Raw genomic sequence first — 72,089 nt, forward strand, 5'->3', positions numbered from 1 at the left:
AAGTCTGTCTTTATTTATATAAAGAATGCTATGTAATTGTGTTCATATAGGTCTTGGGTTTGTCTTGGCAGGCAGACTCCCAAGTATTTTATATGTTTGCAGTTATTTTATTTTACTTTTTGGAGTGGGAATTTATTCATTTATTATTGATTATTTTAAAGGTATTTTATTTCCCCCCAATTACATGTAAAATATTTTTTAACCTTTTTTAAAAAATGAGTTCCACATTCTATCCTTCCCTCCTATGTCTTGAGAAAGTAAGCAATTTGATATAGGTTACACATGTGCAATAATGTAAAACATTTCCATATTAGTCATTTTGTTAAAGAAAAATCAAATAAAAAAGGAACAAAGAAATTAAGAAAGAAAGTAAAAAATAACATGCTTCAGTCTATATTCAAACAACATTAGTTCTTTCTCTAGAGGCAGATAGCATTTTTCATCATGAGTCCTTTGGGATTCTCTTGGATCATTGTATTGCTGAGAAAAGCTAGAATTCATAGTTGATCACCATACAGTATTGCTTTTATTAGTTCTTTCTCTGGATGCAGATAGCATCTTCCTTCATATGTCCTTTGTAGTTAATTTGGGTATTTGTAATGGCCAAAATGATTTATTTGCTCAAAGTTGTTCTTAAAACAATACTATTGTTACTGTATAAAATGATTATTCAACCTGAAATAAATGATCAATGGCTTCAGCACTGATTGATAATGGGCTGTTGAGAAGACCATGGAAGTGTTCAGCCCATCTCTCCAGGATCATGTCCTTTGCACTGATCAATGTAGCTCCATCAGCGATGAGTAGCTGAGATTCACCATAGGTCTTTGGCCCATAAATAGCCTTTAGGCTATCATAAAAGCACTTTTGGCAGTTACTATCAGTATAAAACTTAATTTCATCTGCCTTCTTGTGGAGTCAAGGATCCTCCTTCTCTCCAAGTTTTGCTTGCACTTTACTTTTGATTGAGTTTGATTCTGCCTACTTAGAGGCAGACAAACTATACTGATGGTAAACCCTGTGGAGTTGTTGGTTTTTGGTTTTTGGTTTTTTTTCATTTAGCAACTTCTGAATTTCCTCATCATTTTTGTCAAACCAATCAATGTGTGTGAGTATTCTGGCCTAGATGAGTAAATGTAGTGCTGTACACCAAATCTCTGAAAGCTGCCCATTCCTTTTGTGCTCCACTATTGCCAACTGTGTGTTGGCTCAGCTTTCCCTCCAAGTTAGCAGCAAACTATTCACATGCAGAGAAGCATTCTAATGTGTTGACATTATATCTTCTGGTAGTTGTCTGGCCTTGGGGTCCTTACTTTTGTTGAATGTGAATGTTCAGCTGGGAGAGGATAAGTCTATAATCAGTCCAGCATTCTGCACTACACAGCATTTGTCACCCTCACATCCTGTCTGTCTCTTCTTCTTACAATCCCATGGTCTATTAAGTGCTAATGTTGGCTGCAAGGTGCATCCATGAAGTTTTATTGCATGCAGGTAAATGGAAGACAGTGTTGGTGATGAGAAGGTCAAGAGATACACAAGTTTTCAGTAGTAAGTGACCATTACTCTTGCTGCTTCCAACTCCATTCCTCCCAAGGACTCCCAGGCACGTCCGAAAATCTGTACCTACTCTTGCATTAAAGTCACCCTGAATGATAAGCTTGTCTTCCTTTGGCACATTGATGATGAGGGTCTCCATGTCTTCATAAAATCTTTCTTCGACCTCATCAGGGTTCATCATGTGGGAGAATAGGCACTGATGATAGTGGCATGGTGCTTTCTTGCCAGTGGCAATCCCATTGACGTAAGCCTGTTGTTTACTCCTTTTGGTAGGCATACAGGTTTGTTGACTGGATTAATTTTGACTGCAAAACCTACATCAGCTATATGGCACTCCCCTTCACTGTGGCCACCCCAGAAAAACATGTATCCAGCCCTGACTTTGGTAAGCTGGCTATCATTTGCCAGCCTTGTTTCACTCAGGGCTGATATTTGGATGTAATATCTGCTGAGTTCTCTCACAACAAGAGCTGTTTGTCTTTCAGGTCTGCTGGATTTTGTGTTGTCCACAAACACCTGCACATTCTGTGTACCGATGTTAAGTGAAATCATCTTTGCAAAAGTTTTTGCGTATTTCTGTTTGTGTATTTCAACAGCAGGGTGAGATCCCCATCTGATGCAGTAATCAGGCCAGGTTTGGGTAAACAGACATTTTTAGGGCACCTTTTTTAGCCCCTTCTTCATGCCAGGAGGTGAGCAGCGTGGTCCTTAAAAGACTGCTCAGACACCCAGGGGGCTGCTAAATCCCACTGCTGCTTGCAGTGAGAAGATGACCCTATGGCCTAGGCTGCCTGTGTGTAGGGGTGTGACTACAGCACCTGCTGCTTCATCATTTGCCTATTGCCACAGGACTTTGAGATAGATAAAAATAGTAAAGTGGTATGGGTGATGTCTTTTGATTTACATTAAATTGGATTTAAGTGAGGCAAAGTTGTGTGAAGTCATTGGCCTCTATCATCCAGAGTCAACAAAGTCTAGTTGGTAAGACAAAAGTCAAGATGATTGGTGATAGCTCAGGCCTTGGATAGCCTTAACATCTTCGATGTCTAACCATGCTCTAAGTGCTCCACAGTTCCTGCTTCGGTTCCCTCTATGGCTGTTGGCACACATTGTTCTCATCCACCCATTCCACTGGGTGGAATTCTACTTTACATGCTTGGGGTAGATGCCCCCCAAACTCACTGATGAGTTTGAGACCCCCTTGGTTACCCTCAAACTGGTTTGGCCTCTCTGCTAAAATGTTTTGCTGAGGTGTGGCTGCTGTACATGCTATAGCTTCTTGGAGCCACAGGTGAGAGTTGGATGAATCAGGTGGGCACCAAAAGTGGATGAGCAGCCCTGAAAAGGGCTCAGCAGCCCTCACACCAGAGGTGCTCGTCCTCCCTGAACACACCCTACATCCCATTTGTCATATATACACTAAATAGAATGGCATCCAAATACTTAGAGGAAAAGTGAATTGAATTATAGAGGAAAAATTAACAATAAAACTATAAAAGTGGGTAACCTTAATATACCCCTTTCAGACATAGACAAATTTAACAAAAAGACAAACAAGAAAGAAGTTAAGGGTCTGAACTGAACTTTAGAAAATTCAGATATAATATATCTCTGGCAATTGCTGAATGGTAACAGAAAGAAGTTTTTATTCATTTCTCAGCCATGCATGGCACCTCTATAAAAATTGACTATATAGCAGTGTATAAAATTTCACCAAAAAATACAGAAGAGCAGAAACTCTAAACACATAGGTTACTGATGATAATACATTAAAATTATATTCAATAAAAACATTTGATGAAAGAATTAAAATTAATATGATTTGAATTAAAAATTAACAACAATCTCAAGGATCTAGTGGTCACAGGACAAATTATAGAAAACATATAAAAATTCATCAAATAAAAAAGCAACAATGAGAAAACATAAAAATTTATGGGATTTAGTTGACCTAGTCCTTAGAAGAAAATCTCTCTAAAATAATTCATTAACAAAAGAGACAAAGAACAATGCAATGAATTAGGCATGCAAAAAAACCACCAGAAAAACAATAAATTAAAAGTCCCAAACAAACAACAGAACAGAAATTCTGAAGAGCAAAGAAAAGATTAGCAAAATTGAAAGCAAAAAGATCTCCATTGTGTTGATAAAGCTAACAGTTGGATTTATCATCATTATGTATTATATATTATATTATATTATATATATATATATATATATATATATATATATATATATATATTATTGCGCAGGGGGGTAACTAATAAAATAAAGAGTCAGCTTATCTGGTTTTTAAAAAGAGAATTCACAAAAATTGAAGGGAAAATTAGGAAACTATCAAACGAGTTTGCTAAACTTTGTGCTAACAAAACTGATTATTAGGAAATTGATAAGTATTTACAAAAAAATGAAATATCCAGAGTAATAAAAAAGGAATCAATATTTCTTTTTATATTTTATCTCTTTTAAAGAAAATATTTGATTAATATTAATTTTTATTTTTAATTAAAAAAAGAAGTAGATATTTAAATAAATTATTAAATAATGCAATATTGGGGAGGGGGATCAATTGAGGAAGCCATAGGCAAATTTCAAAAGAAAAAAACTCCAGAACAGATGGATTTACAACAAAGGATTTACAACCTTTCACAGAACAATTAATTCCAGCATGATATAAGCTGTCGGAAAAATTGGAGAGGATACCCTTTCAGTCTCTTTCCATAATGCAAAAATGGCCTAGATAGCTAAACCAGGGAAAGACAAAGTAGAGAAAGAAAATAATAGATCAATATCCCTTCTGAACACTGTTGTATTTTTTTTTCCTTTTTGGTGAAGCAATCAGGGTTAAGTGGCTTGCCTGGGGTTGTACAGCCAGTAAGTATCAAGTATCTGAGGCCAGATTTGAACTCAGGTCCTTCTGACTCCAAGGCCAGAGCTCTTTCCACTGTACCACCTAGCTGCCCCTGATGTAAATTTTTAAATAAAAATTAACAAATGGGCAACATCAACATATTAAAAAGATAATACGTTATAGCAGGACTTCTTTTATACCAGGAATGCAAGATCGGTTCAACATCATAAAAACTATAAATATAATAAACTGTATAAATAATAAAAACCTCATGACTATACCCATAGATGTTGAAAAGGCTTTTAATAAAATATAATACTTGTTTCTATTAAAAACACTAGAATAAATTGATTGTTCCTTTGCTACATGACTGACTGGACAGCCTAAGGTCAGTCTTATTATATTTTCTTCCTACGAGGTTCTCCAGTGCCCTGAAGGAGGTTAGACACTGTCTTTTCTTTGCCATCAACTCAAATCCTCACCAATTGTTGATCTCTCCCACTATTTTAAAAATTAAACGTTATTTTTTCACTCATTGAAAATCTTTCTCCCTCTAATTTTCCCCAAACTCAATGAGAAAGAAAAACAAAAGCTTTGCTACAAATAAGTACAGACAAGTAAAATAAACTCTCAAGTTGGCAGTATCCAAAATAAACATGTCTTAAACAGAGCTTTCCTTAATAAGATAAGTAGTATCTATGTAAATCCAAGAGTTAGCATTATCTGTAATGGGGATAAGCTAGAGGTCTTTACAAAACAAGGGTGTACATTATCACCATTACCATTCACAATGTAGTGCTAAAATGCTAGCTATATTAATGAGGCAAGAAAAAGAAACAGAAAGAATAAGAAGAATGAAGCAATCTCAATACTGAACCCATGTGCACCAAATACTATAGCATTTAAAGTTTTAAAAGGAAGGTTAAATTAATTACAGGTGGAGATAGATAATGGTACAACACTAGTGGGGGGCTTTCATCTTCCCCTCTCAGATCTAGATAAATCTAAGCAAAAAATAAATAAGAAAGAAAGTGAATAGAATTTTAGGTAAGCTTGATATGATAGATACCTGGGGAGAATTTAATAGAAATAGAAAGTAAAACACCTTTTCCTCAGTGGTTCATGGTACCTTTATAAAGATCGACTATATATTAGAACATAAAATGTTTATAGTTAAAAGCAGAAATATTTAAAGTATAATTTTAGATCACAATGCAATAAAATTATATTTAATAAGGGACCACAGAAGCATACATTAAAAACTAATTGGAGATTAAATAGCCTAATCTTAAAGAATAAATGGGTTAAAGAACAAGTCATAGAAACAATTAATAATTTCATTAAATAGAATGATAATAATGAGACAACACATCAAAACCTATGGGATACAAAAAAGCAGTGATCAGAGGAAAAGTTATATCTCTAAATGATTACATCAATAAACTAGAGAAAGAGCAGACCAATAGATTGGGTATGCAAATTTTAAAAAAAAGTAGGAAAAGAACAAACTAAAAATTCGCCCCCCCAAAAAACCCCTTAAATTGGAAGTCTTAAAAATTAAAGATGAGATTGATAAAATTGAGTGTTAATGAAATTAGGAGTTGGTTTTATGAAAAATTAATAAAATAGATAAACCATTGTTATTTTGATTTTAAAAAGAGAAAATAAAACAAATCACTAGCATTAAAAATGAAAAGGATGAATATACCACTAATGAAGATGAAATTAAAGCAACTATAGGGAGTTATTTTTCCCAATTATATGCCAATAAATTTAACAATTTAATTGAAATGGAAGAATATTTACAAAAATATAAATTGACTTGATTAGCAAAAAAGGGAATAGAATATCTAAATAGACCTATTTTAGAAAAAGAAATTGAATAGGACATAAATGAGCTTCCCAAGAAAATAGCACTAGGACAAGATGGATTTATAAGTTATTTCTATCAAACATTTAAAGATCAACTAATTCGAATATTAAATAAATTATTTAGAATAATTGGCCAAGAAAGGATCCTACTAAACTCCTTTTATGAAACAAATATGATACTAAACCAGGAAGAATAAAAACAGAAAAAGAAAATTATAGACCAATTTCATTAATGAATATGGATGCAAAAATTCTAAATAAAATACTAGTTAAAGATTACAACAATATATTACAAAGATTATACATTATGACCAAGTGAGATTTACACTAGGAATGCAGGGATGGTTTAGTATACAGAAAACTATTAACATAATTGATTATATCAATAATAAAAATAAAAACCACTATGATTGTATCAATAGATGCAGAAAAAGCTTTGGATAAAGTACAACACACATTGCTATTAAAAACACTTGAAAGTATTGGTATAAATAGGTTTTTCCTTAAATTGATAAAAAAAAATTTATCCAAAATCATCATCAAGCATTATTTGTAATGGAAATAAGCCAGAAGCCTTCCCAGTAAGATTAAGTGTGAAACAAGGATGCCCACTGTCACCGATATTATTCCATATTGTATTGGAAATCCTAGCGATAGCAATAAAAGAAGAAAAAGAAATAGAAGGAATCAAGAATAGGGAATGAGGAAATAGAACTATCTCTTTCTGCAGACGATATGATGATATACTTGAAAAATCCCAAAGACTCAACTAAAAAGTGAGTTGAAGCAATTAATAATTTTGGCAAAGTAGCAGGATATAAAGCAAGCACACATAAATCAGCATCATTCCTATATATCACCAACAAAATCCTACAAGAAGATATAGTAAGAGATACCCCATTCAAGATAACTCTAGGTAATATAAAATTCCTGGGAGCACACCTTGCATTTAAGAATCCCAGGAACTATACAAACAAAATTTTAAAAAAATCTTTTTATATAAATAAAATCAGACTTAAATAACTGTAGAGATATTAATTGTTCATGGGTGGGCAGGGGCAATATGATAAAAATGACAATTTTGCCTAAACTAATTTATATGTTCAATGCCATCCTAATTAAATTACTAAAAAAATTATTTTACTGAATCAGAAAAAAATAATAATAAAATTCATTTGGAAGAATGAAAACTCAAGAATATCAAAGGAAATAATGAAAAATGTAAAGGAAGGTGGGTTAGCAGTATTAGATCTTAAACTATATTATGAGGTAGTAATTATCAAAACTATCTGGTTCTGGCTAAGAAATAGAAAGGTAGATCAATGGAACAGAGTAGACATACAATTCACAGCAGTAACTGAATATAGTAACCTTGTATTTGACAAGTGCAAAGACTTAAGATTTTGGGATAAGAAGTCATTATTTGGGGGCAGCTAGGTGGTGTAGTGGATAGAGCACCAGCCCTGGAATCAGTAGGACCTGAGTTCAAATCTAGCCTCAGACACGACACTAGCTGTGTGACCCTAAGCAAGTCACTTAATCCCAATTGCCTCACTCCCCCCAAAAAAGTCATTATTTGGTAAAATAATAATAATAATAATAATAATAATAATAATAATAATAATAATAATAATAAATTGTTGGGAAAACTGGAAAGCAACATGGCAGAAAGTGGACACAGACCAATATCTTATACCACTTATCAAGATAAGGTGAAAATGGGTACATGACCTAGATATAAAGAGATATTAGAAAAAAACTTGAAGTACATGGAACATATCACTTAGTAGACTTATGGATAGGCAAACAACCTATGAATAAACAAGAAATAGAGAGCAGAATTAAGTGTAAAATGGATAATTTTGAGTATATTAAATTAAAAAGTTTTTGTACAAATAAAACAAATGTAGCCAAGGTAAGAAATAAAGTAGAAAATTGGGGGAGGGGGATTTTATAGACAGTGTCTCAGATAAGTCTCACATCTCAAATATATAAAGAACTTTGTCAAATCTATAAGAATACGAGTCATTCCCCAATTGATAAATGGTTAAAGGATATGGCAGTTAAAGGAACACACAGTTTTCCAATGAAGAAATCCAAACAATTTATAGACATATGAAAAAATACTCTAAATCATTATTGATTAGAGAAATGTGAGTTAAAACAACCTTAGATATTATTTTTCACCTCTCCGATTAGCTAAAATGATAGAAGGGGAAAACAACAAATGTTGGAGGGCATGTGGAAAATTGGAACACAATTCATTGCTGGTAGAATTATGAACTGATCCAACCATTTTGGAGAGCAATCTGGAATTATGCCCAAAGATTATGAAATTGCTTATAATCTTTGATACAGAAATACCACCACTAGGTCTATTTCCAAAGATCATTAAAGAAAAAGGAAAAGAACCTATATGTTCTCAAATATTTATAGCAGCTCTGGAAAAGAACTGGAAATTGTAGGGATGCCCATCAATTGGGGAATGGCTGAACAAATTGAAAACATGGATAGACTTGCATGAAATAATGAAGAGTGAAATTATCAGAATCAAGAGAATGTTGTGTACAGTAACAGCAAAAGTGTTTTAAGAATAACTTTGAGTGAATAAATAACTTTGACTATTATAAATACCCAAATTAGCTACAAAGGACATAGGAAGGAAGATGTTTTCTGCATTCAGAGAAAGAACTGAGAAAAACAAGTATGTAGAGAATGTATAGAATGATTTTACTTGTATATGAGAGAAATCAGAATGGAAAATAAAATAAAGTTTCATTTTAAAAAGGTGAGCAATAGAGGAGAAATCTAAATTAAAACATCCTTGAAGTTTCACTTCATATTAATTGGCAAAGACAACAAAAGATGGAAACAGTCCATGTTGGAGAAGATATGGGAAGGTAGGCACACTAATGCATTATTGGTGGAGCTGTGAATCAATCCAACTATTTTGGAAGACAATTGGAAATATGTAAATAAAGTGACTAAAATATCCATTCCCTTTGAACCAGAGATTCTGTTAGTAGGTTTATGCCTCAAAGAGGCCATTGATAAGAAAAAAAGTCCATGTATACACCAAAATATTTACAGCAGCATCTTTTGTGATTAGCAAATAACCAGAAACAAGGTAGATGCTCTTTGATTGGATAAACAAAGTGTGGCACATGAATGTAATGTAAGGAATGATGACCATGATGAATATGGAGCACAGACAAATTTCTATGGACTGATGCAGAGTGGAGTAAGCAGGACCAAGTCATGACTAGTAGACAATGACTATAGTGATGTGGACACCCCATCCTGTCTTTAGACGGATGGGAGGTCCACGGGTGAAGTATATTATGTATGTTTTCAGACTTTTTGGAAGTAATGATCATTTATTATTATTTTTCTCTTTTTCTTTTCTTTAAAAATATCATTGCTTAGAGAAGATGGCTCTCTGGGTAAGGGAAGGGAAAAGGATACTGGAGGAAACTTTGTTGATATAAAAAAAATCAATAAATACTTTATTTTTAAAATAAGTGAGAGGAAGAGAAGTGTAGACATTTGTTTTTCAAGGATTTTAGGGGAGAACTATAGGACAAGAGCTATCAGGGCTCGTCAGATCAAGGGAAAGTTTTTGAGGATAGGGTAGACATGAGCATTTTTGTACATAAGAGGGAAGCAGTCAGTAGCCAGAGAGAGGTTGAAGAACTTTCTAGACAAGAGAGAATAGTAAAACCCATAGCCTCAGGTGTCCTTCTCCACCTGGATGGAGTGATGTGGGGTGTGGTAGAAGGTTTCTGGTCATTGGGCAGGCAACTAGTTACTGTCTAAACTGGCCCTCTCTCTTGTACGACCTCCCCACTGTTTCACCACTCTTCTCTGGAGGTAGAACTTTCTCTCATCAATATATCTGGACCCTGGGCGTTCCCTCAGGGAAATGGTTTTCCTTTCCAACCTGCTTCAGAAGAACAATGATAGCTCCAGCTCACTGGCAAACCTACTGCCCCTCCACCCCACCCCCACCCCAGGATTGCTGACTCTGGATTCAGACCCTGGATTCTTGGATTTGGGAAAGCTGTAGAATAATTTCTCTTTTGTTCAGCTTAACTAAGCCCCTAGGTGGAGAGACCCTTATCTCTCAGCATGAGAACCTCCATCTCCCTACTCCAGACATTTTCTCTGGCTGTCCCCCATGCCTAGGCTAAATATTAGGCAATAGTGATTCTCTGCACACTCATTCCATTTGAAGGCCAGATGTGTTTCATTTCACTCCTCCCCCAGGGTTCTTGGGAATTGGGAAGGGGTCTCTCATCTCTTCCATTGGCAAAAGCTTTAAAGGCGATCTATCTTCAATCCCTCAACCTTGACCAGCCCATCTTCTCTTCCTATCATACATTTCCTTGATGACATTCCATCAGGTAGTCAACAAATACTGGTTAGTCACTTACTCTGTGTCAGGCATTGTGCTAAGCTCTGAGGATACAAAGAAGGGCGAAACTAATTCTTACCCTCAAGGAGATCTATTTATATCTATGTCTATCTATCTACAAGAGACAGAGAGAGAAAAAGAGAGAAAGAAAGGAGAGAGAAGGGAGAGGAGAGAGAGAGAGAAGGAAGACAACCAAGAAAGAGAGAGAACAGAGAGAGAGAGAGAGAGAGAGAGAGAGAGAGAGAGAGAGAGAGAGAAGAGAGAGAGAAAGAGACAGAGACAGAGAGACAGAGAGAGAGAGAGAGTGAGAAAAAGAGAGAGAGAGAGAGAGAGAGAGAGAGAGAGAGAGAGAGAGAGAAAGAGAGAGAGAGTGAGAAAGAGAGAGAGTGAGTGAGAGTGAGAGAGAGTGGAGGGGGGTGGAAGGAAGGTAATGCCAGGGGGAAGGACATGGCAGTGGGAGGGAAGGGGGGGGGCTGGGGAAGGCTCCCTGCAGAACTCAGGGTTTGAATTGAGTCTTAAAGGAAGCCAGAGAAGCTCAGAGAAAGAAAAGAGAGAATAGGCATCTTCTGCATGAGGAATAGCCAATGCAAAGCGAGAGGGGAGGACATGGGCAAGCTGGCCAGCATCACTGGATGGGAGGGAAACAAGGGACTAGGAAGAGGTCAGTTTATAAAGAATGCTAAAAGCCAAACAGAGGATTTCATATTCACTCCTGGAGGTAGTGGGGGCCACTGGAGCTTGTTGAGCAGGGAGGTGACATAGTCAGATCTGGGTTTCAGGACAATCACTTTGGCAGCTGAATGGAGCATGGACTGGAGTGGGGAGAGACGTGAGGCAGGCAGACCCCTGCCCCTGCCCCAGCAGCTCTTGTGACAGTCTAGGCAGGAGAAACTGGACATATGTAAGAGATATTATGGAAGCAGAAATGACAAGATTTGCAAAAGACTGGAGATGCGGTTTGGGTGTAAGTGAGGAGCCTCACCATAGGCATCCCTCAGTACGGTGGAGGATTCCATCTTCCTAATCCTCCAGGATCACAACCTTGGAGTCCTCCTGGGCTGTCTTCATCTCCTCCCATCTAATCTGTTGGCAAGTCCCGACATCTCTTCAATATGCCCCCTCCTCTCCTCTGACACTGCTCCCACCCAGGGTAGGCCCCTATCACCTTACACAATAGCTGTTGCGGAGTCTGCCTGCCCCAGTCTCCCCACTCCAGACCATCCTCCATTCAGCTACCAAAGTGATTTATACCAGAAATGTAGGGGTGGTTTCACATAAGAAAAACTACTAATATAATTGATTATATCAATAATAAGAGTAACAAAAATTTTATGATTATATCAATAGATGCAGAAAAAGGTTTTGACAAAGTTCAACATGCAGTACTATTAAAAACACGTGAAAGTATTGTCATAAATGGATTTATCCTTAAATTCATAAAAAGCATTTCTCTCGCCAGCAAGCATTATTTGTAACGAGGATAAACCAGAAGTCTTCTCAGTAAGATTACATATGAAACAAGGATCCCCGTTGTTATTCAAGGATCCCCAATATTACTGAATATTGTATTGGAAATCCTAGCAATAGCAAGCAGTAAGAGAAGAAAAAGAAATTGAAGTAATCAGAATAGGGAATAACATGATAAAACAATGTCTTTCTGAAGATGATATGATGACACATTTGGAAAATCCCAAAGACTCAACTAAAAAGTAAATCAGAACCATTAATAATCTTAGCAAAGTTGCAGTATATAAAGTAAATCCACATAAATCACCATCATTCCTATATATCACCAACAAAACCGTACAAGAAGAGATAGTTAAAAAAAAATACCCCCATTTAAAATAACTCTAAACAGTATAAAATACATGGGAGTACACCTTCCAAAACAAACCCGGGAACTATAAAAGCAAAATTATAAAAAAAAACCTTTTTATATAAATAAAATCACATATAAATGATTGGAGAAATATTAATTGTTCATGAGTTTGCAGGGCAGATATACTAAAAATGACAATTTTACCTAAACTAATTTATGTAATCAATGCCATCCAAAATAAATTACTAAAAATATTTTACTGAGAAAAAAAGAATTGAAAAATGCATTTGGAAGAACAAAAAGTCAAGTTGACTATGATGGCATAATTTCCAAAAATAAAGTTAAGGAGTAAGAAATGCTTTGGGTGAAGGGAGAAGAGAGAGGCAGAATGGAGTAAGTTATCACATAAAAGAGGTGCAAAAGGAAGAGCTTTTGTAATGGAGGGTGAAATAATCAAATTAGCTCTGTATCACTCCATAATTGATTCTATTTACAACTGGTTTTGTCCCGTAACTGCCTATGTCATGGTTCTTGGAGATATAGGACTGGCTGTTTTTCAAGTTTAAAGAATGCCAAAATGGTGCACTCTCAAATTACCCCCGACTTTTAGGGGTCTTCCTCAAAGGCTAAGAGCCCACTTAGGAAAATTCCTTCAAGAGTTCATTTACCAATCCTATTTGGCAAGATCTTTGAGGGATGAATTCTCTACCAAGGTCTCTGAACTTAGTTCAGAAATTCAGCTGGTCTGTAATGAGTTAAGTTTAGAAATACAGTTCTCCTGGTAATCACTGTTTTATTCTTTCCTAAAGAAAATCTGCTATCCTTGAGGGATGCCTGTGGACACCAGGGGACTGTGGTCTAGGATCTTTACACCACCATCCTTCAAAGATGCATGGTTTGTTATCCAAAGAGGTTGGATCCACTATCTTTAACCTTGGAGGTGGACTCAAACAGCAAACACTTCTTAGTCACAAAAGGGAAAGAGGCGATTGTTGCTAGCCTCTCATTCCCGACTTCTAATAAATCATATCGTCCCCCACGGCTGAACTATGTGACCAATCATGACTCCTCACACCTGTAAAGTCACAAACCCTGTAAGAAGTTATATTCTTAGGGCAGCTAGGTGGTGAAATGGATAGAGCATCAGCCCTGGATTCAGGAGGACTTGAGTTCAAATCTGGCCTCAGATACATAACACTTACTAGCTGTGTGACCCTGGGCAAGTCACTTAACCCCATTGCTTAGCCAAAAAAAAAAATAGAAGTTATATTCTTTCTTCACCTACCCTGTTGTGCCTTTTGTTCTAATCTTGCAAAAAGGAGCCATGCCTCCATCTCAGGTCTTTGGCAGAATGGAAGCATCCATTGACAGGCTTTATTAACAGATAGCGCCCCTGCTAATAAATTATGATCTTGCTCAGAGAGAATGTGCCTCAGTCTATCTTTGTTAAATTTCACTCACAATCGTTTGGTGGTAGTCATGGGAACAGGGAGAAAAGAGCTTTCCCCAGGCCCCTTGGCAGAACTTACACTCTACTTTAGGGCCCTGGTGGAAATTTCCACAAAGGGAGAGTTTTCTGTTAGGCAGTCTGTGCTTGTGGACTGACTCTCATGACAGTCAGATCTTCTCGGGGCAAGACAGTCAGTGCTTTATCGGGAATAAGTTTGCATGTTTTTTGTTTTGTTTGTTGGATGTCTTATTTGTATCAAAGAGTTGCAACTTGTTTATTTGGTAATAATTGGCAAGACCTAAAATGGGGCATATTTCCTGGATCATCCTTGGTGGAGAATTCACCCCTCAAACATCTCTCCAAATAGGATTGGTAGATGACCCCTTGAAGGAATTTTCCTAACTGGGCTCTTAGCCTTTGAGCAAGACCCCCAGAAGCCAGGGGTAATTTGAGTGTTCTCCAGACTTGGAAAGCTGGGCCAGTCCTATATCTCCAACCACAAAAGTAAACACTAGGTCCTTTCACTGGCTCTCTCTGATTTTTATTTTATTTTATTTTATTTTTTGAGATTTAAGGGATTAATATTTGTAGCTGGGAAATCTCAGTGTTTTTACTCTCCGTGTTTTTCTACTTTGGTAGAATTGAGGGGCCTGGTGAAATAGCATTACTTGGGGTCCTGGGTAAATATAGAAAAATATGGGGCAAATTGACTTTCTTTGATCAGAAAGAGGAGTGTTATACAGCGGTCTCTGGAGACATCTAGTGACCAAAATGAAAATAGCAATGCAGCTGTGGAGGTTTGTTCATTTTTAAAAATCTGTCAGTGGGAGAGACAGCCTTCAAATTTAACTCCAAATTACCCTGTATCAGTTTATAAACTGAGCACCCAGACTCAGGACAGAACCCATCAACAGGCTTTCCTCTGCTGGGTAAGGGGAGTGCTGTGGATCCAGTTATAGAAAGCAAAGGTCCATGGGGGGATTGCATCCTCCCAAGAGCTTCACTTGTACCCCAGGCACTTACATTTTCAAGTAAGCCATGGGATTCTCTTCAGTTGCTAACTGACTGTCAGCTCTGGATACAGGAGCTGGCACCCAGAATAGGGAGAAGAGACTCCTGCCAGGGGGTCCCTACCCCTTTGCTTAGATTATAAACTGAGCACCAGACCTGGGCCCAGGCTGCTTAGCTGAGTCTCATGGGCTTCGGTGGGCTTCCTGAAACAACTGAAAACCTTTGGGGTTCTTGGGTCATCTATCTCTCTCAATCACCTACAGGAAGGTTGAACCAGCAAAAATTTCTTAATTTCTCCAAACAGTGGAGGTACTTTGTAAAATTCAGAGGACGGTAACTAAAGCCTCACTCACACTGATGCCAGCCACTATCTCACAACTGTGTGTTTGTTTTGTCTTTTTGTGAGTCTCAGAACCTCATTTTTTTTATAGTGGGAGGTAGAAGTAGCAAGAACAGTGCACCTAAGGAGACTCACTTGGAGAAACTCTTTGAAGCCAGGGGTAAGAGAGAGCTCCCAGCTAAGCTGGGGTGATCAAAAAGCATGCAATCAAGTTCTAAGATATTTGGTTAAAAACAATTCAGCTGGTGAATCATTTTGGCCTCAGAATGGGATTTTTGACTATTATAAGGTAAAAGATTTAAGGTTAATTATAGCAGATAACCTCCCCCCCCAAAAAAAAATCTGGATTACTGGTAGCCGTGGAGCAAATTGACTGATCTTGCACCTAAAATTAAGTCATCCAATGGCATCTGCTCAACACTTACTGAGGTGAACATGAAATTAAAGAGCTTTTGCACAAACAAAACTAAGGTAGCCAAAATTAGATGGAAAATAGGAAACTGAGGGGGTGGGGGATATTTGCAACAAGATTTTCTGATAACCTCATTTCTCAAATATATAGGGAACAGAGCCAAATCTATAAAAATATGAAGGTACTTTTGATTAATAACAAATTTAGGGCTGTAAGGGAGCACAGAAGAGGCTGAGTCCAACCTCCTCATTTTAGACATGAGTAAATGGAGGCACAGAGATGTTTCTCACCCAGAGTTACACAATGACAGAGCCTCAGAGTCTGAAATTAAACCCAAGGCTTCCTAGCTCTAAACCCTGTTCCCTATCCATTACACCATATTGCTTTCATCTATACTCTTCTGAATAACAATTCCTAACCCTAACTATCCATACATTTTAGCCCACTGACTTTGCTGTTGAGAGATAAGATCCTAGGAAAAACAATAGCTGACATTTACATAGTGCCTTAATGCTTGCAAAGCACTTGATAAATATTGTCTCATTTGGTCTTCTCTTTGGCCCTTGGAGGTAATTGCTATTACAATTTCCATTGTACAGATGAGAAAACCGAGGCAAGAATAGGTTAAGTGACTTGTCCGGGTCACTCAGCTAGTAAGTACCAGAGATTGAATTTGAATTCAGGTCTTGTGAATTCAGGGACAGCCCTCTATCCATTGTGCCACTTAGCAGGCTAAAGAAATCGTTACAAAAAGAAATGTCCAAAAGATACCAAAATATTTCTACTAGGACTTTTTGTGCCAGTTAACATGAGACAAAATGAGTGCCCAATCACTGGGGAGTGGCTAAAGAAGTTATGGCATACGAATGCCATGGAATATCATAGGGGAGTCATGAGAAACCTTAGGATTTCAGAGAAAAATTCAATTCATTTTCAGGGCTGAAATTTGTGATGTCTAATGAGATCTGTACTGCAGAAAGAGGTATGTGGGGATTAATATTATTGATCCTACAATAAAAGAGATTGAGGCCAAGCTTTGAGCCAAAGGCACTTTATTAAAGAGTCTCAGATCTCATATGTGCAATATTATTGGAGTTGTGTCTGAAAGTCTTCCCACATTTATAAGGTTTCTCTCAAGTGTGGATTCTCTGATGACGAGTAGAAGCGGAGCACTGTGTGAAAGCCTTTTCACTTTGATTACATTGATAATGTTTCTCTCCAGTGAGGATTCTCTGATGTTCAGCAAAACTAGAGCTTGCTCTGAATGTCTTTCTACATTGATTACATTCATAAGACTTCTCTTGTATGGATTTTCTTATGTTTAATAAGATAATTGTGCACACTAAAGGCCTTGCCACATTCCCGACACTCATAAGGTTTCTCACCAGTGTGGATTCTCTTATGTGCAGAAAAACCGGAACTTCCTCTGAATGTCTTTCCACATTGATTACATTCATAAGGTTTCTCTCCAGTGTGGATTCTCTGATGTTCAGAAAAATTTGACTTGTCTCTGAAAGCCCTTCCACACTGATTACATTCATAAGGTTTTTCTCCACTGTGGATTCTCTGATGTTTAGCAAAATTCGATTTGTATTCGAAAGTCTTTCCACACTGATTACACTCATAAGGTTTCTCTCTACTGTGGATTCTCTTATGTTCAGCAAACCTGGAGCTGTATCTGAAAGTCTTTCCACACTGGTTACATTCATAAGGTTTCTCTCCAGTGTGGCTTCTCTTATGTGCACAAAAACTGGAGCTACATCTGAAAGCCTTTCCGCACTGATTGCATTCATAAGGTTTCTCTCCAGTGTGGATTCTCTTATGTGCAGCAAAATTTGACTTGTCTCTGAAGGCCTTTCCACACTGATTACATTCATAGGGTTTCTCTCCACTGTGGATTCTCTGATGTTTAGCAAAATTTGACTTGTCTTTGAAAGTCTTTCCGCACTGATTACATTCATAAGGTTTCTTTCCACTGTGGATTCTCTTATGTGCAGCAAACCAGGAACTGCGACTGAAAGTCTTTCCACATTGATTACATTCATAAGGTTTCTTTCCAGTGTGGCTTTTCTGATGTTTAACAAGATACCACTGCTCTGTAAAAGCCTTTCCACACTGATTACATTCATAAGGTTTCTCTTTGCTGTGGATTCTCTGATGTAGACGAAGCTTGGAGTTTCTATGGAAAGCCTTTCCACACTGATTACATTCATAAGGTTTCTCTCCACTGTGGATTCTCTGATGTTTAGCAAAACTGGAGTTGTCTCTGAAAGTCTTTCCACACTTATTACATTTGTAAGGTTTCTCACCAGTGTGGATTCTCTGATGTGCAGCAAAACTGGAGTTGTGTCTAAAAGTCTTTCCACATTCATTACATTCATAAGGTTTCTCTCCAGTATGGATTCTCTGATGAAGAGCAAGTTGGAAATGGTGTGTGAAAGCCTTCCCACATTGATTACATTCATAAGGTTTCCCTCCACTGTGGATTCTCTGATGTGCAGCAAAATTGGAGCGGCATCTGAAAGCCTTTCCACATTGATTACATTCATAAGGTCTCTCTCCAGTGTGGATTGTCTTATGTGCAGAAAAACCAGAACTTCCTCTGAAAGTCTTTCCACATTGATTACATTCATAAGGTTTTTCTCCACTGTGGATTCTCTTATGTGGACCAAGACTGGAGTGGTATCTGAAAGTCTTTCCACATTGATTACATTCATAAGGTTTCTCTCCACTGTGGATTCTCTGGTGTTTAGCAAGATTTGATTTGTATCTGAAAGTCTTTCCACACTGATTACATTCAGAAGGTTTCTCTCCACTGTGGATTCTCTTATGTGGAGAAATATGGGAGCTGCACCTAAAAGCCTGTCTACATTGATTCCATTCAGAAGGTTTCCCTCCAGTGTGGATTTTCTGATGTTTAATAAAAGAAGAGTGGGCACTAAAAGCTTTACCACATTGAAGACACTCGTAAGGTTTCTCTCCAGTGTGGACTTCTGATGTGCAATAAGGGAATAGTTGTCCCTAAAAGTTTTACCACATTCATGACACTCAGGAGGTTTCTCTTCAGTGTGGTTCTCTTAGAGTTAGCAACACTAGAACTCTTTCTGAAAGCTTTTCCATGTTGAGTGCGTTCACATTGTTTCTCGACAATATGGGTTCTCTGATGTTCACAAGATAATCGCTGCATTCACTATAATGAGAACAGTCATTCCATGAGGTCATTTTCAGATTTGTATTCATCCTCTTCACATCAAAGCCGGTCTCTGCATCTGGTGGAAACACACACATACACACACATAAATATATACTCTTCCTTCCATTGGCAGAAAGAAAACTGAATAACATTCAATTACCCAATCAAAAAGAAGAGTCTTCAAATTTAAGTGGGCAGGATCAACCATTTGAAAATGCTATTAGCTCATCCCCATAAGATGATTTAATTAACAAAGAGCTCCACAAACAATTGCATTGGATCCTCACAACAAGCCAGAGACAAAGACAGGGCTAGCATTCTCCTTATACTTCACAACTCAGGCTATGAGCTCTGAGTGACTGAGTGACCTGACCCAAGTCCCAGCAGCTAAGAGTCGATCTCAAACCTGGTGACTGAGTGTGCTCTGTCCACTGCACTAGACAAATGCTCTGTTTCATTTTCAATCCTTTCTTCAAATGCATCTTATTAATGACAATTTTATTCTATTCCATACAGACCAGTTTTGATGCTTCATTGCACAGTCATTCTTTCTAAATTTCATGCCAACTTGAGAAAAAGATTTACTCTTTTCAATTGTCCTGTAAAAATTTTCAGAGTTATATCCACCTTTTTGTAAAATGAATTCATATCTATGGGTTTTATGCCATTTGCTGCAATATACAAAATATTCATATTATTTCACTATTTATCATATTTTAATCATAATGTAATTTATCTGGTGATCCCATTTCAAATTATTTTTTGTTGCTGTAAATGAGATTCCATTATGAGTGCCAACCTTAGTTTTTTTTTAACCTGTGGCATATTAGATTCTGTTCTGGACCATCACTTTTTAAAGATTGCCATTATGTCTTTTTTAAAATTTTATTTTTTGCCTCTTCCCTAAATGAAAAACAGAAAACCTAAAATACTTGAAATAAATAGTTTTTAAAAAAATTTGGATTTCCCATGTCCAAAAATGTTATTTCTCATACTGAATCTAGAGTCCACCATCATCTTCTAGGAAGTATACAATATGTTTCACTATTAGTCTTCTAGCAACACTTCCCATTTAGGGGATCAAGAATCTCTTGGGAGTTGGTGATGATAGTCCAAGGGGTTTGAGCTCAAAATTCTTTAATGATACATTAAGCTTTTAATAATTGCCTAGTTTTGTTATAAATACATTTTTTTCCTCTGAGAAAATAAACACTGCATCACTGAAGCATAATAGACCTAAATAAAAGAGATAAGCAGGAAAACTACATTTTGAAAAAAAAAATACAATACACAAAGTAATATCAATAATAAACATGTATACACCAAGAGGCATAGTATCTAAATTATTCAAGGAAAAGATAAATGAGTTATAGGAGGAAATAGAAGCTAAAACTATACTAATGGAAGACCTCAACTTTCCACTCTCAGAACTAGATAACTGCAACCATAAAATAAAGAAGAGATGAGTAGAGATGAATAGAATTTTTAAAAAGTTACATAGGATAGATCTCCGGGGAAAACTGAATGGGAGTAGAAAGGAATATACCTTTTTCTCAGCTATACATGACACCTTCACAAAAACTGACAATAAATTAGGGCATCAAAACCTTACAACCAAATGCATAAAAGCAGAAAGACTAAATGCATCCTTTTCAGACCATAATGCAATTAAAATGTATTCAATAAGACTGTGAAAACATAGATTAGAAATTAAATAATCCTAAACAATGAGTGGGTCAAAGAATAAATCATAGAAACAAATAATAATTTCATTAAAGAGGATGACAACCATGGGACACCACACCAGAGTTCAGGGGCTGCAGCCAAAGTAATACTTCAGGTAATTTCCTCTCCCTCTGGGAGAACCAGCTCTTCAGGGAATTCTCGGCTCACACATTGCTGAAGCCCAGCTTGCAGAATCTTAAGCATAACCTTGCTGGTGTGTGAAATGAACAGAATTGAAATGGCACGATCCCTACCATTCAGCAGACCTTGTCTGCCTTTGATCCCAGTCCTGGACGACTGGTTGCTTTGGGGGTTTTTTTGTTTGTTTGTTTTTGACTGGGCAACGGGGTTAAGTGACTTGCCCAGGGTCACACAGCTAATAAGTGTTTTGTGTCTGAGGCTGGATTTGAACTCAGGTCCTCCTGGATCCAGGGCTGGTGCTCTATCTATGGTGCCACCTAGCTGCCCTTCTGGAAGACTGGTTGTAACACTACCTGAAGAGTCTCTCATTATTTTAATCTCTCCCATTTGAAGAATCCTCCAGAATAGAAATGTATTTTCCACCATGAAGCAGCTGGGTAGCCCAGTGGGCAGGGCAACGTGCCAGGGATCAGATCAACTTGAGTTCAAATTCAGCCTCAGACATTCATTACCTCTGTGACACTGTAAAAATCACAGCACTTCTTTGCCTCAGTTGGTCTGTAAAATGAGGGTAATAATAGCACCTACTGTCCATGGTTGTTCTGAGGATCAAATGAGATAATTTTTGTAAAGCTCTTGGCACACAGTAGGCACCATGTAATTGTTGGGTATTATCATTGTCATTATAATTTTGATTCTTTCCACCTTGACAATTCTCCTTTATGAACCACCATTCTCCTTTCTCTTTGTATTCAGCCATGTGCCTGTTCAACTTAAAGTATTTCCAAACCAAAACACTCTTCTTTGCCTTGATTAGCTAAGAGTAAGTTCCATGATCTGTTGCTTATTCTCAAACTATCTCTATATCTGTATCTTGGATTTTGAACTGCTTGACAGCAGGAAGAGTCTTTTGCCTCTCTTTGTATCCCCAGGGCTTAGCACCATGCCTAAAACACAGTAGTCAATTAATCTCTGTTTACTGACTAACAGACTGGACCCAAGGGTGATATTAGGCCCTAACTACCTCAGTCCTAGGATTTTGGTCTCTCTCTTAGTTGTCAAATGTAGGTGTTTACTTTAGTCCTATTTCTTTTCTTTTTCTTTTTCAAGATTTGTTAATTTATTTATTTTTAGTTTTCAACATTCACTTCCACAAGATTTTGAGTTCAAAATTTTCTCCCTACCTTGTCCCTCCCCCAACTCCAAGACAGTGTGCATTCTGAACACCCCTTCCCCTAATCTGCCCTCCCTTCTATCTCTCCCCCTTTCTCTTATCCCCTTCCTCTTCTATTTTCCTGTAGGGCAGAATAGATTTCTATACCCCATTGCCTGTATATCTTATTTCTCAGTGGCCTGTGAAAAAAAAATTTTAACATGTTTTTAAAACTTTAGGCTTCAAATTCTCTCCCTTCCTCCTCACCCACCCTCATTGAGAAGGCAGGCAACTCAATACAGGTTATACTTGTGTAGTCATGCCAAACACTTCCATAGTAGTCATGCTGTGGAAAACGAACTAAATTTCCCTTCATCCTATCCTGCCCCCCGTTTGTTCTATTCCTTCTTTTGACCCCGTCCCTCCTCAGAAGTGTTTGCTTCTGATTAACCCCTCACCCAAGCTGCTCTCCTCTCTATCATCTCCCCACTCTCTTATCCCCTTCCCCCATTTTCCTGCAGGGTAAGATAGCTTTCCATACCCAATTGAGTGTGTATGCTATTCTCTCCTTAAGTCAAATCCTATGAGAATAAGATTCACTGATTCCCTCTCACCTTCCCCCACTTCCCTTCCACCGTAAAAGTCTTTTCTTGTCTGTTTTATGTGAGATAATTTACCCCATTCTACTCTCCCTTTCTCCTTCTCCCAGTATAATCCTCTCTCACCCCTTAATTTTATTCTTCAGATACCTCCCATTCATCTTCAATTCACCCTGTGCCCTCTATCAACCTATCTTGAGTTACAAATATCATCTTTCCATGCAGAAATATAAACAGTTCAACTTTAATAAGTCCTTTATGATTTCTCTTTCCTATTTACCTCTTCATGCTTCTCTTGAGTCTTGTATTTGAAATTCAAATTTTCTATTCAGCTCTGGTCTTTTCATCAAGAATGCTTGAAAGTTCTCTATTTCACTGAATGTCAATTTTTTCCCCTGAAGGATTATACTCAGTTTTGCTGAGTAGGCGATTCTTGGCTGTAATCCTATCTCCTTTGCCATCCAGAATATCATATTCCAAGCCCTGCAGCCCCTTAAAGTAGAGGCTGCTAAATCCTGTGTTATCCTGATTGTGTTTCTACAAGAGTTGAATTGTTTCTTTCTGGCTACTTGCAATATTTTCTCCTTGACCTGGGAACTCTGGAATATTCCTAGGAGTTTTCCTTTGGACATCTCTTTCAGGAGGTGATGGGTGGATTCTTTCAATTTCTATTTCACCCTCTGGTTCTAGAATATCAGGGCAATTTTCTTTGATAATTTCTTGAAAGATAATGTCTAGGCTCTTTTTTTGATCATAGCTTTCAGATAGTCCAATAATTTAAAAATTATCTCTCCTGGATCTATTTTCCAGTTCAGTTGTTTTTCTTTTGTTTTTCTTTTTTTGGTTTAGGCCACAGGGTTAAATGACTTCCCAGGGTCACACAGCTAGTGAGTGTTATGTGTCTGAGGTCAGATTTGAACTCAGGTCCTCCTGAATCCAGGGCCAGTGCTTTATGCTCAGTTTTTTTTCCAAAGAGATATTTCACATTGTTTTCTATTTTTTCATTCTTTTGGTTTCATTTCACAGTGTCTTGATTTCTCATAAAGTCACTAGCTTCCAACCGCTCCGTTCAAATTTTTAAGGAAGTATTTTCTTCAGTGAGCTTTCCATTTGGTCAATATTGCTTTTTAAGGCATGCTTCTCCTCACTGGCTTTTTGGACTTCTTTGCCATGTGGGTTAGGCTTTTTTTTAAGGTGTTATTTTCTTCAATTTTTTGGGGTCTCCTTTAGCCAGCTGTTGACTTGTTTTTCATGATTTTCTTGCATCACTTTCATTTCTCTTCCCAGTTTTTCCTCTACTTCTCTTACTTGCTTCTCAAAACCCCTTTTGAGCTCTTCCATGGCCTGGTACTGATTCATATTTTTCTTGGAGGTTTTGGATGTAGGAGCTTTGACTTTGTTATCTTCTTCTGGTTGTATATTTTGATCTTTTTTGTCACCAAAGAAAGATTCTATGGTCTGACTTTTTTTGCACAGTTTGCTTATGATCCCAGCCAATTACTTGAGTTTTAAACTCTCTGTTAAGGTAGGGATCTGCTTCCAGTGTGGAGAATATACTGTCCCAAGCTTTGGGGGTTTTGTGTAGCTGTTTTCAGAGATATTTCTAGGGACCTGTAAATTTTTAGTTATTCCAAGGTGGTATGATCAAGGACGAGGTGTTTAGTCCTTTCCTGGCCTGTGCTCCAGTCTATAAGTGAACACAAGCATTTTTTTCTGCCTTGGAACTGTGAGGAGGATTCCCTCTGCACCACCACCACAAGCTCCACCACATCAGTGCTCCTCCTCTCCCTAGGATCACCACCCAGAACTGTGACCCAGATCCAAGCACAGGCAAAGCAAGAGATTCCTGCCTCAGCACAGGCAAAGAAATCCCTGTAATCCCCCTCTGATTAGCCACTTGATTCCCCCTCAGTCTGTGGGCTGGAAGCTCCAGAGGCAGCCACTGTCCCAGGGCCAAGCTTGGGGAATGGGGCTGGGACCCTGCGCTTCTCTCTCACCGCAGTCACAGACTTTTCTCACTGACCTTCTAAGTTATCTTTGGCATTCATGGGTTGAAAAATCTGGAAACTGCCACAGCTACCCGTGATTCAGTCCTCTCAGGTCTGCTTTGCCTGCATGCCCACACTGAATTGCACGCCTCTCCCTGCCCCATGCGATAGACCTTTCCAATCAACCATCCAGGTTATCTTCAGCTGGAAATGTGTTTCACACTGTCTTTTTCTGGATTCTACTGCTTTAGAATTTGTTTAGAGCCATTTTTTTGGAGTATTTGGAGAGGTTTGGGGTTTGGCCTTAGCCCTATTTCTGTCTGAACCTTGTCACCCATAAGCAGTTATCTTAGTACAGTTCTAACCCTGATGACACCTGACCAGACCCAACACTGAAGAAGACAATGGCATCTAGGCTCATGGTCCTGCCATGAGATACCTGGGAGTCTCTCCCTGCCATTTCCCCAGCCTTATGGTGGCTGTCACCTACATGAATCTGGCCCATGATTCTCTAAGAATGGGTCAAAGACTGGGCCATAGGGACCAGGAAAAGGATGAAGGTTGATACCTTTTGCCACAATTATTTCCAAGTAAAGCAGTGGCCTTTGTTCCTATTCATGTGTTCATGAAGGGAGACAGAGAAAATCACAAAATTAGGCTGCCTGAGTCCACTACAATTTCAGTTACACACTCTCAGTTGGGCCCTCACTGTGGCAAGGCAATCTTTGGACCATTCCCCAGAAGATTCCCTATAACACTCACCACAGAGCTTTTCCAATTCTTTTCATGCCTCCTCCACCTAGCAATGGTGTTTGTTCCACCCCCACCTCTACACTGTCTCACCACAACATGGCCTCATATTTCTCTGAAAAATGGGACCTTCACCTAAAGCTGTTTTGTCTCTTCATTTTGCACATATCAGATGCCTCCTCTTCCTCCTTTGCCCTGGTCTCACATGAATAGAAACTCTTCTGCTTGCCAAAGTAAACCCATGTAAATACATCAATGATCCTGCTCCATCCCACCCTCTTCCCCAGCAGATTTCCTTCTGGATCATCCTCAGTTTTTCCACTGATTTTGAATCTCTCTCTGACCAGTGGCTCCTTGCCTAGTCCCACATATATAACCGTGTCTCTATGATGCATAGAAACCTCACTTGCTCCTTTCCTCCCCATGTGAGGTTGTCCTGTGTCTTCCAACCCTTTCTTGGCTAACAGCTGGAGATGGCCATCTGGAATTGGGGTCACCACTTCCTTTCCTCTTGATTGCTTCAAAACTCTCTGCAGTCTGGTTCCCAGCTTCATTATTCAGCTGAAATAGCTCTTTCCAGAGTCACTGATGATCTCCTAATCACTAAAACCAATGGTCTTTTGTCAATCCTCATTCTTCTTTTTGCACTATACTGCCAATCACCCACATTTCCCAACACTGCTCCTTTCTTGGATCTGGACTCAATAGCCTAACACCTGAGGTGTTACAAGAACTGACTGTTCGGCTTCCCTTCCCAGGTCACTCAATCTTCCAACCAGCCGTCAAAGCCATCTTCCCAAAGCTCTTGCCTGACCATGTCACTCACTACTCAAAAAACTCCAGTGGCTCCCTACCATCAAGGTCAAAGATAAGATCCTCTGTTGAGCTGTTAGGGCCCATCGTCATCTGCCCCTCTTCTACCTTTCTAGTCTTCTTTCACCTTGACTCCCCTTCACATATGCTAGCATCCAGTAGGACAGAAGCCTCCTTCCTGTTCCATGAATGGGACACGCTATCCTCCAACACCATGGGATTTCCTTGGCTGGCGCTCATGCCTAGAATGCTCACTCTGGCTTCTCTGAAGTACAAGCTCAACCCCCATCTCCTACCACAAGACTCTTCCAGTCCCCCTTAACCTTCCTCCTCTTGACTGGCACCAACTGAGCATGCATATAATAGGCTTTACATAATTGAGTCCATGTTATCTTTCCCATGAGCCTGTGCGCTCCATCTCCTCAGATCCCCGGTGCTTAGCACAGGGCCTCCCACATATCAGACACTTAATAAATGCTTACTGGGTTGAGGAAGGCCTAAGAAAGAGCTCATAGTAGACAGCCTCAGCCCTCTTTAGATAGTTGCAGGAGAGTTCCATACTCTAAAATTCCCAACAGAAACTTCTTAAGGATCACTGATTTATCACTAGAAGGGAACTGAAAGGTCAGGTTGTTCAACCTTTTCATTTTACAGGTGAGGAAACTGAGGCTCAGAGGTTCAGTGACTTGCCAAGGATCTCACTGCTAAAAAGTGTCTGAAAAGCAATAAACAAGTCAGGTCTTCCCACCCCCAAGTCTAGCATTCCCTTTACTGCAACATGAAGAAATTTCTTGGGACCTCAGCCCCCACATTCCAGCTTTCACCTCACTCACCTGGACAGGAGTTCCTCAGGCCTTCTTGCTCCAAATGGAAGATCCAATCTTCTCTGGGAACTGGAAGTCCTGGGCATGGGGAATAAATTAGGCATGAGGATGGAGAGGAACTTGCAAGTTCATCGTCCTTAGGGATAGTACAGAGGAGAGAGCCCTGGGCTGGAGTCAGGAAGACCTGAGTTCAAATCTGGCCTTAGAAACTTACTAGCTGCGTGCCCACAGGCAAGTCATTGAGTCTGTTTGCCTCAGTGGTCTCAACTATCAAATGGAGATAATAGTGGCACCAAAATAAAAACGTTGTTGTGAGGATCAAATGGGAGAATATGCACAAAGAAAGCCATTAGCCTAGTGCCTGACTCACAGCAGATGGACATTCACACTTATTCCCTTCCCTTTCTTTCCTGGCATCTCTACTTGAATTTGGGCGATGTCTGAGGGAAAAACAAGGACACACCTGGTATCCAAGGGCTCTAGGACTAACACCAGGGGCAAGGAGCTGCACATTTGTCCTTATTAACAAGAAGACACTCTAAAGACAAAACCCTTCCCAAAGAGGAAGGGAGGCCTTGGGAGGAAGGGGATTCCCTTCATTATCCATCTTCAAGGAAATGCTGCAGGATCAATGTTTAGAGAGTCTGTAGACACAACTCCCAGCTCCCTATCCCATTACACAAAGACCTCTCCTAGGAAAACCAGGCAGCAGGAGGGCCTTGTCTCTTGGACTCAGAGGGCTGGCACGTTGGCCCTTCTAAGAACAGATAAACACCTGAAACTCTGCATACTAGGGAGGGAATGAAAACAGTCCTTTAGAAGGCTGATTCAGAGTTCCCAGAGAAAATGGCCCTTACCCAGGGAGAGCAAGGTCTGAGCATTCTCCAGCATGACAGTCTTGTACAGCTCTTTCTGAGCATGGTCCAACAGACCCCACTCCTCTGGGGTGAAGTCCACAGCCACATCCTTGAATGTCACCAGCTCCTAAAATATCAAAACTTATAGGATTTGAAACACACTTCAGAAATGATCCAGTCCAATGATCCAGTCATCAATTTACAGAAGGAAACCACAGCACAGAGAATGGATTTGCCCAAAGGTCACAACCTTGATGAGAGTCAGACCCAACACTTGAAACCACAGTCATGAAAAGCCCAGAGGAATACTGAGAAAAGCATTTGATGTTTTCAGTTGGAATGAAGTTGAGAAATGTCTTACTATGAAATGCTACTCCCTGTGGAATCAGAGAAGTTATGTGGTGTATCAGAGACCTATGAGGATCTCTGGAGGAGAAAGAGAGAAGGTGATGTGAAATTTCTTCCTCATCAGAATTGGCATAAATGATATGTTAAGAAAACTCTGAAGAATTTGTGAAAAGCTATCAAGAAACATATATTCTGGGGATAAAATGTATTCTGTGGTCCTATGAGTAGAAAGTATAGAAAAGGAATTATCTAGTTCATTTCCTAAAAGCCCGGAATAAATTGTTATCAAGATGCAAACATGAGTTATTAATCAGAATCTGGACTACAATCAGTGGTTTAAGTGATATGTTTCTATCCAACTGAAGGAGCTAACTATTGTTATACTGAGAGCTTGAGGTAGCTCTGAGCGTTGAGTCATAGCTAAAACATTTTAAATCTTGGCTTCATGATGGCTTTTATTTCTTTTATTTCTTTTTTTTTTTTTAATGTGAGGCAACTGGGATTAAAGCGACTTGCCCAGAGTCACACAGCTAATGAGTATTATGTGTCTGAGATCACATTTGAACTCAGGTCCTCCTGACTCCAGGGCCAGTGCTCTATCCACTGTGTCACCTAGCTGCCCCAGGCTTTTTATATCTTAAGGGCATATATGCATTCATTTTGACAGTCATGTGGAAGTATGAGGTACTGTGATGGTGAATTATTTAAAATGTAATATTTTATTAACTGGCGCTGGCATTAGAGCTAATTCATAAGAAAGACATTGTAGCTTCTTGATGAGATCAATGACATGAATGTATCCCCAGATGACTGGACCTTGGGAGAACAAGAGCCCAGGGAATGGCTGGAGGCAGACGGAGGGATGCCATGCAGGACAGGTTGGCCAGGTGGGAAGGCACTATGACATTTGGGAGGGAGCATCCATGTTTCTAACCATAACATGCAGACCTCATGTTTGGCCAATATGCTTGGTAGGTGATGTCTTCCACAGACATCATGGTGAGATCATTCACTTTACCAGATATTCCATTGCTTTCCAGCAATTCTCTATCATGAACAAAAGAAACTGACTTTTCACTTTTTAAAATCATTTTGATGTCTTTAAAATAATAGATTTATGATATATTTGGAAACTACATTTCCTCTTTACCTCTCTCTATATTTACCTTTACCTTTCTTTACCTCTCTTATCTTCTGAAAGAATTAAATCAATCCTCCAGCACTGACTTGGGATTTCTGACCAAGGTCAGTGTCTTAAGGCTGAATGGGATCAATCTACTCTGTTACTCTCCTTCAGTTACCAGGTTAGTGCCGTTCTCTTGTGCGTTACCAGTTGAGCCATCCTGCTATTCTTTCAGATCAAGTTGCTTTGTGTACACTTCAGTTACCACAAGGATGCACTGCTTGACCTTGTCCTAGAATTTCCCAGACAACTGAGAAAAAACACTCTCGTTAACTTCCTTTTCTTGGCGACTTTTCTCTCACCAAATTCCTGTTCTCAATGGCATGACACCATGAAAGGGGTCAAACAGACCACAAAGTCTGTCTCCCCCCCAAAGAGTGCCCACCATGAGACCCGCCAAAGGAGATCAGCCTAGATGTTTGCTCAGCAATGATAAACTGATAAATAAAAGGACAGATGTGCTTAATGACCTCAATACTAACCACTCAGAAATGAGAGAATTCCTTCAGGGCTCTGCTGCAGGCCTGTACAGACAAGACTCAGGGTGAAGGGTTTCCTGGATCCTCAGTTGCTACAAAGGGAGCTTGGCTACAAGAAACAAAGGGGAGGTGGGAGAAGTTGTGTGTGTGTTGGGGGGGAGGTGTGCCATGCTAGGCAGGCCTAAAGAGAGCAAAGATCTGGGATGTACAGAATAGAGATGATGAGAGTGAAGTGGAGTTTTTTGTCAGTCTCTTGTAATGAGGGATAACTGAAAAAAAGGGGGGGGAGGGCAGCAATTAGGATGGGGAGGGGTGTCTATTTTTGTAAAGAAATGATCCATAGATGAGAGAGACTGCCAGCTTCATAGACAACCCTCCAAGTCTGTAGAAATGGTCTCCTTGCCTGATGTTGCTCTGAGGACAGACTGCACTCACCTGGGCTGGGGGACTGAGCATCCCAGGGGCCATTCTCTCTGGCTCCAGGCTCCCTGCTTGGCTGAAGGATCCCAGACAGGAAGAGGTCTTCCCTTCTCTTCCAGGGCAGAAGGATGGCCTACAGGGATTTATGTAGGGTGAGGTCCCAAAGAGATACAAAGACCCTGCCCCTGCCCTCAGGACAGAGACTCCAACCAACAAAAAGAGGGAGCCCAAAGGTTTGGAAATGAAGATGGTTCCCACCTTCTCTTATTCCTTCTCTTCCACCCCACTCCCCTCCTCCATTCTTCTTCAGAGACCCAGGAGGCAGAAGCGGCTTGGGATCCCACATGGGATGAGACCAGTCAGAGCCCCAACGGCTCCCAAATCAGGGATCTCCCTCCAGTTGGTCCTCTGCCCTCCCTGCACTCCCTCTCTCTAACTAACACACTCACATTATCTAGACAACAAACTGACTGCTTGACCTAGGAGGGAGGGAAGGTTGGGGATGGGGGAGAGCTCTGGGGTGAAGCCATCAGGAATGACCAGGAGAAGCTTAAGGCTGAGAGACAAAATCCAGTCTGGCATTCACCCCTGTGACAGGGGGCCTAAGGACTCTGAAGGAAGAGGGGGTGGAGATGCGGGTGGCCTGGGGAAGGGGAGCACAGGTAGGGCCTGGAAGGGAGACATTCTAATCCAGCTCGGGGCAGGGAGATCAGGGACACTTGAGTGCCAGAAGGGCTCCAGGTGTACACTGAGCCTGGGAAAGCAGGATGGCTGTGTGCTGAGGTCTAACTAGGAGCTGGGGAGGACTCCTGGGACCCTCTGGTAGAGCTTAAGCCTAGAATCCCTCATGGGAGATTGGGGACGGGAAGCCAGTGCCTGGGATCTGAGAGGGAAGCAGCCCAGGAGCCTCGGGTCCAAATAAGGGGGCACAGAAGAGATCTGGTTCCTGCACCCAAAGTGGGTCCTCAAGACAGGCAGAATTTGTGGATCCTTACCAGGACTTGGTCTGAAGGCAGAACAACTCAATCTATAACCAAAAGCTGGGGGCAGGGAGACAAGACACCTGGGTCCTGACAGGAAGTCTGACACAGGACTCCTGGATCCCTATGGGCAAGGTCTGAAGTTTGGGAAAGTGTGAACCAATGGTAAGTCCGGGGAGGGTGACTCTGGACATTGGGAAATGATGGAGAGTGTGCAAAAGAGTTAAGGGCAGGGAGCTTGTCCAGTAGCCAGGCCTGGAAAGGAGGTGTGCTCCAGGCAGACCCAGCCGACACTTACCTGGAGGTCAAAAGAGGAGGATGAGACTCAGTGGTAAGAGAAGCCAGCAGAAAGCAGGAAGTGGAGGGGAAGGTCTGGCTCAGCTCTACCTGAGACCTGCACACACAGAGCTAACCAGAGATCTCAGCTGTCGGGAAGGAAGACAAAGGGACCTCAGCTCCAGGGAAAGCAGAATGAAATGATCTCAGCTCCAAAAGTTCCGGCTTCCAGGCTGCCTACTCAGGGAGGGGCCTCCTACTCCCAAGAGGCCCACCCTGGCCAGCCCTGGTACTTACTGGATGGACCCTTCCAATCAAACCTAGGGCCAGGATCTCAGGACCCTGCCTGCCTCTCCTTCCCAAGCCCTGCCCTCCATCACGTGGAGACTTTCCTCACTGGGATGACCCCTCTTCTGCCCTAGACTCCTCCCAGGCCTCCAAACTCCACCCAAGGCTCCTATTTCACCTGGGCCACCACCCACCAGGCTGGTCATCTCTGAGAGCTCCTCCTCCCCCATGCCTTCATCCTGTCCTCCCCCTGTGCAGAAAGCTTGCCCGGATAAAACTTGGGCAGCAGCCTAATAGAAAGGGGTGCCTGCCTTTACTTTGAGGAGCTTGCAACAAAAGGTCTTAGGGAAAATTGGGATTCTCTGCACCACTTGTAACTGTAAATCCAGACTTGGGTTTCTTCTTATCTAAATTGTAATGTGGGCTCATTTAAAGTCAGCTATGTTCTCCCATGAGGATAATGGGGATGTTTGACCCTCTATGGGTTGATCAGTCCTTAATGCAAAATATGCTTAAAATCTGGCATTAAGGTGATGCCTTTAGGAGCTGTGAGAATAAGAATTAAGTGTAATCGGCTCAGAATTACCTTCTTCTACTCTGAATGTAATCAGTCCAGAGTGTCAAATGGACAGGAGGAAGTGGTTTTTCTATGGAAGATAATTCAGAAACGCATTGCAGTCATTTCACCGGCAATTTTGGTTTATGTTTTAAATCTGTAACGTTGTTTATCTTACTATCAGGCTTCTAATTTTTCTTCTATTAGGATGTTGGGAAACAATTGTATAAGAAAAGCTTTTCATTTGAAAGAATGTTTTCCGAGGGTTGTGCAATTGTATCCTTAGAAAATGAGCTCTTGTGAAATTACGAATTAAGCTGTGAGAGACGATGGTTACAATGTTTAAACACTGGGGAGTAGTTAACTGGGCAGGTTTGACTTTAAAATGAATAAGAACTTACTCTGAGAAAAGTGGGAAGGACATTGTAAACTCTCCTCTAGGAAGCTGTTTGGGGAGCTGCCAAGTGCGTGCCTTGGGACCTTCTCTTTGGTGAGGCCATAACACCTCGTTGGCTCAGGAGAAAAAGCTGCTGAAAGAAGGATGAAAGGGTGTCCCACTCTAAAGAAATGAAGTGGTTCACTGACGGACTGAGACCTCTCATAGCTGAAGGGGGAATGGGGCAGGGCAGTGAGAGAGAGGCCAGGTGCCGGGGAGGAGAGAGGCTGGCACAAAGCTCCCTGGGACCTGCACCTGCAAAGCTTGCTTCCAGAAGGCACAGGGATCTGGGCTCCAGGGGAGGTAGGGAGATCTGGGTTCCAGGAGAAGCAAGGCTTGTCTTGGCAGGCGCGCTCCCGAGTCTTTTTTATTGCCCTGCCCACAGGGAGCTCACAGCTTTAACGAAGAAGACAACACACAAAGAATATGGATGAACAAGCTCTAGAGGGTTAACGTGGGGTTGAGCTCAGAGGCAAAACACTTTGGGAGGAAGGCCTGGGAACGGCAGGAGGAGGGCTTTACCTGATATTTCAAGGACACCATGGAAGCCAGAAGGTCAGGATAAGGATGGCCAGTGAGTGTCCAGTCGGGAGATGGCCAGGAAGAGCCAGGAGACCGGAGGGCACAATGGGAGGGCCTGAGGGGTGGGAAGACTCACCAGAGAAGGGGCCAGGCGAGGAAGGGCTTTAGAAGCCAAACAGAGGAGGCTGCTGGACTAACCCAGATGAGAGGTGATGGGGACCTTGATCATGACAGAGAGAAGGGGGAGCTTTAATGGATGTTACATGGGTACAATTTAAAGGACATGGCAACAGACTGAAGACAACATGTGAGGGACCCCTAGGCTGCAAGCCCCAGTGACCTGGAGGATGGCTGTGCCCTCAGCAGTAAAAGGGAAGTCTGGAAGAGAGGAGGGATGGGGGAGAGAGACTAAGTTCTGTCTGGGACAGTTGAGTTGAACGTGTCTGTGGACTGAAGGCAGAGACAGGATGGAGGAGTAGCAAGACTAGAATAGTGACTTCCTCCCCCCTACCTCCAGATCTAGAACATGCCCCAGATCGAACCTTGGGAGCAGGTTGGGAGGGGGGGAATCCGAAAACGAGTCACAGGGGAGCCATTTTTGCAGCCCACAAGGGCACAGGGAGACATAGAGGGAGGTCTGTGGCCACTGGGGACAGGGTCTGGCGGAGCACTCCAGTGGCAGGGTAAAGGGACAGACCCGACTGGCAGCCTTATTACCCACTACCCAGGTCCAGGGCGCAGATCCAGGGTGGACTCAGGAGGGAACCCAAACCCACGGGGGTGGGGGGAGGGGTACTTGTGGGGAAGAATCAGTAGCTAGCCCAAGACTGAGAGAAGTTCATTCAGGATTTTATTTTTCCCCAGTTACATGTAAAAAACATTTTTAACATTTGTTTTGAAAACTTTCTCTCCCTTTCTCCCTACCCACCCCCCTCATTGAGAAGGCAAGCAGTTCACTATAGGTTATACATGGGTAGTCATGCAAAACACTTTCATAATAGTCAAGTTGTGAAAGAAAGCAGACCAAAAAAAAAACCTCAAGAAAAATAAAGCAAAAAAAAAAGTCTGCTTCAATCTGTATTCAGACACCATCAGTATTTTGTCTGGTCATGGATAGCATTTTTCATAAATCCTTCAGAGTTGTCTCAGATCATTGCACTGCTGAGAATAGCTAAGTCATTCACAACTCACCATCTTACAGTATTGCTGTTACTTTCCACAAAGTATATTTCACTTTGCATCAGCTCATGTAAGTCTTTCCAGGTTTTTCTGAGAGCATCCTGCTCATCATTTCTTATAGTATAATGGTATTCCATCATAATCACATACCACAATTTGTTCAGCCATTCCCCAGTTTATGGGCATATCCTCAATATGTTACTCTTTGCCCCCAGAAAAGAGCTGCTAGAAATATTTTTGTACATACAGGTCCTTTTCCTTTTTGTTTTTTTTAACTCTTTTGGGATACAGACCTAGTATTCCTATTGCTAGGTCAAAGGGTATGCCTGGTTTTATAGCACTTTGGGCATAGTTCCAAACTGCTCAACAGAATGCTTGAATCATTATACAACTCCACCAACGATGCATTAATGTCTCATTTTTCCTACAATCCCACCACCACTCATCATTTACTTTTCTTTCCTATTAGCCAATCTAATAGGCATTCTTTTAATTTGTGTTTCTCCAATCAATATTGACTTAGAGTATTTTTTCATGTGGCCATAGATAACTTTGATTGGAGAAGCCCAAGTTCAGAAGCCAGCAGGGGAGTGTGGAGGAGGGGCAGTGGCAGCTCAGACCACCCAGGAGTAGAGCAGGGACTCATTTCCAGCTTCTAGCCCAGTCTGAAGCCTGCAGAGGAATAACCAGGATGGAAAGCCCAAAGGAGAACTGCAGTCCTAGCCTTCCTGGGAACTATCCCTCAGGAATCCAGGGCAAGATCCAATCTGGTTTGGAGACTGGATGCCCTGTTCATGAGCCAGAAAGGAAAAGGGTCTAGGGACAGAGTCATTTCAGTACTCAATCCAAACTCCTTTCTCTTCAGAAAAAAGAAGAAATAAGAGGCCAGATCAAAGTGGGGTTCAAAGGTACATGGAAGAGGCTCTGGATGGCATTCCCAGGAGGTGGAGAAGGGGCAAAGATAACCCTAGAGCTTACGTGAGCTCCAAAGAAAACTCTTCCATTTGACCCTCCCAAAGGCACTTTTCATATCTTCAGGTACCTTCATGGAGTCTTTGGTTAGAAGGAAATCACTGCCCTTCGAGGAGAAGGCAGTAAGTCTTACTCTCATTAGAAAACAGGTAAAGTATAGGTCCAGGGTGATGAAGGGCCTCATTTTCACTAGCACAAGTAAAGATGTTTGTCCTGGGAATAGGAAGAAAAAGCCCTCTGATTCTTGGCTTGAAAGGACTGAAGGATTCATTCCACATATTCCTAAAATTGATTGTGCTAGCAGCAGCACCTGAGGCCAGCATTTGAGAGAAGGCAGCCTTTAGAAAGGCAGAATGTAAGAACTTGCTGATGAGAGATGCCAAGGCCCAGAACAAAGCTATCCTCAGCAGGAAGACCAGGTACTTCTAGCTCACTGGTATTCCCTCCCTAGGCAGGGCCCTTAGAGCTGTGCCCAGCTGGCTCCACTCCTCCGGGGTGAAGACTGTGGCCACATCCTTGCCTATCAGCTTCCTGAAATGTGGAAGTGGGTGACTGTGCTTGGACCAGAGGGCTGCCAGTCTCCCTTCCAGGTCTTGGATTCTGTGATACTATGGCCCCTGTCCACCCAGTTATCCAAGATGAAGATGTCTGTGGTCATTGACATCTCCTCCTTCCTCACAATCCATATCTCGTTAGTGGACCTATATAACTCCCCTTCACTCCCTTCCCAGGGCTGCCAGCCTAACCTGGGCCCTCCTGACATCTGGCTGAGACACTGTAAGGGCCTCCTCATTGGTCTTCTGCCTCCAGCCTTTCCCTTTTCTGATCCATCCGACAGATTCCTGAACTACCCTGTCCAGTGCATGATTGCCCATGATACTCCCCAACCCAACCTTTGGAGGCTTCTGACTTCTTCTGAAATGAGGTACAAACTACTTACCCACAGAGTTCTGTCCCTCCTTGGCCAAGATCCTTTCCTGCCCATCTTACCTCATAGGCTTATTCCATGGTATGTACTCCATATTGCAGCCAAACTCAATCAGTTTTTGGTCAGTTGTTTTTCAGTCCTTTTGGACTCTTTGTGAGCCCATTTGGGGTTTTCTTGGCAAAGGTATTGGAGTTGTTGGTTCTTTCCTTCTCCAGCTCATTTTGTAGATAAGGAAACTGAGGCCAACAGGGTTAGGTGACTAGCCCAGGTTACACAGCTGGTTAAGTGTCTGAGCCAGATTTGAACTCAAGAAAATGAGTCTTCCTGAGACTAGGCCTGGTGCTCTAACCACTGTACCACCCAACTGCTTGGTGCCACTCAAATGGTTCACCAAATTAACTACACATGCTTAAGCACCGCTGGAAGCCTTGGCCAAATGCTTTAACGATCAGAGGACTACAAAGTCAGACAAGCTGAAGAAGCTGCCTTTTACCCTCCCTTTACTTCTCTCTCCTGGTTCTCCTCCTACCTCTCTGACCCTGCCTTCTGGGTCCTCCTCCAGACCATGCCCTCTAACCATGCATGTCCCTCAAGGCTCTATCCTGAGCACTCTTCCCTTCTCCCTCCATACTGCTTCACTCAGTGACCTCATTGACTCCCAGGGATCGTAGTACCTTCTCTATGCTGTCGATTCTCAAATCTACCTTTCCTGCCCTAAACTCTCTGCTGACTTCCAATCTCAAATCAAACAACTGCCTTTCGAACATCTCAAACTGAATATCCAGTAGACGACTTAAACTCAACATGACCAAATCTGAACTCTTTCCCCTCAAAATCTCGTAAGTGTGAGGTGCCCATGATACATTCAGCTCAAAATGCCCACTAGGCAGAAAAGATACTTGATGACAAAATGAGTAAAAGTTTTCTATGCAGAATGATACAAGTATTAAACATGCGTTCAGAATAAAATTTAAAAGTTCAAAATAAGATACGTAAAATTATTTTAAAAATTAAAAAAATAAGATGACCGCGAAATGCAAAGAATTCCCATGCATAAATCATGAAGCTAAAAGTGATCAGGGTTAACAGTCTCCTTAAGGTAATTTAGTCAATTCACAGCATGTACTAATTTCATGCAGAAGGAAACTGCACAGAGCTTAAGAGGATGTTTATGTGGGTGATGAAAAACCAAGAATACTGAAGAGCATGGGGATGAGAAAGAAATGAAGGGAGGGAGCCTTCTAGACTCCAATGCATATTATTAGAGGAAAAGTGTTCATTGCTTCTGGTTCACCACAAAAAGATTCCAGAGATTTCAGGACTGGATAGGAGCCTGAAGGTTTAATATTTGATAAAGTGGACAAAACTGAGCAACATGAACAAGGATAGGTACTGAATAAGCGGTACAAGGAAAACTGGCTAAAAAAGGGTAAAAAAAGAGTTAAAAAAAATCTCACCGCACTCATCTTGTAGAACCTATACCTAAGAAGGAATCCCAATTACATCATACCCAACAATTGATCATCTAGTGCCTAATGGAGGACTTCCAGAACCCATTGATTTCTGGTCTGCATTTAAATAATGCTAATCAAGACTTTTGGGCCACACGATCAATCAACAAACATTTACTAAGCGCTTACTCTAAGGCAGCTAGGTGGCATAGTGGATAGAGTGCCAGGTCTGGAGTCAGGAAGACTCATCTCTTCTTCAGTTCAAATCTGGCCCCAAACACTTCCTACCTATGTGACCCTGAGCAAGTCACTTACGCCTATTTCCTTCAGTTCCTCATGTATAAAATAAGCTGGAGGAGACTTTCCCCACAGAGCTCACTTAGGGCAGACACCCAGCATGGTGAATTGTGAATTGCTTAGCATGGCAGGAGGCCAAAACATTGAGATTTTGCCCCTAAGAAAACCACCATCAGAGGGGAAGGAGTCTGAAAGTGAGAAACAAGGAAAGATAAAGAGGGAGGGGAGGGAGACTGAAATTAAGAATGATCTCAGCAAGAAGAAAACTCAGACCTTGAATATAAGCAGATAAATCAACAGGGAAAACATTATCAGCCCAAGAAAATAAGGCCTCCAGATCTAGTAAATGTGTTTGGGCATCTCTGAATAAATGCTGCAAAACAGTCCAATACTTGATAAGACAAGGGACCCCGTGAAATGGGAGAACATTGCACCACAACACACTGTTCCTGGGAGTTTAAAAGGAAATGAGAATTTTCAGGGCAGAAGGTATGGCCTGCTACTGAGCAGAATAGAAAACCTCAAATCTGTGATGGCAAATCTCACCAAAGAAATAAGAGAGAAGACAAGGAAGGCAAAGAGAAGGGAAGGACAATCTAGAAGAAAAAAATTAAAAACTCCAGTAATAGTAAAAGAAATATGCTCTGTATTCAAGCAAAACATTCTGGTTTTGAAGACAGTGTGACAGTACTGTATAGCAGAGACAACCTGAGGATCATGGGTGTCTCAGAAGAACAAGACAAAATACTTCAACGTCATAATGAACAGCTTGAATGAACTTCAAGCCTAAGTGTGCTTCTACACATTTTTTTCCCTCATTGCTCCAATTTTAGCTTCATTGGGCTAAACTGAATAGGTTCAGTCCTTCCTTCTTCAGATGCTTGGAGACAGCTCTTCGATCTTCTCCCAGACAAATGTGCCCACCTTCTTCCACCTACCATCATATGACATGGATTCAAGGCTCTTCCTTATCCTGGTTGCCCTCTTCTGCACATATTCCCACTTATCAATGGCCTTTTTAAACTATAGAAATAGGCCCAATGCTGAGGGTAAGCCTAAATGATAGGAATAGATATCCCTATCTCTGTCCCAGGCCATGAACTTAGATCCACATTTCACAATTGATTCCTGGGGGGAGGAGTATGCATTTACAGAAAAAGCTATGAGAAAATTGAATGTTACAGAAGATAATTTCTTCTATATTTTCCTAAGTATTAAATGCAAAGCTGACTGAGATATGGAGAAATTGCTATACTCAGGCTCTTCTAGTGGCATGCATTTCTTCTGTAGGCAGACAAGCAGAAGAAATAAATGAAGGAATGAAGGGAAGGAGGTGGGGAGAGGAGGAGGAAGTTAAGAGAGGGAGGGAGGAAATGAATATTTTTCTAAGCACTTTCTATGTGCCAGGCACTGTGCTAAGTGCTTTACAAATAGTATCTCATTTGATCCTCATAATAACTCTGAGAGAGGTGCTGTTATTGTCTATCTATCAGTCCTATCTTACAGCAGGGCAAACTGAGGCAAACAGAGATTAAGTGACTTGTCCAATGTCATATAGCTAGTAAGTATTTGAGGCCAAATTTGAACTCAGGTCTCCTTAACTTCAGATGTAGTGCTCTAACCATTGTACCTTTAACATTAGCTAGTGAAGTAGATAGAGCATTGAACCTGGAGACAGTCAGCCAATAAGCATTTATTAGGTGTTTACTATATGCCAGGCACTGTGTTAAGCACTGGCAAAAGACAGTCCCTGCCCTCGAGAGGTCAGCACAATGGTTCTGTGGACCTTCATTTTGGTAGTCAGTCTAATACTTCTTCTCTCCCACACTTTCCTTTGGAGCCCTCCAAATATTGAGCTAGCTCTGGCAATGTGTGGGTCAACCTCATCTATGTGGATATCCTTGGAAAGTAGACTGCCAAGGTAAGTGAACTTATCCACAGCATTCAGATTTTCTCCATTTGCTATAATCAATGGTTCCACATGTGAATGGTGTGGTGCTGGCTGGTGGAGAACCTCTGTTTTCTTGGTGTTAATTGTCAGGTGAAAATGAGCATGAATGGCAAAGAATTGGTCATACTGTGTTGCATCTCAGCCTCAGAGTTTGGAATGAGTGCACAATCATCTGCAAATTAAAAAAAAATACTATGCAATTACTCTTCTCCCACTTTAGTGTTTGTCTGTCTCTTTTTCAAGTTGAATAATTTACTATCAGTGCAGTAGCTGACCTTAATGCCATGTTCATCTTCACTGAAGGTCTCTGACAACATTGCTGAAGACATCATGCTAAAAAGCATGGAGGCAAGAACACAGTCTTCCTTCACTCCATCGGTAACTGGGAACGTGCAAAAGCATTGTCTGCTTTCCGGAACATGGATAAGCATGCTGTCATGGAACTGACATACAATACTGATAAACTTCTCAAAGTAAATAATATAGATTCTGGAGGAGTCCTTCCAGTCTTGGAAAGTTCAGGGGACAGAGGGAAAACCTGGAGCAGGAGAGGAGATACCTTCCTTCCCCTGAGGCAAGAGACCAGGCTGGAAACTTGATGGAACAAAGCCCTCTCCCCTTAGCTCAGTGGTAAGATTCTGCATGATGAAATGAAGCTTCTCCTCTTCCCCCAGAAGCTGGACATCAGTCAGGAGACTTGTAGAGATGAGCCTCACTCCATGACTCACAATTTGGAAATTCATAGTGAAGAAACTACACGTCAGTCACACAGTTAATCTTTAATTAGTTTTTGATGCCATAAATTTCTGCAGACTGAGAAAAAGATTCTCTTCCCTCTTGTGTGTCTTTTGTCTGCCTCTCCAACTTGACTAGAGTTGCAAATACAAGGGGAGAGAAAGTTCATTTTTTTAAAGACTTGTAAAATTCTGCAGAAAAGTTTTTACTCTTTACATCCTTTTTTCCTTGATCAGGATACAAGAAAATGGGAGTTTGGAATTACTAAGACACAAACCACAGACGATGCCAACAACATACTCGATGTTAAATACAAACAAAACAGCTAACGTGCAAGTTGCTGATGCATACCAGATCAGCCAATGTTTTGTCCATCTTCTTTAGAGGACTCCGAAAAGTTGCCTTTGCCTATCTAGCTCCCCGATTGCATGTGACACTCAGTCCAAATGCCTCTTACATGGAATTCAGTTCCTTTAGCTGCCCCTTCCAGGATGGTGGTGCAGAACAACAACAGGTTTTTTAGAGAGGAATTGCAGGGACCCTTTCCCATGCAAGGGTTCATTTCCACCTCAAGTCCATCAAGCAAACCTCCTCCTTAATGTAATTATTGGGTCATGAAAATCAGGAGGCTGAAACTAACTCAGGATAATGGGAAGTTCCTTGCTTGCCATATGCAGTAGCCTGAGTACCCATATGTATAGGCTGAACACAGGCATGTATAGATATCTTGTGGTAGAGACCTCCAAATCCCCCTCAGTTGCCCCAGTTTTTATGCCCTTGATCCAACAGCTCTGTCTTCTTTACCGTGGTTCCCTAGTCAACATAATATTGGCACAAGTCCATTTTCTTATCCTGAAGATGGTCTGTTTTCTAGACCATCCAGATGTGTCCTTTCATGCAATCCTGCAGTTTAGCAGAAACTCTATTGCCTCCTTTTTCTATTTTGCAGCCTGGTGGGTCAGCATGAATTATGTTCCCTTGCTTCACCATTCTGTTATAGTCAGACACCAAATTTAACCCTTCAGAAGAAATGACAAGATTGTTTCAATATGACTTGCTCTTATTATTCTTGCTTGGCAACACATTTTTGTGCAGAAATTTATACTTGTCAGGACTTTTGAAATTTTCATGAGATTTCAACACTGACCTATCAGCAATGATTCTTGGTCATGAGCGTAAATCTTATTTTCAAGAAAACATTTTTTAAAAAAACACTGCCAGCTCTCCTTAGAACTAGAGGTCAAACTGAAAATAGAATCCACTGGTCATCTCTGCAAAGAAACCCCCAAAGGAAAACTCACAGGATCATCCTAGCCAAGATCCAGAGCTTTAAGGTCAAAATAAATATATTCTAAGCATCCAGAAAGAAAGAATTGAAACACTGAGGAGCCACAGGCAGGATCACACATGATTTAGCAGCCACCACTACAAAGGAGTAGAGAGCTTGGAATATTTCAGAAGACAAAGGACACCAGCTTTCAACCAATAATGACTTACCCACCACCAATGAATAAAATTCTACATGGAGAAAATGGCACTTTAAAGAACTAGACGACTTCCAGCCATTACTGAGGAAAAAACAAGGAGAGAAAACAAACTCTGACGTGCAAAGACAGAACTCAAGAGATACATAAAAAGGGGGGGGGAATTAAAAATCAAGGACAAATTAGGGATGAGCTGTCATTGTTCAGCTGTGTCCCACTCTTGGTGACTCTGTCTGGGGTTTTCTTGGCAAAGATACTAAAGTGGTTTGCCATTTCCTTCTCCAGCTCATTTTACAGATGAGGAACTGAGGCAGACAGGGTGAAGTGACTTGCCCAGGGTCACCTAGCTAGGAAGGGTCTGAGGTCAGATTTGAACTCCAAAGATCAGTCTTCCTGACTCCAGAACTGGCTCTCTATGCACTATAGAGCCACCCAGCTGCCTGTAAGGATAAATTGCTCATGTTCTAATATGGCAACATGATACAGAAGTTTCCTTTGAACTATGGTCAGAGGTGAAAAAGAGTAATTAGACAGGAAGTCTTAGCATAGTTTTCATATGTCTTTATGTTCTAAAAAGTATGGAATGAGAAGGTCAAGGGAATACACATGGCAGGGGACCAAGAAGGTTTAGGAGAAATGATGTCACATAATAGAGATGGACAAGTACATGTGACTACAATGTAGGAGTATCTGATGGGGGACAGAAGCTGTCTTCTGAACTAGTCAAGCAGGAACTCCAAAGGGGAGATGGTGAAATGTGCTGCTCCCTCATAAGAGAGACCAAGGACTCGGAGTGCAGAATGGGACAACATTTGGGGGACATGATGAGGCAGGATGTCATCCTATTTATGCATATCTGTAACAGAGGCTTTGGGTCTCCCTTCTTTCTCAATTAGAGGCAGGCAAGAGGGGCAAGGGAAATTTCTGTTGATTGGGAAAAAATTATTTTTAAAAATCATAAGGAAATATTTCACAATTATGGCTAGGACAATTCTTAATGTAAGACATTAAAAAAATTCTAACTACATAAAATTTAAATGATTTTAATAAAGATCAATTAAGACAAAAATTATAGATTTGAGATTATATCAAATGTTACATCACAAAAGTGCAGTAAGTTATCATATCCAAGAAATAGAAAATGCGTCACAGTTGGCAAAAATGCCAAGAAGGAATGTTATCAACATTTGATTTGATTTTAAAATTTACAACCATGAAATGAAGAGCAAATCACATACACACACATATACATGTTATGTACACACACATATATATTAATAAATGAAAAGACCACAGGGTACACAGCTAGTAAGTATCAGAGATTGAATTTGAACTCAGGTCTTGAGGATTCAGGGACAGCCCTCTATCCATTGTGCCACCCAGCAACCTAAAGAAATCATTACAAAATTAAATATGCAACAGACACTAAAATATTTCTATGAAGACTTTTTATGGCAACTAACATCACGAGACAAACTGAATGTCAGTTAACTGGGAATGGCTGAAGAAGTTTTGGCATAGGAATGCCATGGAAAATTTCAAGGAAGTCGTGAGAAATCTTAGGATTTCAGAGAAAAATTCAATCGCACAAGATGAAACCTGTGATGTCTAATGAGGTCTGTGCTGCAGGAAGAGGCCTTCCCTGAACAGATAGATGTACAAGTTTTACCTACAGCAAGATTTTTCAAATGTATATACATGTATGAGCTCCAGGTAAAGGCTTTCCCTCAATTACTGCTTTTATAAGGCTTCTTTCTAGTATGAATTCCAAGGCAGGTCCTCGTGAAGCACATTCATAAGTCTTCTCTCCACTGTGTATCTCTGATGTAAAGGAAGGGATGATCTTTGACTGATGGCCTTCCCACATTGAGTCCTTCTAGGGCTTGTTCCCAGGATGAATTCTCTGATGTCTAACAAGCTCTGAACTCCATTTGTATGCCTTTCCACATTCATTACAGGGATATGATTTCTATCTCATGTGAATTGTCCAATGGGAAATAAGGGATGTCTTAAGCCTGAATGATTTTCCACATTAGGGATATTAATGAGGCTTTTCCTCCAGTATGGATTCTCTGATGTTTAGTAAGGGAAGAATGTATATTGAAAGTTTTACCACATTCCAGACACTTATAAGGTTTCTCTCCAGTGTGGCTTCTCTGATGATGAGTAAGATGGGAGCGCTGTGTGAAAGCCTGTCCACACTGATTACATTCATAGGGCTTCTCCCCAGTGTGGATTCTCTGATGATCAATAAGATTGCCTTTCTTTGTGAAAGTGTTTCCACATTGATTACGTTTATAAGGTCTCTCTCCAGTGTGGGTTCTCTTATGTGAAGCAAGATTGGAGTGCCTCGTGAAAGCTTTTCCACACTGATTACATTCATAAGGTTTCTCTCCAGTGTGGATTCTCTTATGTGAAGCAAAACTGAAGCTGCATCTGAAAGCCTTTCCACATTGATTACATGCATAAGGTTTCTCTCCACTGTGGATTCTCTGATGGTGAGTAAGATGGGAGCTCTGTGTGAAAGCTTTTCCACATTGACTACATTTATAAGGTTTCTCTCCAGTGTGGATTCTCTGATGTACACTAAGGGAATAGTTGTCCCTAAAAGCTTTACCACATTCATGACATTCAAGAGGTTTTTCTCCAGTGTGGATTCTCTTATGTGAAGCAAGATTGGAGTATCTCATGAAAACCTTTCCACATTCATGACACTCATAAGGTTTCCCCCCAGTGTGGATTCTCTTATGTGAAGCAAAACTGAAGCTGCATCTGAAAGCTTTTCCACAGTGATTACATACATAAGGCTTCTCTCCAGTGTGGGTTCTCTGATGTCTTATCAGATAAGACTGTACACTAAAAGCTTTACCACATTCATGACATACAAGAGGTTTCTCCCCAGTGTGGATTCTCTTATATTTAGCAATATGAGAACACTTTCTGAAAGTTTTTCCACGTTGAGTACATTCATATTGTTTCTCAACAATGTGGATTCTCTGATGTTCAGCATGATCGTTGCTGCACTCACTATAATGAGAATATTTGTTCTGAGAGGTCATGTTCAGATCTGCACTCATCTCCTTCTCATCAAACCGGGTCTCTGCATCTGATGGAAACAAACAAATACACAGACACACACACACACATACACATAAATATATCCTCCTCCTTCTGTTGGAAGAAAGTAAACTGACTGACATGCAATTTCCCCAGTCATAAAGAAGAGTCTTCAACCTTAAATGGGCAGAAGTAATGATGAACAAAGAGTTCCACACATAGTTGCACTGGATCCTCACAACAAACCGAAGACAAAGGCAGAGTGGGCATTCTCATTATACTTTACACCTCAGGCATGAACTCTGAATGGCTGAATGACCTGACCCAGATCTCAGCTACTGAGACTCCAGGTCAATTCTGGTGACCCAGTCTGCTCTGCCCATACACTAGACAGATGTTCTCCATTTTACTTCCAATCCTTCCTTCAAATGCATTTTGTTGATGATTCTGTTCTGTTCAGACAATCACCCTGATGTTCTATATAGATTGGTTTTGATGCTCCATCACATAGACATTCTTTATAAATTTCAAGCCAACCTGAGAAAAAAATTTACTCTTTTCAATTTTCCTGTAATAATTTTCAGACTTACATCCACTCTATAATCTATTCAGATCTATAAATATTATATCATTTGTTACATATATACTCAATACTATCTTATTTCACTATCTATCATATATTTAAGCATGACGTAATTTCCCTAGCGATCCCATTTAAAATTATTTTTTGGTTGCTGTAGATGAGACCCCATCATGAATGCCAACACTGGGTTTTTTTCCTTCACCTGAGGCGTATTAGACTTTTTCCTAGCCTATGTCATGCCTCTGGTCTCAGACATGCATAGACCCTCTTGCTTTCTATCAGTGCACCACAGTACTTCCCTCCTTCACCAGTTGCCTTGTAATTGCATCTCATCAGTGATATAATCACCAGATCAAGATGTTACAAATGGTTTTGTTCCCACAGAATAGCTGATGGGCTCCCTGATCAGGATCCATGAACACTAGGCATGTACGTTACAAGCTATCTTTAAAAAATCATGAATTACTACAAACGTTATACATAGTCAGTAGACATGTTTTTCTCATTGGACTGTTAAGGTTCTTTTTAATTTGACCTTATCTTCTACTTAGATTGCTATTCTACTATGAGGTTAATTTGCAGAGGAGCTGGTTGGCTACCCAGGGTCAATCCCTTCAGTAGTTTCTGTGAGAATGTAGCCAGTGTTATAGGGTTTAAAAAAAAGTTAAAAGATCTTCCCTTAAAAAGGTTGTTTTCTATATAAATGCAGTTTTAAAAAAGCAAAAAAATCAAAGCAATATATGCAATTGGGTTCTCCTTTCAAATGCATTCTGCTATTGTCCTCATTTTTTATTGGGGAGTCTATCTCACTGCCCCTTATTTATGCCAATTAATTTTCTTTTCTCCATCATATCCTCTTGTCATCTTTCCTCTTTGCTACTGTCTTCATGTCTAGAAGGAAGAGGTAGGTGGAGTGGGGGAAGGGAATGGGATCAACACTAGTCATCTATAATTGAAATGGCAGGATCTTCATGACCCTCAGCAGATCTTGTCTGCCTTCGATCCTGCTCTCAGACTGGTTGTAACACTACCTGAAGAGTCTCTCATTCTCTTAATCTCTTCCACTTCAACAATCTCTAGGATAGAAATGTATTTTCCACCATGAAGCAGCTGGGTAGCCCAGTAGATAGAGCAATGTGCTAGGGATCAGGTCGACTTGAGTTCAAATTCAGCCTCAGACACTCATTACCTCTATGACACTGTGAAAAGCACAGCCTCAGTTGATCGTAAAATGAGGGTAATGATAGCACCTACTGGCCATGGTTGTTCTGAGGATCAAATGAGACAATTTTTGTAAAGCTCTTGGCACACAGTAGGCACCACATAATTGTTGGGTATTATCATTGTCATTGTAATTTTGATTCTTTCCACCTTGACAATTCTCCTTTATGAACCACCATTCTCCTTTCTCTTTGTATTCACCCATGTGCCTGTTCAACTTAAAGTATTTCCAAACCAAAACACATCCCTTTGCCTTGATCAGCTAAGAGCAAGCTCCATGATATGTTTATTCTCAAACCATCACCATGTCTGTATACTTTCCAGGTTGTCAAATGTATGTTTGCCTTAACCCTGTTTCTGTCTCTTTCTCGCACTGTATCACCTATGAGTTCTAACCCTGTTAATACTTGACCAGACCCAGGGCAGCTAGGTGGCACAGTGGATAGAGCACTAGCCCTGAAGTCAGGGGAACCTGAGTTCAAATCCGGCCTCAGACCAAACACTTGACACTTACTAGCTGTGTGACCCTGGGCAAGTCACTTAACCCCAATTGCCAAAAAAAAAAAAAAAAGACTTGACCAGACCCAACACTGAAGAAGACAATGGCATCTAGGCTCATGGTCCTGCTATGAGATACCTGGGAGTCTCTCCCTGCCATTTCCCCAGGCTTACGGTGACTGTCACCTACATAAATCTAGCCCATGATTCTCTAAGAATGGGTCAAAGATTGGGCCATAGGGACCAGGAAAAGGGTGAAGGTTGATACCTTTTGCCACAATTATTTCCAAGTAAAGCAGTGGCCTTTGTTCCTATTCATGTGTTCATGAAGGGAGACAGAGAAAATCACAAAATTAGGCTGCCTGAGTCCACTACAATTTCAGTTACACACTCTCAGTTGGGCCCTCACTGTGGCAAGGCAATCTTTGGACCATTCCCCAGAAGATTCCCTATAACACTCACCACAGAGCTTTTCCAATTCTTTTCATGCCTCCTCCACCTAGCAATGGTGTTTGTTCCACCCCCACCTCTACACTGTCTCACCACAACATGGCCTCATATTTCTCTGAAAAATGGGACCTTCACCTAAAGCTGTTTTGTCTCTTCATTTTGCACATATCAGATGCCTCCTCTTCCTCCTTTGCCCTGGTCTCACATGAATAGAAACTCTTCTGCTTGCCAAAGTAAACCCATGTAAATACATCAATGATCCTGCCATCCCACCCTCTTCCCAGCAGATTTCCTTCTGGATCATCCTCAGTTTTTCCACTGAGTTTTGAATCTCTCTCTGACCAGTGGCCTCCTTGCTAGTCCCACATATATAACCGTGTCTCTATGATGCATAGAAACCTCACTTGCTCCTTTCCTCCCCATGTGAGGTTGTCCTGTGTCTTCCAACCCTTTCTTGGCTAACAGCTGGAGATGGCCATCTGGAATTGGGGGTCACCACTTCCTTTCCTCTTGATTGCTTCAAAACTCTCTGCAGTCTGGTTCCCAGCTTCATTATTCAGCTGAAATAGCTCTTTCCAGAGTCACTGATGATCTCCTAATCACTAAAACCAATGGTCTTTTGTCAATCCTCATTCTTCTTTTTGCAGTATACTGCCAATCACCCACATTTCCCAACACTGCTCCTTTCTTGGATCTGGACTCAATAGCCTAACACCTGAGGTGTTACAAGAACTGACTGTTCGGCTTCCCTTCCCAGGTCACTCAATCTTCCAACCAGCCGTCAAAGCCATCTTCCCAAAGCTCTTGCCTGACCATGTCACTCACTACTCAAAAAACTCCAGTGGCTCCCTACCATCAAGGTCAAAGATAAGATCCTCTGTTGAGCTGTTAGGGCCCATCGTCATCTGCCTCTTCTACCTTTCTAGTCTTCTTTCACCTTGACTCCCCTTCACATATGCTAGCATCCAGTAGGACAGAAGCCTCCTTCCTGTTCCATGAATGGGACACTCTATCCTCCAACACCATGGGATTTCCTTGGCTGGCGCTCATGCCTAGAATGCTCACTCTGGCTTCTCTGAAGTACAAGCTCAACCCCCATCTCCTACCACAAGACTCTTCCAGTCCCCCTTAACCTTCCTCCTCTGATGGCACCAACTGAGCATGCATATAATAGGCTTTACATAATTGAGTCCATGTTATCTTTCCCATGAGCCTGTGCGCTCCGTCTCCTCAGATCCCCGGTGCTTAGCACAGGGCCTCCCACATATCAGACACTTAATAAATGCTTACTGGGTTGAGGAAGGCCTAAGAAAGAGCTCATAGTAGACAGCCTCAGCCCTCTTTAGATAGTTGCAGGAGAGTTCCATACTCTAAAATTCCCAACAGAAACTTCTTAAGGATCACTGATTTATCACTAGAAGGGAACTGAAAGGTCAGGTTGTTCAACCTTTTCATTTTACAGGTGAGGAAACTGAGGCTCAGAGGTTCAGTGACTTGCCAAGGATCTCACTGCTAAAAAGTGTCTGAAAAGCAATAAACAAGTCAGGTCTTCCCACCCCCAAGTCTAGCATTCCCTTTACTGCAACATGAAGAAATTTCTTGGGACCTCAGCCCCCACATTCCAGCTTTCACCTCACTCACCTGGACAGGAGTTCCTCAGGCCTTCTTGCTCCAAATGGAAGATCCAATCTTCTCTGGGAACTGGAAGTCCTGGGCATGGGGAATAAATTAGGCATGAGGATGGAGAGGAACTTGCAAGTTCATCGTCCTTAGGGATAGTACAGAGGAGAGAGCCCTGGGCTGGAGTCAGGAAGACCTGAGTTCAAATCTGGCCTTAGAAACTTACTAGCTGCGTGCCCACAGGCAAGTCATTGAGTCTGTTTGCCTCAGTGGTCTCAACTATCAAATGGAGATAATAGTGGCACCAAAATAAAAACGTTGTTGTGAGGATCAAATGGGAGAATATGCACAAAGAAAGCCATTAGCCTAGTGCCTGACTCACAGCAGATGGACATTCACACTTATTCCCTTCCCTTTCTTTCCTGGCATCTCTACTTGAATTTGGGCGATGTCTGAGGGAAAAACAAGGACACACCTGGTATCCAAGGGCTCTAGGACTAACACCAGGGGCAAGGAGCTGCACATTTGTCCTTATTAACAAGAAGACACTCTAAAGACAAAACCCTTCCAAAGAGGAAGGGAGGCCTTGGGAGGAAGGGGATTCCCTTCATTATCCATCTTCAAGGAAATGCTGCAGGATCAATGTTTAGAGAGTCTGTAGACACAACTCCCAGCTCCCTATCCCATTACACAAAGACCTCTCCTAGGAAAACCAGGCAGCAGGAGGGCCTTGTCTCTTGGACTCAGAGGGCTGGCACGTTGGCCCTTCTAAGAACAGATAAACACCTGAAACTCTGCATACTAGGGAGGGAATGAAAACAGTCCTTTAGAAGGCTGATTCAGAGTTCCCAGAGAAAATGGCCCTTACCCAGGGAGAGCAAGGTCTGAGCATTCTCCAGCATGACAGTCTTGTACAGCTCTTTCTGAGCATGGTCCAACAGACCCCACTCCTCTGGGGTGAAGTCCACAGCCACATCCTTGAATGTCACCAGCTCCTAAAATATCAAAACTTATAGGATTTGAAACACACTTCAGAAATGATCCAGTCCAATGATCCAGTCATCAATTTACAGAAGGAAACCACAGCACAGAGAATGGATTTGCCCAAAGGTCACAACCTTGATGAGAGTCAGACCCAACACTTGAAACCACAGTCATGAAAAGCCCAAGGAATACTGAGAAAAGCATTTGATGTTTTCAGTTGGAATGAAGTTGAGAAATGTCTTACTATGAAATGCTACTCCCTGTGGAATCAGAGAAGTTATGTGGTGTATCAGAGACCTATGAGGATCTCTGGAGGAGAAAGAGAGAAGGTGATGTGAAATTTCTTCCTCATCAGAATTGGCTTAAAAGCCATTAAGAAAGCTCTGAAGACTTGTGAGAAGATAGCAAATACCATCCACTCTGGGGTTAAACTATATCCTACAATCACTGAATCAAGAATGTAGAAAGATGAATAATCTAGTTTATTTCCTAGAAGGCTCAAATAAATCTTTATCTGGATGGAAACATGAAGAATGTTAAGACACAGTAATCAGGATGTGACCAAAAATGAGGAATAAAATTGTTTCTGTCCAAACGAAGGAAATATCTCTCATTATATTGAGAGCTTGGGGTAGGTCTGAGTATTATATGTCACAACTGAAACATTTCATTTTGGCTTTATGATTGCTCTTATTTGTTACCAGCATGTATTCATTAATTGTGATAGTCATAGAAATGAGGAACTATGATGGTGAAAAGAAGATTCATTTATTTATTTAAAATGTAATATTTTGTTAACTGGCATTGGAGTAGGAGCTAATTTATGCGAAAGACATTGCAGCTTCTTTCTGAGATCAAAGATTTTTTTTAAACTTTAATTTTTTATTTTTAAATATAAATTTATTTATTTTTAGTTTTCAACATTTACTTCCACAAGATTTTGAGTTACAAATTTTCACCCCATCTCGCCCCTCCCCCACCCAAAGATGGCATGCATTCTGAATAACTCTTCCCCTAGTCTGCCCTCTCTTCTATCTCCCCCCTACCTTCTCTTATCCTTTCCCCTTCTATTTTCCTGTAGGGCAGGGTAGACTTCTATACCCCATCTCCTGTATTTCTTATTTCCCAGTAGCATGTGAAAACATTTTTTTAAACATATGTTTTTAAAACTTCAGGTTTCAAATTTTCTCTCTTCTCCCTCCCCACCCACCCTCATTGAAAAGGCAAACAACTCAATATAGGTTATACATGCACAGTTATGCAGAACACTTCCACAGTAGACATGTTGTTAATCCTATCCTACCCCCCATTTATTCTATTCTTTCTTTTGACCCTGTCCCTCCTCAGAAGTATTTACTTCTGATTACCCCCTTTCCCAATCTGCCCTCCTCTGTATCTTCCCCCTGCTCTCTTGTCCTCTTCTCCCCCTATTTTCTTGTAGGGTAAGACAGATTTCCATACCCAACTGAATATGTATGTTATTCCCTCCTTAAGCCAAATCCTATGAGAATAAGATTCACTTCTTCCCTCTCACCTGTAAGAGGCTTTTCTTTTCTGTTTTTTTTTGTGAGATAATTTACCTGGTTCTACCTCTCCCTTTCTTCTTCTCCTAGCACAATCCTCTCTCACCCCTTAATTTTATTCTCCAGATATGACCCCCTTAATCTTCAACTCACCCTGTGCCCTCTATCTATCTATCTATATACATACTATATCTATCTATATACTATCTATGTATCTATACATACTATCTATCTATATACATACATTTAATTTTTTCCCTCCAACTACCCTAATACTGACAAAGGTCTCATGAGTTATAAATATCATCTTTCCATGTAGGAATGTAAACAGTTCAGCCTTAATAAGTCTCTTATGATTTGAAATCAATGATTTAAACATATGCCCAGAACCAGGACCTTGTGAGAACAAGAGGAAGAGAATGGCTTAAGAGGTAGATTGGTCAGGGCAGCTAGGTGGTGCAGTGAATAGAGCACTGGCCCTGGAATCATGAGGACCTGAGTTCAAATCTGGCCTCAGATACTTCACACTTCCTAGCTGTGTGACCCTGGGCAAGTCACTTAACCCTGATTGCCTCACCAAAAAGAAAAAAAAAGAGGCAGATTGGTTGGTTGTTGTCCTTCATTCTAGAAGAGGACCTAAATGCTGTCACTATGTTGAGGTCAAGCTACAGTGTGTCTGACTGTGGCTGATCAGACCAATACAAGCTTGGAAGGGTCTACCACAGGTTGGGCACAAATACTCCATGTGAACATTTGAGGTGGATTCTCAAATTTGGGCATCTCACATTTCTTTTGGGCTACTTCAATTTTGTTTTGTTCATAGAGCGCATCTTCTTTGATGTGAGCATGCCATGCCAAGTGGTCCTGTGCCAATATCTTCCATGTCACACAATCAATTCCAAAGTTTCTAAGAGAGATCTTAAAAGTGTCCTTATATCTCTTCTTCTGACCACCATGTGAATGCTTGCACTGTGTGAGTTCTCCATAAAATAGTCTTTTTGGCAAGCATACATTTGACATTGGAACAATGTGGCCAGCCCATTGGAGTTGCACTCTCTGCAGCTGAGTTTGAATGCTTGGCAGTTTAATTTGAGAAAGGACATGATGGTACTTAATCCTCCCAGGTGATCTTCAGAATCTTCCTAAGACAATTCAAATGGAAATGATTCAGTTTCCTGGCATGGTGCTGGTAGACTGTCCAGCTTTCACAGGCATACAACAATGAGGTCAGCACAATGGCTCTGTAGACCTTCAGTCTGGTGGTCAGTCTAATACCTCTCTTCTCCCACACTTTCCTTTGGAGCTCCCAAACACTGAGCTAACTCTGGCAATGTGTGTGGCAACCTCATTATCAATGTGTTCATTCCTGGAAAGTATACTGCCAGGGTAAGTGAACGTATCCACAGCATTCAATTCTTCTCCATTTGCTATAACTGATGGTTATGTATGGATGATGTGGTGGTGGCTGATGGTTCACCTGTGTTTTCTTGGTGTTAACTGGTAGGCCAAAAAGAACACAAGCAGCAGATTATTGATCCATACTTTGTTGCATCTCAGCTTCAGAGGCTGCATGGATCATTTTTAGATTGAAGAATTTACCATCAGTGCCATAGCTGACCTTGATATTGTGTTTGTCCTCACTGGAGGCATTTGACAACATGGCTGAACACATCACATAGCCTTGTTTCACTCCATTGGTGACTGGGAAAGCACGAGAGCATTGTCCATTACCCAGAACCCAAGTAAGCATGCCATCATGAAATAGACATACAATGCTGATGAAATTCTCAGAGAAACCACATTTTGACATAATTTTCCACAAGCCCTCATGACTGACAGTGTCAAAGGCCTTGATCAGATCTACAAATGTTGTGTACAGACCTCTATACTAAGGCTTAATGAAATTAGTATATTACCTGTTATTCCCTCTTAGTGAGTATATTATGCATTGCTAGCCAAACCATCCTGTTATTCTTTCATATTAAGTTACCTCATGTACACTTCAATAACCACAAAACAAACAACTTGACCCTGTCCTAGAATCTCCCTAATAATGGAGAAAACAACCTTGTGTTAGTTTCTCTTTCCTACATACTTTCAGGCCACAAAATTCCTATTTAATCAAGAATCAATAGCATGTCTCCTTAAAAGGTGTCAAACAGACCTCACATATGCAAAAATCAGCCCCCAAGCCCCAAGATCTCTTGAGAAATATAAGAGATCAAAACCTATATTTCTTTGCAAAGAGCACCCACATGTAAGAGTTTATTTTTTCTTCCTTATTTATTTATTTATTTGTTCTTTCAGTGTTGGATTTTTTTAAAAACTGAGACAATTAGCTCTTTTCCTCATGTAGTTTTCATTTGTGATTTCTTGAAATATAGCTCTGGTAAACCAGGCTTTGATAAAACCCATTGGGATTCAAATTGGGCTACCTGACTATACCACTAAACCCAAAGCACTCTGGTTTTCACTGACTGGCCCACAATAGCTCCCAGCCCAAGCCTCATTTGGTCATTGTTTGGCTTTTCATGGTTCAGAGTGAGTATAAATAGCAACTGTTTCTGTTCTAACAAGAAACTGAGGATCTTCTCCTCCCAGACTGATTCTTTTGTGAAGTCAACCCAGGCCATCTTTTGCCTCAGTTCTTACCTAGCCTTAAATCACTGATTGGGCATTGCCTCAAACAAACCAAGACCTGGGAAAGACCTCAGCCTAACAAGGTCAAAGTCTCCCACTGCATCCGGACCATCAGCAGTCATCCTGACCTATGTGTAGCCACTGGACTTTGATGACTCTGGAGGAAAGTGAGGCTGATGACTTTGCACAGTCCTGCCTCACTGAAATCCAATTCACTTGGATGTCAGCCCCTCCTCATGTCATTGGTCTTCTTCAAGAATGAAGTCTGAACAACAAACGAACCACAACATCCTTCTTCTTCCTTAGAAGTGCCAACCAGGGGACTTTCCAGAGAGTAGTCCAGATGTTTGCTCACCTTATGATAAGCTGATGTAGCTTGTGGTTCATAACATTAACATTAACCATCAGAAATGAGACACATATACGATGCTCAAGTTTGTGTCCCCATCTGTTTTGGGTTCCTCCACATGTCTATTAGTGAACTGCCTTGTCAGACCCCATTTGTTGGGAACTGCTAGCCTTACTAATAAACCAATCATGCTCAGATATTTATGGCCTCAGTTTACCAAATCATGACACTTCTGAACTTTTAAGGCATTTATTGATCTAGCCCCACTTTCTGAGATTCCCAAGCATTTCAAGCTTTCCCTTTTCACTAGGCTCTCTTGAGTCACTGTTCTTTATTGAATAGTATTTGTTTGTAGAGCGGGCTCTTATTATACAAAGGCAGTCCTTTTCTTGGCTTGATAAGTTATCCCTAAATGAGTCTCTAAGTCTTCCCAAGAGAAGCTATTTAAACATCTTTCCTTCTCCATCCTCTCATAACAGTCCTTCACTACCGTGGGGTGGGGATATGAATGCCAAAGCTTTATTTCAAGAGAAAGCTGCTCTTTGATGACCCCTCACTGCCCACCAGGCTCCAGTGCCTTGGGACCTCTGGGATTGCCTTCTTCATCATGCCCCTGGCTTGGGCACCTTCTCTGAGCCCCCATTTACAGCTTTCTTTTGTGTCCTGTCTTTCTCCATCAAACAGCATGCTCCTTGAGACCAGAGACTTTCTGTCTTTTCCATCTTTATATCCCCAGCCCTCAGCACAGAATAGACACTTCATACATGTCTCCTGACAAACACTGTCAACACTCTCATCTCATAACTTTTTCTCTTATTTTACTTTAAAAGTGAAGCCAATCAACCTGAGCTCCTTCTCTTCCCAGCTTTTTCCGTCATCTCTCATTGGAGGTCCAGGAGATGTCTTACAATCAACACGTGCACAACTGAACATGTTCTTTCCCTCTACCTTACTATTCCTATCAAGGGCATTGCCATCCTCCTTGTCCCTCAGGCTCCCAACCTGGTTGTCATCCTGAGCTTGTACCTCTCACCTCCCTTATCCAATCTGTTGTCAAGGCCTGCGCATTTCACCTTTGCAACATCCCTCAAATACACCCCTTCTCTCCAGTGATACTACATCCACTTTAGTACAGGCCTTCCTCACCACCCCCTTGGATTATTTTGGCAGCCTGCTGGTGGGTCTACTTGCCTCAAGATGTCCCCCCTCTGCTGCATCCTCCATATGGCCAACAAAGTGATTTGTCCAAAAGTTATTCTCCTACTCAATAAATTCAACTGGCTACCTACCTCCTCCCAGATCAAACATAAAAACCTCTTGCACTCAAAATCCTTCATGACCTAGACATCAACTACTTTTCCAATCTTACACCTTACTTTCTGCCACCTACTCTATGTTCCAATGACACTGGATTCCTTGCTATTTCTGGAAGAGGACACTCCATTCCTTGGCTCTGTAAATTTTCTCTGGTTATCCACCATAACACAATGCCCTTCCCCTTCATTTATGCCTCCTGGCTTCTTTCAAGTCCCAGCTAAAATGCCAGCTTTTACAACAAGCCTTTACTACCCCCTCTCCATTCTGGTACCTTTCCTCTTTTAACGATACACTATTCATCCTGTCTACATTTGTTTCCATGTTTCTCCCAATAGATTGTGAGCTCCTTGAAGACAAGGATGGTTGTTTGCCTTTTTTTTTCTTTTTAAATCCCCAGCACTAAGCACAGTGTTGGCACACTGTAGGCACTTAATAAAGGTTTATTCAAAGACAGCTGCCATTCTCTCCTTATCAAATTCTCTTCAGGTAATCTTCTATTAGATTCCTTCCTCTGGTCTCTTATATGGAGAAAGGGTGTTGGGTGTGTTCAGGGAAGACTGGTACATCCACAAGGGCTGCTCATCCACCTTTAGTGTCCCCCCAATTCACCCAACTCTCACCTGTGGCTCCAAGAAGCTGGAGCAGACACAGTGACTACATCCTTGTAAACCATTTTGGCAGATGGGGTAAACCAGGTTGAGGGTAACCAAGGGGTCTCAAACCCATCGGTGACGTAGAGGGCTGTCTACCCCAAGCATGTGAAGACTTCCCCTGGTGGAATGGGAGGATGAGAACAATTTGTTCTAATGGCCATGAAGGCAGCTGAAGGCTCTGTGGAGCACTTAGAGCCTGGTTAGACATTGAAGACACCAAGGTCATCCACTGCATCTCCAGTCATCATCAGTCATCTTGACTGCTCTGGCACTGGAGTGTGATGACTCTGGAAGAGAGAGTGAGGCCAACAACTTCATGCAGCTCTGACTCACTTAAATCCAATTTAACCAATACCATTTTACCTATCTCAAATTCCTGTGACAACAGGCAAATGATGAAGCAGCAGGTGCAGATACAATGGGAGTGGTAGTCACAACCCTGCGCACAGGCAGCCTAGGCCATAGAGTCATCTTCTCACTGGAAGCAGCAGTAGGATTCAGCAGCCCCCTGGGTGTCTGAACAGCCTTTTAAGGACCACACTGCTCACCTTCTGGTGTGGGGAAGGGGCTAGAAAAGGTGCCTAAAAAATGTCTGCTTACCCACACCTTGTCTAATTACCACGGCATGGAGGGATCCCACCCTGCTATCAAAAAACAAAAGTGTACAAAAACTTCTGCAAAGATGATTCCACTCACCATTGGTACATGGAATGTGTGTGTTATAGACAACACAAAATCCAATAGCCCTGAAAAATGCACAGCTCTTGTTGTGAGAGAATTCAGCAGGTACAACATACAATTGGCAGCCCTGAGAGAGATAAGGCTGGCAAATGAAAGCCTGCTTACTGAAGTCAGAGCTGGCTATACCTTTTTCTGGAGTGACTGCAGTGAAGGGGAGTGCCACGAAACTGGTGTAGGTTTTGCAATCAAAACTAATCTAGTCAACAAGCTTGTACGCCCACCAAAAGGAGTGAATGACAGGCTCATGACAATACAATTGCCACGTGCAGGAAAACACCACCCCACCATTATCAGTGCCTGTGCTCCTACTATGACAAACTCTGATGAGGTCAAAGATAATTTTTAGGCAGACCTGGAGACCCTTATCATCAATGTGCCAAAAAAAGACAAGCTTGTAATTCTGGATGACTTTAATGCTAGAACAGGCTCAGACTACCAGACTTGGGAGTCCTTGGGAGAAATGGAGTTGAAAACAGCAACAGCAATGGTCACTTACTATGGAAGACTTGTCATCTCATGACCTTCTCATCACCAGCACTGCCTTCCATTTACCTAAATGCAACAAAACTTCCTGGATGCACCTTGCAGCAAACATTGGCATTTAATAGACTATGTGATTGTAAGAAGAGACAGACAGGATGTGAGAGTGACGAAGGCAATGTGTGGTGCAGAGCAGGACTGATCATAGACTTATTCTCTCCAAGCTAAATATTCACGTTCAACAAAAGCAGCTGCCCCAAGGCAAAATGACTACCAGAAGAATTAACGTCAACAGATTAGAACTCTTCTCTGAGCAGAAACAGTTTGTTGCTAACTTGGAGGGAAAGTTGAGTCAACACAGTTGGCAACAATGGAGCTGAAAAAGAGTGGGCAGCTTTCAGAGATTTGGTGCATAACACTGCATTTGCTCATCTGGGTCAGAACACTCACAACAAACATTAATTTAAACATTAAACTGATTTGATGAAAATGATGGGGAAATTCAGAAGATGCTAAATGAAAAACAAGAACTCCACAGCAGGATCATTCACCTGTCTCTAAGAAGGCAGCATTTAATTCCATCAAAAGTAAAGTACAAGAGAAACTTAGAGTAATGCAGGATTCTTGGCTCAGTAAGAAGGTGCATGAAATTCGATTTTATGCTGATAGTAACAATCCAAAGTGCTTTTATGATGCCCTGAAAGCTATTTATGAGCCAAAGACCTATGGTGCATCTCAATTACTCAGTGTTGATGGAGTCACATTGATTAGTGATAAGGACATGATCCTAAAGAGATGGGCTGAACACTTCCATAGTGTTCCCAATAGCTTGTCATCAATCAATGCTGAAGCCACTGACCTTATACTTCAGGTTGAAGTCAATCTCTCCCTAGCTGAAGTTCCAACTGAAGAAGAGGTTTTGAATGCCATTAGGCTCCTTTTGTGTGGCAAAGCATCTGGCACTAGTTCTATTCCAGCTGACTTTTTATGGGGGTAGGGTCCATTGATTGTACAAAAGCTGACTGAAATTTTCCAAAAATTTCCAAATTTTCCAAGCAAGAAGAGGTTATCCCCTAGGAGTTCAAGGATGCCACCATTATCCATCTCTGTAAAGGTAAAGGAAATAGGTTGTCCTGTGACAATCATGGGGGAGGCTCTCTCTTGTTCATTGCTGGAAATACTCTTGCCAGAGTCCTCCTTAGGGGCAGCTAGGTGGCACAGTGGATAGAGCACTGGCCCCAGACTCAGGAGTACCTGAGTTCAAATCTGGCCTCAGACACATAACACTTACTAGCTGTGTGATCCTGTGTCCTCCTTAATAGGCTGATCCTTCACCTGGAAGATGGTCATTGACCTGAGAGCCAGTGTAGCTTTAGAAAGGGCCCAGGAACAGTTGATATGATGCTTGCTGCCTGACAACTCCAGAAGAAATGCCAGGAGCAGAACAGAGGTCTCAACACAACATTTGTAGATCTGATCAAGGCCTTTGATACTGTTAGTGGTGAGCGCTTATGGAAAATTATGTCAAAATTTGGTTGCCCAGAGTTTATCAGCATTAGACATCAATTTCATGATGGCATGCTTACCTGAGTTCTGGATAGTGGCCAATGCTCTCACATTTTCCCAATCACCAGTGGAGTGAAACAAGGCTGCGTGCTTGCTCTCATGCCTTTTAGCATAATGTTTTCAGCCCTGTTGTCAAATACCTTCAATGAGGATAAACACAACATCAAGGTCAGCTACCACACTGCCTCCATTGTCCATCTCTATAAAGATAAAAGAAATAGATTTTCCTATGGCAAATGGAAAAGTGTTGAATACTGTGGATAAGTTCACTTACCTCGGCAGGATACTTTCCAGGGATGTTTACACTGATAATGACATTGACACACATTGCCAGAACTAGCTCCGAAGAAAAATGTGGGAGAGAAGAGGTACCAGACTGAAGGTCTACAGAGCTCTTATGCTGACTTCATTGTTATGTGCCTGTGAAACCTGGACAGTCTACCAGCACCATGCCAGGGAGCTGAATCGCTTTCATTTGAATTATCTTAGGAAGACAGATCAGCTGAAGATCTTACCACCTGGCAAGATAAGATACCAGACACTGAGGTCCTTTCTCAAACTAAACTGCCAAGCATTCAAACTCAGCTTCAGAGAGTGCAACTCCAATGGGCTGGCCATGTTGTTCGGATGCCAAATATATGCTTGCCAAAAAAACTATTTTATAGAGAACTCACACAGGACAAGCATTCACATGGTGGTCAGAAGATGTGATACAAGGACACTCTCAAGGTCTTTCTTGGAAACTTTGGAATTGATTGCGTGACATGGTAGACATTGGCACAGGACCACTCAGCATGGTGTGCCCACATCAGAGAAAGTGTCATACTCTATGAGCAAAGCAAAATTGAAGTAGCTCAAAAGAAATGTGAGATGCCAAATTTAGTGAATCCACCCCAAATGTTCACGTGGACTATTTGTGCCTGACCTGTGGTAGAGCCTTTCAAGCTCATATTGGTCTGATCAGCCACAGTGGGACACACTGTAACTTGACCCTAATAGAGTGATGCCATTTTGGTCCTATTTGAGGATGAAGGACAGCAACATGGAGGTTAGCCTTGCCTTTGCCAAAGTCAGCCCTCTACACTGGGCATTTGATCCCACCTCATCCTTTCTTCCCCAATGTTTTGCATGTATAGGTCCTAATTGAAAAAAAGCCCTAAAATACAGTAATAAGTGAAAAGCCATAAAAAGTTATGCTCTGTGAAAGGTGGAAGCTCAAACGCGGTGACCTGTCTATAAATCATAACTTAGAATCAAAACTTAAGGCACTATGACCTATGAAAGCCAAAACAAAAATATTGTTGACATAATCAATACACAAACTTATGTTTGGGCATAACATTGGCTTAATTCCCAAGTTTCTTACTAAGCAAAACACCAAAAATATCCACTAGTCAGTGATGATATACTGTCTAGCTCCTCCTGCCTTTGTCTATTTTTTATAATTACCATGGGGCTTTTGGGGTTCTTCACTGGGGATCCACAAAATAAACTGTCTGGCTGCTAGGCCAAAGATTGCCCCCGTTTGGGAGTATTATAATGATTGGTTAAACTACTACCTCTAATCAACCTAGAACTCTGTGGCCTCTTCCTTTGGTATCAAAAGAACACCTCACAGTTACAGGGAATGGATAGGGTTCCCCAGCCAGGGGGACTCTGGACCTTACAGCATCCTCAATCATCTCCCACCTTTTCTCCAGTTCTCAACCTTTTTCTATCAGCTGGGGCCTTTCCCACTGACATCTATCATACTCGTCTCCTCAGTGCTTAAGGAAACCTATCCTAGACTCTTGCCAGTTCTTCAGGTAGCATTTTCTCTAGCCTTCTTTTCTTGGTCAATTGCCTATGGGAGCTTGCTGCTGATCTCTCTCACTCACTCTGAAAGCTCCTGGGAAGTGGCTCATTCACACATCCCATTTTCTTCTACAGTCTGCATTTTGCTGTGCATGACCACCAAACAAATAATAGGACCAGCTGCAACAGCTTCAGCATCTTTGCTTCTCTAATTGGCCCCAAAAGACCACAACGCTTACCCCCAAACTAGACTTCAGCAGTCTCTGCAAAGCCTTCTTCTTTGTCTGTCCTGACAAGCAGTTCCCCTTGATTTAGTCCAACTACCTATAGTAACAAGGACTTATCTCCTCTCTATCTCCTATAACTGATGATACACATAGACCTTTTGGTCTTTGCATAACCAGCTACAGTATAAAAAATAGCCACCTATTTCTCATTGTCTCATGAGATGCATTTACACTATTAGCTGAATTGTGAAAGGCACACCTTCCCTTCAAGGGCTGGTGGGGTGTGCCACACTCTGAGTGTAATAACACCTCTGATTCTGGCTGGTGTCAGGATCCCCATGCCAAGAACACTTCTCTCTTTTTACCATTAGGAGTCACCCTGTTTTCCAGAGCTAAGACCCAGCAGGCAAGTTGTGCCCTGAGCTTGGCACGACAACAGTTCTTTGCAGCTCACCCTCCGGACGATCTCAGCCACAGCAAAATCCCAAAATTGTTTCACAGCAGCACCCGCTGGTCTCTGAGCTTGGACGAACGCTGGACAAGTATCCATATTCTGGTTGGGAGGCCCCACTAGGAATCACCCTTGTCTCACTGCTGCTGTCTGATTGCCTGGGCTCCAGCTCCCTGTGCAACCATTGGCCTGAGCACTCAGATTTGCCCCCATTAACTCGGGGCTCCTACTAGAAAAGGCCCTGGCACATGCATCTAGTTTCCCTCCTCCAACAGAATAAAGAAAGCTCTTTGCTTTTGATCACTGTTTTCTCTTTGATTTTATTCTGTCTTGTTTCATTTTACTTTTAGAGGTAACTGTGGCCATGATGACCTGTGTGAGCTCTCTGGTTTTTTTAGAGCTAACCTCACTTCCAGAGCTGCTGTGACTCTTTGGTTATTTGTTATCAGGGTTGACAGTGGCTTAGTGGCACTAGCTAGAGGAAAGGATAAAACAATTCAGATAACAAGAGCCAGACCCCCCAAACTGTCCAAGCAAGAAGCAGCTGCTAGTCTTCCAAGGAAAAAAGGATAAAACCTGGACAGATACATGCCATAGCAGTGCTGGGGAATTCTAATCCGTCTCTCTGTATTACATCTCCCTCTACTATGTCTCCTTCTCCTTCCTCCCCCTTTCTCTAAAGCAGAGAAGCCCATAAGAGACTCCCTGGCCTTCAAGAAAACTCACCTTTCAAAAAGATGCAAGAACCAATAAGGGAAATTCTACTCTGATTCTGATTGTCACTAACAGGAAGGAACTGCCTGCTGGTCTGGATGTGATGGGAGTCGAGGGATGGGTTCTCCCAGCACTCAAACACAGGCGAGGTGCTCAGTGAGAGGCTGCTGTGAAGCCTCGAATGGGATGAAGCAGGTCTTTAATGGCTCAGGGAAGGAGAGGCAGGCTCCCAGGGCAGAAAGATTCTCTAAGGGAAGTTGGTCCAGGAACAAGGAGTCCTGAAGATACAGATGAAAAGAATTCCACTAACAAGACAGATCCATAGCACCAAGAGACAAATCTAGAGGCACAGGGAGTTCTAGACTGCTCTAGACCACTGACCACCCTGGCTTCCTTCAAGTGCAAATAAAATCCCACCCTTTAAAAGAAGCCTTCATAATCCAACCACCTTCCTTCTATTATTTCCTATTTGTTTGATATAGTTTGCTTTGTATAGATTTGTTTACATGTCATCTTCACCATTAGATTGTAAGCTCCTAGAAGGCAGGGATTGATTTTTGCCTCCTCTGGGCTTAGTATAGTGCTTGACATAGAGTAAGTCCTTAACAAATGTTTATCTTCACAACATCCTTGAAAGGTGGTACTATTATCATCCCTATTCTTACAGAGAAGGAAACTGAGGCAGGCAGAGATTAAATAATCACACCAGGGTCACACACCTAGGAAGTGTCTGAGGCAATGCTGGGCCACTGCCTGCCTACATCCCATACAGAACAGACAGAGCACAATCGGTCAGCCTCTCGGGGGAAGGCATTGCCTGCTGGGGATCAATAAAGCTTCCTCTTAACAGTTCCTTTAGAGCTGCCTAGAAGGAAGCTTGGGATGCTTCAGTTTTTAGATTTATTCTGAACTGAATGACCACTCCAAGAAGGAGAAAGACTTTCATGAACAAAGTAGGAGCAAAACAGGATGGGTCCTGGGTGAATTGTGAGCCATTATTATGTTCAGCTGGCTTTTTAAAAGCAGATGAACCATCCTCCTCGGCTCAGCAAAGTAAATCTTTCCCAAAGACCTTCAGTTCCCTTCTGGCAATTTTAAGAAATGCTTCAATGGGGGCAGCAAGGTGGCCCAGTGGATAGAGCTCTGGCCTTGGAGTCAGGAGGATCTGAATTCAAATCCGGCCTCAGACACTTAACACTTACTAGCTGTGTGACCCTGGGCAAGTCACTTAACCCCGATTGCCTCTCCAAAAAAAAAATGCTTCAATGACTCGACTTCTTTTTTCTTTTTTCTTTTTCTTTTTTTGCTTTTTTTGGTGAGGCAGTTGGGGTTAAGTGAGTAAGTGTCATGTGTCTGAGGCTGGATTTAAACTCAGATCCTCCTGAATCAAAGGCTAGAACTCTATCCATTGGCCACCTCGCTGCTCATAATATCTAAGAAATAGAGAGAGCTGGCATCAATGTGTACTGAGATTATTTGCCAATATGTGAATACCAAAAGGAAATGAAGTTTATGAAAATATGCAAAACTAGAAAAGGCCACAGGGAAAAATGTTTCAAAGCAGCAAGCATAATAGAAATTCATATTAAAATAATCTTGTTATTTTTTCTCATGCTTTCAAAACTGGAAAAAATAACAAAAAGTAAACTATCAGTATTTGTTTTTTTAATTTCAAAATTTACAACCATGAAATAAATTATGTGTGTATGTGTAATAAATCATAAAAGAGGACTGTACATGAAATACTTTTAATTATTTATTGCTTTATTTTCTTTTTGAAATATTAAAAGAATTCAATATGGCACTTTCAAATCTGTCCTGATTCCTTCTAGCTTTTTTTTCTGTTCTATCGTGAATATTAAAAATTTCCAATGATTTTCTTCTTTTTCCTTTTTTTTTGTGCAAGGTAGGAAGGAAAAGAGAAATCCTATTCCTAGTTTCCCTCAAAATACCAAATTTTCCCACAAAAAATTTCCCAAAATAACCCCCTCAAAATTGAAATGAAAGCACATCAACTCATTTTCTTTTGTGTCATATGCACGTTGTTATTCCGTCATCTCAGTCACGTCTGACGCTTCATGACCCCTTCGGGCTTTTCTTGGCAGAGATATTGAAGTGGTTTGCCATTTTCTTCTCCAGCTCATTTTTCAGATGAGGAAACTGAGGCAAACACGGTGAACTGACTTGCCCAGGGTCACACAGCTAGTAAATATTTAAGATCAGATTTGAACTCGGGTCTTCCTAACTTTTGGCCCAGTGCTCCATCCACTGTGTGACCTACACGATCTCTATTTTTAAGCAGCACAAGACAATTTCAGTGACTACCACTGTCTTCCATAGTCTCGGGCTTGGTCCTGCTAGGTCTCCTTTTCGGAATACTGAACGAGGCTTTGGAAAGGGACACATGAATGTACTTTTGATGAACAACACAGATTTAGTGTTGGAAGAGACCATAGAGGATGCTGAGTCCAATCTCCTCATTTTAGAGATGAGTAAACTGAGTCATTGAGTGTTTCTCATCCAGAGTTACACAAAGAGAGAGCATCTGAGGCTGTATTTGAACCCAAGGCTTCCCAACTCTGAACCCAGTGCCCTATCCGTTACAACATACAACTTTCAGCTACACTCTTCTGAATAGAAGTGATTAAACATTCCATGCTTTTTAGCCCACTGACTTTGCTATGAGACTTATGATCCCAGGAAAAATAATAATAGCACTCATTTATGTAGTGATTTAAAGCTTACAAAGCATTTGACAAATATTGTCTCATTTGAACCTCTTTTTGACTTGAGGAGGTAGGTACTATTATTAACCCCATTCTACAGATGGGGAAACTCAGGCAAGAAAAGGTAAAGAGATTTGCCCAGGGACACACAGCTACTAAAGTATCAGAGACTGAATTTGAACTCAGGTCTTGTGGCTAAAGGTACTACATTCCATCTACTGAGCCGCCTGTCAGCCTAAAGAAATCTTTTACCCCCCACTCAATGGCATTTCATTTTTTCCAATTACACGTGAAGATAGTTTTCAACATTCACTTTTTATAAGATTTTGAGTTCCAGATTTTTTTCTTCCTTCCTCCCTTCCCTACCAACTTCCCAAGATAGCAAGCAATCTGATATAGGCTATACATGTACAACCATATTAAACGTATTTCCATATAGTCCTGTTGTGAAAGAAGAATTAGAACAAAAGGGAAAAACCATGAGAAAGAAAAAAAAGAGCAAATAATATACTTCAATCTGCATTCAGACTCCATAGTTCCTTCTCTGTATGTGGATAGCATCTTCTATCATGAGTCTTCTACAGTTTTCTTAGATCTTTGCATTGCTGAGAAGAGGTAAGTCTATCAAAGTCAGTCACCACACAATGTTACTGTTACTGTGTACAACATTCTCCTGGTTCTGCTCACTTCACTCAGCATCAGTCCATACAAGTCTTTCTAAGTTTTTCTAAAGTTCACCTGATCATCATTTCTTATAGCACAATAGTATTCCATCACATTCATATACCACAACTTGTTCAGCCATTTCCCAGTTGATGGTCATCCCCTCAATTTCCAATTCTTCACCCCCACAGAAAGAGTTGCTATAAATATTTTTGTACACATGGATCCTTTTCCCTTTTTTATGATCTCTTTGAGATACAGATCTAGTAGTGGTATAGCTGGATCAAAGGGTATGCAGTTTGCTAGCCCTTTGGGCATAGTTCCAAATTGCTCTCCAGAATGGTTGGATCACTTCACAACTCCACCAAACAATGCATTAGTATTCTAATTTTCCCACATCTTCTCCAACATTTATTGTTTGCCTTTTCCATCATATTAGCCAATCTGGTAGGTGTGGAGTGGTATCTCAGAGTTGTTTTCATTTGCATTTCTTTAATCACCAGTGATTTAGAGCCATCTTTACAAAAAGAAATGCCCAACAGACACCAAAATATTTATTGTAGGACTTTTTGTGCCAGCTACCATCATGAACCAAAGTGAATACCAATCAATTGGGGAATGGCTGAGGAAGTTATGGCATAGGAAAGCTATGGAATATTTAGAGGAGTCATGAGAAACCTCAGAGAAAAATTCAATCCATTTATAAAGCTCTATATGTACAATGAAGTTTATGTTTTCTAATGAGGTCTGTGTGGTAGTAAGAGGCCTTTTCTTGTTAGAGCTATAGGTTTTATTTCCAGTGAGATTTTTTTGATGCACGCACAAGCATGAGCTCTAGGTGAAGGCCTTCCCATAATCATTGCTTTTATAAGGCTTCTTTCCAGTGTGAATATTCTAAAGTCTAATGACCTCCAACTTCCAGGGAAGGTCATGTCCCCTTGACAATGTTCACAAGGATTCTCCTCTGATGTAAAGAGATGATCTCTGACTTAAGGCATTTCCACATTGAGTCCAGTTAGAGCTTTTTCCCAGAATGTATCTTAAAATGTCTAACAAGCTCTATTTGAATGCCTTTCTTTATCCATTATAGTGATAAAATTTGTATCTCATGTGAATTCTCTGATAGGAAACAAGGGATTACTTCAGCATGAAGGTTTTACCACACTTATATTCAGGAAGTTTCTCTCTAGTGTGGATTCTCTGATGTCCAGCAAGACTGGAGCTCTGTGTGAAAGCCTTTCTACACTGATTACATTGATAAGGTTTCTCTTCAATGTGAATTTTCTGATGGAAAATAGACAATAATTTGTAGCAGAAAAAATTTGCCACATTCATTACATTTATAAGGCTTCCCCACAGTATGGATCTCGTGATGTCTCATAAAAACTGACTTCCAACCAAAGGCCTTCCCACACTGATTACATGCATGTTGTTTGATTACATTTTGAAAGCTAAGACGGTAATTAATAGATGAGTGATGTGCAAAGGTTGTTCTCCATTGTTCCAGTGTGAAAATTTCTTTCCAGTGTGAGTTTTCTGATTGTCAGTGACCTTAGAGTTCTGACTGAAGGGCTTCCCACCTTCAGGACAAATGTAAATCATCTCTCCAGTATGACTTTTATGATATCTATTGGGCTCTGAACTCCAGCTGAAGGCCATCTTCCACTTATTTCCACGGACAAGTTTGCACTTCAGGAGGCTTCTCATGGGACTGGATAAACCCTTGCTGTTCAGTATATAAGGCATTCCCTATTCTCACAAAGCAGAGACTAGTCATGCCCTGAGGTCATTTTCTTTTTTTAAAAAATTTTATTAATTTATTTTGTTTTATCAACAATCACTTCCACATGCTTTTGAGTTGAAAGTTTTTCTCCCCCTTCCTCCCCCCCCCTCCCCAAGACGGTGCACAATCTGATATAGGCTTTACATTTACATTCCTATTAAACGTATTTTCACATTAGTGAAGTTGTAAGTAAAAATTAAAACCAATAGGAGGAACCATTAGAAAGATGAAACAAAACTCAACAGAAGGTTAAAAATAAGTGATAGCAATTCAACTTCCATAGTTCTTTCTTTGAATGTGGACAGCATTTTCCATCCTGAGGCCTCTGGAGATGTCTTAGATCCTTGTAATGCTGAGAAGGGTTCAGTTTAACAATATTAGTCATCACATAATGTGGCTGTTATTGTGTAAAGTCCTCTTGGTTCTGCTCACTTCACTCAGCATCAGACTATATAAGTCTTTCCAGGTTTTTCTGAAGTCAGCCTGTTCATCATTTCTTATAGCACAATAGTATTCTGTTACATTCATATACCACAACTTGCTCAGCCATTCCCCAATTGATGGGCATCCCCTCAATTTCCAATTCTTTGCCACCACAAAAAGAGCTGCTATGAATATTTTTGTACATGTGGGTCCTTTTCCCATTTGTTTGATCTCTTTGGAACATAGCCCTAGAAGTGCTATTGCTGGATCAAAGGGTATGCACATTTTTGTAGCCCTTTGGGCATAGTTCCAAATCGTTCTCCAGAATGGTTGGATCATTTCACAACTCTACCAACAATGTATTAGTGTTCCAATTTTCCCACATCTTCTCCAACATTTATCATTTTCCTGTTTTGTCATGTTGGCCAATCTGATAGGTGTGGTGCGGTACCCCTGAGGTAATTTTCTTACATGAATCAAGAATGAATATTGTCTGAAATGCTTTCTATCTTCAATTTTCCAGAGATTGTTGGGATTTTTCTTTAACTTCATATTAGAATCACAGATGTCTGTGACATAGAAGCCATAGGGATCATTCATCACTCATGAATTTTTGCAAGTGGAATTCTCCCACAGAAATGTTCACCTTCATTTGAAGTCTGGTCTCTCCTTCTGGAAGAAATATATACAGTGTACCCAGACACATACACACAGGCATACAAATACATCCTTTTCTGTCTCTCAGATGAAAGCAACCCAATTTATATTCTATTTCCCCATTCAAGAAGATTCTTCAGACTTAAGTAGGCAGAATCAATCATTTGAAAATGCCATGATCTTACATCAAAAGGGTGATGTAATATACAAAGAGCTTCTCATAAGTTCACATTGGACCATCACAATAAATACACAGGCAGAGGTGCCCTTGTTCTTACAATTTACAACTCCGGCTGCGAGCTTCAAAGGCACCTTGAGCAGTATACAATTGCCCAGTTTGGTTACAAATACATTTTTCCTTGGTGATAACATGCATATCTATATTTGAAGCATAATAGTTTTCTTTATGCAGTGATATCAAACCATCATGATCAATTATGCCATGCTTTTCCTGTTCACAAAGTGATCACATCAAAATCTGATCAGTTCTGCAAGCACGATGAATTCTTTCAGTTTTTCAGCCTGTCATTGAATTGTTTCAAACTCCCAGAAAGGTTTGGCATTCAAAGTGAAAATCAGCTCCTAATGGATGAGTCACCTATCTGCACAGACCCTCATTTACTTTCTGTCCCTGTACTAGAGTCGTTCCCTCATTCAGAGGTCACCTTGTAATCACATCTCATCAGTGCTATAATTACCACATTAAGATGTTACAAATGTTTGCATCCTTACTGTGCTAATGGTGGGCACTGAAAACCACAATCATTTGGCACGCACATTATAAGCCATCTTGAAGCCAGCATATACCATCACAAACCTTCTACAACAATAGACCTGATATTTCCTCTCACTGCAGCATTAAGGCTTTTTTTTTGACTTGAACTTATGTCCCATTGACATTACTGTTCTTTTGATATCATGGATTTTCACAGAAACTGGTTGGCAATACAGGTCAGTGGCTCAGTAGTTTCTCTGAAATGTAGAACAGTGTGCCAGGGATAGAAAAAGAAAGTTATGTTTAAAGAGATATCTTCTTACAAAGGTTTTTTATATATAACATTACGGTTTGTTGGGCTTTTCTTTTAAAGCCAAGGCACCATATGTAAGTGAACTTAAAGGACATTTAGCATTTAACATATTTAATTGGAATTGGAAACTGAGGGGTCTCCCATCATGTGAGGAATGGCTGAACAAGTTGTGGTATATGAATGTAATAGAGTACAATTGTGCTATAAAAAATGATGAGCACGAGCATTTCAGAAAAACTTGGAAAGCCTTGTGTGAACTGATGCAGAGTGAAGTGAGCAGAACCAGAAGAACCTTGTATACAGTAACAGCAACATTAAGCAATGATCAACTGTGATAGACTTAGCTCATCTCAGCAATCCAAGGATCTAAGGCAATTCCAAAGGATCCACGATGAAGAATGCCATCCATCTCCAGAGAAAGAACTGATGGCATCTGAATGCAGACTGGAGCATACTATTTTTTACTTTCTTTTTTTGTTGTTTTCTTCCACAAAATGACTAATATGGAAATGTTTGCTGTAGCTCAAAAGAAATGTGAGATGCACAAATTTAGAGCCAGCTGCATTTCAAACATTCATGTGCAGTATTTGTGTCTGACTTGCAGCAGAGCCTTCCAAGCTCACATTGGTCAGATCGGCCAGGGTCGGACACATTATACCTTGACCCATTTTGGCCTCCTTGAGCAGGAAGGACAATAGCCAATCAACCAGTGTATTTCAGCACACATTTTCAGTTGCCTTTGATGGACCATCAACCACATGCCAACCCTGAAATGGACAAGTTCCCCACAGCTCATTCCTGACCTCGCTGAAAGTCTCACTCTTCACTCTCCCTCTTGGATTGATTTAATTATTCTATTTTAAAATTTTATTTCATGTTTAATTTATAGAATAAACAAGCTTTTCATAAAATAGTATAATAAATATGATTCCACATGAAACTGCAAATCTATCTTGTACAACTTGCTATTCCTTTTAAATATACAATAATGTTACCATATACATTTCTTTTTTTTCACTCTGATTTCATTATTTTCTTGATGCAGAAGAGTCCCACATCTCCATAGCCAGCCTCAATACTGCTTTGAGCTTCAGTCCCATTACCAGTTCCCTTTAGGAAATGTCTCACCTACTATCTCAAAGACGACTTAAACTCAGCATGTCTAAACCTGAACTTCTAATTTTTTCACTCTGTGCCTTCCTCCTCTTACCTACCTCCCAGAATGCACTGGGGTCCTTGACCTCTAGTTGTCTTGATCCATATCTGGCCACTGGACCCAGATGGCTCTGGAGAAGAAAGTGAGGTTGGTAACTTAGCACACCCTCTCTCACTTAAATCCAATTCACTTGTATGTCATGGCATCACCTCCCTGATGTCATGGTCCTCTTCAAGAATGAAGGACAAACAGGGCAATGGATAGAGCAATGAGCCTGGAGTCAGAAGGACCTGAGTTCATATCTGGCCTCAAACTAGACACTTGACACTTACTAGGTATGTGATTCTGGGCAAGTCACTTAATCCCAATTGCCTCACCAAAAAAAAAAAAAGAAAGAAAGAAAAGACAAACAGCAATCTTTCCTACTATAAACGGCAACACCATTTTTCCTTTTTAAATTTTTCTTTATTTTACTTTTAATTTATGTAATAAAATAAGCATTTCCATAATATAGCATAGTTTTTAAAAAAA

The 72,089-nt window shown here is 40.9% G+C and overlaps 2 protein-coding genes across 2 annotated transcripts; both read right to left on the reverse strand.

Annotated features, from left to right (window-relative positions):
• Positions 1-16,761: 16,761 nt before the first annotated feature.
• Positions 16,762-50,835, reverse strand: LOC144454148 (uncharacterized). Its single transcript, XM_078146451.1, is given in 5 exon segments — positions 16,762-17,028; positions 17,030-18,550; positions 18,718-18,789; positions 44,313-45,360; positions 50,552-50,835. Coding segments are annotated over 5 exon segments (2,844 nt in total). The 5' UTR covers positions 50,586-50,835; the 3' UTR covers positions 16,762-16,859.
• LOC110197872 (zinc finger protein 557-like) lies at positions 18,787-31,823 on the reverse strand. Its single transcript, XM_020971925.2, has 5 exons — positions 31,478-31,823; positions 30,215-30,332; positions 27,770-27,896; positions 26,922-26,990; positions 18,787-18,995 (listed from the first exon to the last, which is right to left on the reverse strand). The coding sequence occupies exons 2-5, from the start codon at positions 30,245-30,247 to the stop codon at positions 18,790-18,792; spliced, it is 435 nt and encodes a 144-aa protein (XP_020827584.1). The 5' UTR covers positions 30,248-30,332; positions 31,478-31,823; the 3' UTR covers positions 18,787-18,789.
• Positions 50,836-72,089: the final 21,254 nt, after the last annotated feature.

Source organism: Phascolarctos cinereus, unplaced genomic scaffold, assembly GCF_003287225.1.
Source record: "Phascolarctos cinereus isolate Bilbo 61053 unplaced genomic scaffold, phaCin_HiC Scaffold_726;HRSCAF=1367, whole genome shotgun sequence".
Classification (NCBI taxonomy): domain Eukaryota; kingdom Metazoa; phylum Chordata; class Mammalia; order Diprotodontia; family Phascolarctidae; genus Phascolarctos; species Phascolarctos cinereus.

Coding starts and splice junctions, on each gene's coding strand:
- LOC110197872 (XM_020971925.2), bottom strand. CDS start 30,247: ATGGCCCCTGGGATGCTCAGTCCCCCAGCCCAG. Junction 27,897..30,214: donor TGCTCAGTCCCCCAGCCCAG/GTGAGTGCAGTC, acceptor TTGATATTTTAG/GAGCTGGTGACATTCAAGGA. Junction 18,996..26,921: donor CCTGAGGAACTCCTGTCCAG/GTGAGTGAGGTG, acceptor TGTTTCCACCAG/ATGCAGAGACCGGCTTTGAT.